The following is a 71,013-nucleotide window of genomic DNA, read 5'->3' as shown; positions in this document are numbered from 1 at the left end:
GATCCCTTAAACGGGTACGTAGGCAAGGAACAAAATTCCTTCAATTCAACTAAAATAAAAATTCAAAAACATTCTTCTCCCTCCAATTCTTCACTTAGAATCCTTTTAGGTTTAATAAACATTTTCAAATAGCATTTAAAAATAAAGCGCGCGCGTAGAAATTAAAGACGGTTCCTATAGGTTACTATAGTCGTTATGGGTGCCTAACACCTTCCCGTAGCGAAAACAACTCCCGGACCTCGATTCTCAAGGGTTTTGCTTACTTTTTCCCTTCCCAAGAAAAAATAAGATATCACCGGTTTAAAAGGTTCAAACGTAATCAATGTTTGACACCCGAAAACCAAGATAAAACAGCTGGCGACTTCACTGGGGAGTTACGCCTAGTCTTTATTTCCACGCTTGCGCTTGTATTTTTACTTGTTTCCTTTACTTGCTTTCCTATGTGAATAAATGTTTAAATTCTTGCAAACGTGTGGGGTGAGAATATCAAAAGTCCTGCACCCGGGCTGAGTGAACTTAGGATTTAGGAGGGATATAATCGACAATTCATTCCGGGGGTTGCCTCATGTTTTGGATTACGCGATCAATCCCACATAGCTGAGGCATTTTGGGGGTGATGTTGTCGGCGCGAGTTGTCGCGTTTAGGCACTTTGCTTCTAATTGTTCTATGACGCTATGAACCGTAGATAACCAAACCCATCCATGGCCATTTTCTAGGATGTAGTGCGGAGGCTAAACCGAGTGTCGTCTCGAGTTTTAGTCGTCACGCGATACTACACTCAAGCTAGACCTTCTTATGTATAATCATGGCGCGAGTGTTGTCTCGTGGCACCATGAGATACGTCGGAGAGGTTGCAACTTGGGAACCTTTTAGAACCCGGTTACTATTATCCTAAAGCCCTAGTTTCACCGGACACCGTGTCCACCCATGACTCCTCGACTTTGAACTTCAACCCACCATGTTTTCTCCGAACTTGAACATAATCATGCATTCATGCATACATGCATACATGCATAAACTTTTTTCATGCATTTATCGGAGGACTTAGACAAGTCATCTTTTGAACATCACGGATGTGAACACCAAGTGATATCATCTCAACTAAACTTTTAGTCTTGCTCAAGATCTTCAAATAAAACCGTGTTTCTCCGTGATGTTCACAACCACTTTGACAAAGTCCTCTGACAAAAAAAAAGAGTCTTTTCGCATTCGCATATCATGCATCATATGCATCATTCATCGGTCACAAATGGCTTCCCGTGCTCATAGTCTCCTGGTTTTTCCGCCGCAGTCTGAAAAGTGGTTCGTGCTCGCAAGATTCAACAACCAGATAGAAGTTCATCAGACAAGATTGTACAAGAGAAGAAACATGGCTAACCTTGAGGAAGAGAATGCCAGCCCCTCGGGCCAGCCCATTGAGGAGTCTAATCTGGACGAAATTCTGAGACTTATTAAGAAGAGTGACTACAAGATTGTTGACCAGCTGCTGCAAACCCCGTCAAAGATATCCATCCTGTCTCTGCTCATGAGCTCAGAAGCTCACAGGAAGGTGTTAATGAAGATACTTGAGCAAGCTTATGTTGACCACGAAGTCTCTGTGGATCAGTTTGATGGGATAATGAGTAATATTACTGCCTGCAACAATTTGGGATTTGGTGATGATGAGCTCCCCGAAGCAGGGAAACGCCACAACTTGGCTCTACATATCTCAGTACATTGTGGATCTAACCTGATGTCCAACGTATTGGTAGACACTGGATCGTCTCTGAATGTAATGCCTGAATCCACACTAAGGCAATTGAGCCATCATGGAATTTCTCTGAGGGGTAGCAGCTATCTGGTTAAAGCTTTTGATGGATCCCGCAAGGACGTTCTCGGGGAAGTGGACCTACCAATTACCATTGGTCCCGAAACATTTCAGATTACCTTCCAAGTCATGGATATCAATGCCTCTTACAGCTGTCTCCTCGGAAGACCATGGATCCATGACGCTGGAGCGGTAACTTCCACTTTGCATCAGAAGCTCAAGTTCATGAGGAACGGTAAGGTTGTCACTATATATGGTGAGGAGGCATTTCTGGTTAGCCAAATATCATCGTTTTCTTGTGTTGAAACAGGTCCGCTGAAGGGACGTCGTTTCAAGGCTTGACCGGTGAGGGTGCAGAGCCCCGGAGGACTGGTGTTAGCATGGCTTCGCTGAAAGATGCCCAGAAGGCTGTTCAAGCAGGGCAGGCTGCCGGCTGGGGCAAAGTGATTCAGATCTTGGAAAACAAGCGTAAAGAGGGCCTTGGATTCTCCCCGACATCTGCTGTTTCAAAGGGAACCTTCTACAGTGCTGGGTTCATCAATACTATTGCTGAAGATGCTGCTGAAAGTGGTCACGTGCCTACATTTGTTATACCAGGAGGCACTGTGAGAAATTGGGAGGCCATTGATATTCCTTTAGTCATGCATGCTTCCATGTAATGTGTTTTGTTGCTCATGTTTCCTGTTTTCAAAATAACAATCCTTTCGCTCTGCCCAAGGCGAAAGTGATATCTTTGTAAGGGCGTGTTTGTTTCGGCATTGCCGTTAATCAATAAAAAGTTGTCGTCTTTCTCGCGACTCTTTGTTTTTACTTTTTAGTGCCTTTTTTCTTGGAAATAATGGTAATGCCAGAAAAAACCAAAACATTTATTATTTTCTTATTAATTTCAAAAATCTGCATAGAAAACATTTTTCTAAAAATCATCCCAATCATATTATGCAGATTGAACCATAATAAACCCGTTGAACACAGTGACCCTATGGTTCCTCCAAATTTTGAATTCCCTGTATATGAAGCTGAAGATGAGGATGATGATGATGAAGAGATACCGTATGAGATCACTCGACTGCTTGAGCAAGAAAGAAGAGCCATTCAGCCTCACCAGGAAGAGATTGAACTCATCAACCTGGGCACTGAAGAAAACAAGCGAGAGATCAAGATCGGTGCTGCACTTGAGCCAGAAGTGAAAGGGAAGATTATTCAGCTTCTCCATGATTATCCAGATGTCTTTGCATGGTCCTATGAAGATATGCCGGGTCTAGATCCCAAGATTGTGGAACATCGGATACCGACAAGACCTGAATGTCCTCCTGTCAAACAAAAATTGAGAAGGTCTCGTCCAGACATGGCTCTTAAGATCAAGGCCGAAGTACAAAAGCAAATTGATGCGGGTTTCCTCATGACAGCTGAATATCCTGAGTGGATTGCCAACATTGTACCAGTACCAAAGAAAGATGGGAAAGTTCGAATGTGTGTTGATTACAGAGATCTGAACAAAGCCAGTCCAAAAGATAACTTCCCATTGCCTCATATTGATGTGCTTGTTGACAGCACTGCTCAATCCAAAGTGTTCTCCTTCATGGATGGTTTCTCTGGTTATAATCAAATACGAATGTCTCCTGAAGATAGAGAAAAGACGTCCTTCATCACTCCGTGGGGAACGTTCTGTTATAAAGTGATGCCGTTTGGCTTGATAAATGCTGGTGCTACCTATCAAAGGGGTATGACCACTCTGTTTCATGATATGATTCACAAAGAGATTGAAGTGTATGTTGATGATATGATTGTGAAATCAAGTGATGAAGAGCAGCATGTTGTGTATTTGAAAAAGATGTTTGAAAGATTGAGAAAGTACAAGCTGCGGTTGAATCCTAACAAGTGTACATTCGGTGTACGATCTGGAAAGTTGCTAGGCTTCATTGTCAGCCAAAGAGACATTGAAGTGGATCCTGACAAAGTCCGAGCCATCAGAGAGATGCCGGCCCCTCAAACTGAAAAGCAAGTCAGAGGTTTCCTCGGACGTCTGAATTATATTTCAAGATTCATATCTCACATGACTACTACCTGTGGTCCAATTTTCAAATTACTCAGAAAGAACCAGCCTGTTGTATGGAATGATGAATGTCAGGAAGCTTTTGATAGCATTAAAGAATACCTGTTGGAACCACCTATCCTTGTCCCACCAGTGGAAGGAAGGCCTTTGATCATGTATCTGTCAGTGTTAGATGATTCAGTTGGTTGTGTTCTCGGTCAACAAGACGAGACTGGTAAGAAAGAGCATGCTATCTACTATCTGAGCAAGAAATTCACCGACTGTGAGACTCGGTATACGATGCTTGAAAAGACATGTTGTGCTTTAGCCTGGGCTGCCAAACGCCTGCGTCATTATATGATGAATCATACAACTTGGTTGATATCCCGAATGGATCCAATCAAGTACATCTTTGAAAAGCCTGCTGTTACTGGAAAGATCGCACGTTGGCAGATGTTGTTGTCTGAATATGATATTGTGTACAAAGCTCAGAAAGCAATCAAAGGAAGCGTCCTTGCTGAGCATCTTGCCTGCCAGCCTCTTGATGATTACCAGCCAATTAAGTTTGATTTCCCTGATGAAGAAATTATGTATCTGAAAGCAAAAGACTGTGAAGAGCCACTGATCAATGAAGGGCCAGATCCCAATAGCAAGTGGGGATTGGTGTTTGATGGTGCTGTTAATGCTTATGGTAAAGGAATTGGAGCCATCATTGTAACTCCGCAGGGGCACCACATTCCTTTCACCGCTCGAATAACCTTTGACTGCACAAACAACATAGCTGAATATGAAGCATGCATCTTGGGCATCGAAGAAGCCCTTGACCTGAGAATCAAACACCTTGACATCTATGGAGATTCTGCACTTGTCATCAATCAGATAAAAGGTGAATGGGAAACTCATCATGAGAAGCTGATCCCTTACCGTGACTATGCAAGACGTCTATTGACATACTTTACCAAGGTTGAGCTGCACCACATCCCTCGGGATGAAAATCAAATGGCTGACGCTCTTGCTACTCTGTCTTCCATGTTTCGTGTCAATCACTGGAATGATGTGCCCGTAATCAAAGTGCAGCGTCTTGATAGACCCGCTCATGTGTTTACTATTGAAAATATGCCAGATCAAGCTAATGAAGATGTGAATGATAAAAAGCCTTGGTATTACAACATCAAGCGATTCTTGCAGAACCGTGAATATCCACCTGGTGCTTCCAACAGGGATAAAAAGACTCTGAGACGATGGGCTAGCAAATTCCTTCTGGACGGAGAAATCCTATACAAGAGGAACTATGATATGGTCCTGTTGAGATGTGTTGACAAACAAGAAGCTGAGAAGTTGATGCATGATGTACATGATGGTACCTTTGGGACCCATGCTTCGGGTCACACCATGTCAAGAAAGCTGTTAAGAGCCGGCTATTACTGGATCACTATGGAACGTGACTGCAACAGACATGCCAAAAGATGCCACAAATGTCAAGTTTATGCTGACAAGATTCATGTGCCTCCACATGCTCTCAATGTTATCTCTTCCCCATGGCCTTTCTCTATGTGGGGCATTGACATGATCGGAAGAATCGAACCAAAGGCTTCCAATGGACATCGTTTCATTCTAGTGGCAATTGACTACTTCACCAAGTGGGTTGAAGCTGCTTCCTATGCGAATGTGACCAAACAAGTGGTTGTCAAGTTTATCAAGAATAACATCATCTGTCGATATGGTGTTCCCAACAAGATCATCACTGACAATGGTTCCAATCTGAACAATAGCATGATGCAGGCTTTATGTGAAGAATTCAAAATTGAACATCACAACTCTTCTCCTTATAGACCTCAGATGAATGGTGCAGTTGAGGCCGCTAACAAGAACATCAAGAAGATTGTCCAGAAGATGGTCACTACTTACAAAGACTGGCATGAAATGCTACCTTTTGCCCTGCATGGTTACCGTACTACAGTACGCAGTTCAACCGGGGCAACTCCTTTCTCTCTTGTATATGGTATGGAAGCAGTTCTCCCTCTGGAAGTGGAGATTCCATCTCTTCGAGTAATCATGGAAGCAAAGTTAACTGAGGCTGAATGGTGTCAAAGTCGTTATGATCAACTGAATCTGATTGAAGAGAAACGTATGGATGCTATGACTCATGGACAGTTGTATCAAGTGCGAATGAAGAATGCTTTTGACAAGAAAGTCCGACCTCGAGAATTCAAGGAAGGCGAACTTGTATTGAAAAGAAGGATAAGTCAACAACCCGACCCAAGGGGCAAGTGGACACCTAACTACGAAGGTCCTTATGTTGTCAAGAAGGCTTTCTCTGGTGGTGCTTTGATTCTCACACACATGGATGGTGTTGAACTCCCAAATTCTGTTAATGCCGATATAGTCAAGAAATACTTTGTCTAAAAAGAAAAGAACAGCGTGGTAGGTCGAAAACCCGAAAGGGCGGCCTAGGCAAAAATGCGCTTCCCGGTGGATCGAAAACCCGAAAGGGCGATCCAGGCAAAAGTTAGGGACAAAAAAAAATATATGAAAAAGCTCGCTGAGATTGTACGCAACTCAGGCAAGAATGAGCGCCTCGATGAGCCGAAAACCCGAAAGGGCGGTTCATGCAAAAATGAGGTCAATAAAAGACAAGTAACTATATCCGGCAAATCACCATCACCCCTTGGGGCATCTGCAACTGTCAATGATCTTCTTCATCAGAGGCTTCTGTACTTGTGAATTCAAGATTTCTATGAAATGTAGCGGTCATCGTGTTCAATGTATCACCAACCAATAAAATTACCATTTTCCAAGCTTTGTAAATCCGTGAAGTCATGCCTTTGGCTGACTCTCACTCTTTTACATCAATTTGAGCCTTTCTACTGTTTGAAATTCTATTTTCTTTCTACTTTCAACGCAATATACAAAATACTTTCTTTCTATTTGATAATGTCAATGTCTGAAACAAACATTTTTGAAAATTAAAACATCTGTTCCTGTCTATTTTGAAAGCAAACCTGAGCAACAGGGTACATTTCAATGAAACATGCATGAATGAATGAATATCAATGTCTATTTCAATACATGTTACAAGCAGGTTACTCCCCAGGATGATCTGTGGTCAATGGCAAGAATGAAAAAACAGAATGAAAATGAAAAAATGAAAAAATACAAATGAAAAGCTCGCTAAGTCGAAAACCCGAAAGGGCGGCTTAGGCAAAAATGAGCACCCCGCTGATTGACAACCTATGAAGGCAATTCAGGCAAAAATGGGGCACTGAAAAGAATTTATTCCCCGGTGAATCGGAAACCCGAAAGGGCGGTTCAGGCAAAAATGGGGTTTGAAAATGAAAAATGAAAGAATGAAATATTGAAGAAGCATTGACCACAGATGCGAACATCCAATGTTTACCCAGCACTGACACGCCCAGCAACGGCGACCTGTATCCAAGAACCTTCCAAGGGTCCCCCTTTACAAGTTTTATTGCCCTCAGCCATGGTCTTAATACGTCTCGCAACGACGGTCTCCCCAAAGAGGTTTTTCCCCTGTGAATATGTTGCGGCACGAGCCACTACGTGCCCAATCTTCCAATGTTTCGTCTGCCTTTGTGAAACTTCCCTGTCAAACTGCCAATCAATCATGCATTTCAAGCATTCATACATGCATAATCATGCATTTTATGTGCTCATACATCCAATAATCTTGCTATACCATACATACATGTTGCATATCCAACTTTCAACTGCCAAATTCAATGCAAGTTTCCACTCTCCAACTTCAATTCCAATCATGTCAACTGTCAAATTCGAAGCAATTTCCAATCTCCAATGTCAATCCTAACCTCAATTTCAATGTCAAACTGTCAAATTCAACTCAATGTCAATTGTCAAATTCGATGCAATCTCAATCTTCCAATCTCAATTCCAAACCATGTCAAATGTCGAATTCGAAGCAATCTCGACTTCAATAACAATGTCAATGTTGACATCCAATGACAATGTCAATGTCAATCTCCAATTCCAATGTTGACATCCAATGACAATGTCAATGTCAATCTCCAATTCCAATGTTGACATCCAGTGACAATGTCAATGTCAATCTCCAATTCCAATTCCAATGCTAATCTCTAATTCCAATGCCAATTTCCAATTCCAATGTCAATTTCAATGTCAATTTCCAATTTCAATCCAATCCCAATGTCAAAATTCCAATTTCAATCCAATTCCAATGTCAATTTCCAATTTCAAATCCAATGTCAAATGTCAAATGTCAAATGTCAATGTCAAATGTCAATACATCCAATGTCAAATGTCAATGTCAAGTATCCAATGTCAAATGTCAATGTCAAGTATCCAATGTCAAATGTCAATGTCAAATGTCAAATGTCAAATGTCAAATGTCAATGTCAATGTCAATGTCAAATGTCAATGTCAATGTTAATGTCAATGTCAATGTCAATGTTAATGTCAAATGTCAATGTCAAATGTCAATATCCAATGTCAATGTCAAATGCAAATGTCAAATGTCAATGTCAAATGTCAATGTCAAATATCCAATGTCAAATGTCAATGTCAAATGCAAATGTCAAATATCCAATGTTAATGTCAAATGCTAATGTCAATGTCAATGTCAATGTTAATGTCAAATGCCAATGCCAATGTCAATGTCAATATCAATGTTAATATCCAATTCCAATGTCAATTTCCAATGTCAAATGTCAATTTCAATGTCAATGTCAATATCCAATGTCAATGTCAATTTTCAATCCAATTTCAATCCAATTTCAATGTCAATTGCAATTCTCCAATCCAATGTCAATGCCTATGTCTCAATCCAATTCCAATTTCCAATCTCAGCTTTCAATCTCAACTTTCAATGTCAATTTCAACTTTCAATTCAATCCAAATCAATGTCAATTTACTCTTGGGCCAACAAAAATGGTCATGTCTATTTCCAAATCAAGTCAATAGCAATGTACCCTCAATTGGTATCTTGTTAAACCAGACTCTCAATTTGTATCTTGTTACTGGTCAAGTGCCAAGTTCAATCCAAAAAGAACCACTTGTACCTGCTTATATACTTATGCCTCCGGACAAACGGCAAGTTCGATAGAACAGTTTGTACCCAGCTTATGTTCTATTATCGGTCAAACGGCAAGTTCGATAGAACAGTTTGTACCCAGCTTATGCTTTGTTATCAGTCAGACGGCAAGTTCAATCTGAAGAACAGTTTGTACCCAGCTTATGCTTTGTTATCGGTCAAACGACGAGTTCGATCTAAGAGAACAGTCTGCACTCTCCCACATGATGTGGTGATAATCCAACAAGCAAGTTCGATCCAAAGAAACGGCTTGTATCAACCCTTTTGTCTATGTCTCCAGCCAAACGGCCAGTTCAATCCAAAAAGAACAGTTTGTGTCTGCCTATCTGTTTGTATCTTCAACCAAGTGTCAAGTTCGATCCAAAGAACCGCTTGTATCTGCCTATATGTCTATGTTTCCGGTCAAGTGCCAAGTTCAATCCCAAGAACAGCTTGCACCTATCTCTTGTTTTGTATCCCCTGGTCAAGTGACTAGTTCGACCCAAAGAACAACTTGTACCCTATTTTCTACTCCCTGGTTTGTCTACCCCGTCAATGTCCACCTGAATCCCCAGTGACATGATAGGTTCCATAGACTCCAGTTGCTTGTCTTGCATTCATAATCAAATATTGCATAGCATTCATAATTTTGAAGGTCTGAAAGCGTATTTTTACGTCCAAAAACAGTGCAAATGTTAATATTTAAGTATCTTCGTCCCGTCAACTCTAAGACTTCGTCTCTTGACTCTCCGGACAAAGAAACTTAAATAGGGGCAGCTGTTATACCCTAATTTTGGACCTAAAAATACTAGTCAATTTTTCTTTTCTTGCATTACAAGCTATTTGAACTATCTCTGATCAGTTGCATCTTTCTCTGCATTTTATTTCAATGTTATTTGCAAAATTTACATGCAAGGGTATTTTAGTCATTTCCTGTGTCAAATTTCTCTCAGTCTTTCAAAATTTTGTTTGAGTCCTTTCAAGTGGTGTGAATAAGTCTCTGTTTCATTCTATGTCAAAATCCATTTTAAAAATTGCATTTGAAGCCATTTTGAGTCAGTTTTGCCCCTAGGGGCATTTTGGTCATTTCAAGTGTCAAGTCACTGTTTAAATCCTAAAGATTGTCTCTGAGTCTTTTAATTCGCTTATATAAACCCTTGCTTTAATCCCTTGTTAAAAAAATCATTTTAAATTTGCATTTGAGTCGTTTTTAGTCGTTTTAAGCCTCCAGGGGCATCTTGGTCATTTCACATAATATTTCTGATTCGTTTTAATCTGCTTTGTTGTTTTTAATCGTCTCATTTTACGTTAATTTTCAATTTACTTTTTCAATTCAATTTTCATTTTAGTCCTCGCACTTTTGTTATTTGCATTTTAATCCCTTTTAAGTTTGTTAGAGTCCAAGTGCCATGTGTCCAAATGCTATTGGTCCTTAAGAGTTTGTTACAAGTCCAGTGCCATGTGGCGTTGTTTCATTGGTCCATACATTCCCACATCACCTATATAAGTCAAACTTGTGGTCAATTTTCATCAATCAATCATTTTTTCCAAAATTCACAAAAAAAGTCAAAAAACCATTTATTCTTTTTTCCCACTTTCTCTCTCCTCTAACAAACTCTAACCTCCACCACTTTCAACCACCATAACCAATTCTAACCACCACCTTTTCTTTTTCCACCACCCTAACAACCTCCATCATCCACCCTAACCGCCTTAACCACCACCAAACCACCGCAATCCATCACCGTACAACAACAAATTCATCACCATTTTTTTCATCACCACCGAATTCAACAACAAATCACATCAATTCATCCTCAACTACTCATAATCAAATCACCACCGGATTCAACAACATTTTCGTAATCCGTAACTCAAGAACGTGAGTCTCAGCCATGGAAGAAGCAGCAGTCCGATCGGATTCGTAACAGAATCGAAGCAACGGTAACGGAAGCGAGGAAAAAGGTTCATCAACAACAACAACAGCAGAAAGAAAATCGCCAGTGCCTGCAACGATAACTGCAATCGGATTGGTCCTACCTTGAACTGAACACGACGGTACCGGTTTGGCTGAAGCGGAAGTCGGAGCAAACAGATTTCGCAGGAGAAGCTAGAAAACGAATCCAAACGGAGTTGAATCCAGCACGAAGGAGGTAATAGAATTCGTATTCATACATCTCTTTGTTCTTGTCAAATCCCTTCGAATTTAAAATTGTAGATCTGGAAGTAGTTGTGGCCTATTTTCAAAATTCGATCTAAAAAATGGAAAGAGGAGGAGAAGAGGAGCATTTTGATGTAAAACTCAAAAAAAAAATAGAAAAAAAGCTCCGACGCGGCGGCTCTCCGGCCTACCACCGCGTCGGAGCGGCTCCGGTTGTCTTCTCCATTTCCTTTCCCGTCGTGGTCTGCAACAAGAAGAGAGAGGGAAGTATGTGTGAGGTGAATAAAAGAACCGGCAAGCTTTTTATACCAAAGCCTTGACCCAGACCCATGCCCATGGGTCCAACCGGTCCAGTTTCTTTGACCCTACCCAGCCCATTTTCGTTTTTACCATAAGCCCAGCTGTGTTTCTGTCCTCCTTGCATTTTTCCCTGCAGTTTTTCTATGCGCACCCCCCTATCCTGCATGTTTCTTGTTATTTTTTGCTATCTGCACCCTTACCTTTCCAATTTTCTTCACAAAAATTCTTGAATCTTTTTCTATGTGTTCTTGATATTTTCCTTAACATTTTTGTGACCTTTTTTGTGCTAAAGCCTGTGGAAAATATTTGAAGCATTTTTTTCCTTATTTTTGTTAGAATTGGTAATTTTCTTACACTTTTTAGTCCAAAAATCCTTTAAAAAATTCCTATGTGTTCTTAATCATTTTCTTGATATTTTTGTGATATTGTCATATGTTGAATCTTGGTTAAAAAAATGTGTGGTATTTTCTTGTCAATTGTTTGCTATTTTTTGTTAAAAAATTGTGAAATTTTACGTGTTTTTGTGTTTAAAAATTCTCTAAAAATTCTAAAAATTTTCATGCATGTTTCTTGATAGTTTTGTGGTATTTTGGTGACAATTGTTGCATGTTGAAATTGATAAAAATATATGTGGAGTTTTCTTGTGATTTTATGTTACTTTTTGATAATTTCTTGTGAAAATTTTGCATGATCTTGCCCCTTAATCTTGAGTATTTGATATGGAACCTTGTTATTTGAATTTTATGAAAATTGTGATTGTGAATCCATGAAATTGGTGCTGTTTGTGAATATGTCATTAATGCCTTGTGTTCCAAGTTTTGTTTGTAAATAAATAATGTGAAATTTGCCTAATCTTTGTCTTTAAATGCTTGGTAGTGTATATTCCTTTAATCCTCTTTGTGAAAATTGAATTGAAATTCTTTGGAAACTCTTTGAAGTATGAGGATTATAGGTCATATTCAAGCCTTGCATTGGTGATGATTTTTTAGGCCTATTTCACGTTTGTTTTTGCTTGTTTTTCTTATGTTAATTTTCTTACTCTTGTTATGATAGCTTTGACTTGCTTTATATTTTGTGCTACTAACCATTTGTTCATTGTTTCATACATCATAAGCATTCCACATCCCATCTCTTTCTCCACTTTCATTTCTTGTACTTTAAGTTTCAATTTCATGCAAAAATTAGAGTGTAAAGATTTAGGAATTCTTGTAATATTTTCCTTTCATGTCATTTTAATTTCTTGGCAAAGAGGCCATAGAATGTATCTAGGGTATGATGTAAAGGACAATGGACTCTAATGATGTACACCGACACAAGCACCGGCACATGCACACACATCACTACATAGTTAGAATATGCATGTTTAGATGTATGCTTAGGATTGTATGTTTAGATGAATGCCTAGGACTTATACTTAGAAAAAACCAATTTTCCAAACAAATGTGAACAACTTCACTCAAACCTTTTCCAAATAAACCTTGGGATCCAATATCCCATTGTATTTTCTTTTCCATTTTCTTAATCAAATTTCAATGAAAATAATCAAACTTTGACTTCTTTTGCAATTCACTAATTCAACCTCACTATTTTCCAATCTCATGCCCTTGAGGCCTCTTTCTATTCTTCAAACTCCATTTTCAAACTTAAAATCAACCAACAAAAACAAAAAACATTTTTGAAAGAGAACTACGGTGGATTTGATCCCTTAAACGGGTACGTAGGCAAGGAACAAAATTCCTTCAATTCAACTAAAATAAAAATTCAAAAACATTCTTCTCCCTCCAATTCTTCACTTAGAATCCTTTTAGGTTTAATAAACATTTTCAAATAGCATTTAAAAATAAAGCGCGCGCGTAGAAATTAAAGACGGTTCCTATAGGTTACTATAGTCGTTATGGGTGCCTAACACCTTCCCGTAGCGAAAACAACTCCCGGACCTCGATTCTCAAGGGTTTTGCTTACTTTTTCCCTTCCCAAGAAAAAATAAGATATCACCGGTTTAAAAGGTTCAAACGTAATCAATGTTTGACACCCGAAAACCAAGATAAAACAACTTCCACAATTTAGCAAAAACACCTTTCTCCTCCTCTCCCCAACCCACCTCACACGAAACCACACTCTCCAACTTCTCATAAGCCGACCGCACCGAAAACTCCTCTTTCTCTTCTAACCTCCACCACCAAGCATCCCTTTGATCAACTAAACTCACCCCCTCTAGGTCCTCCAAGAGGCTTAAAAGAACATCCTCTTCCCACGTAAAAAGGTGCATTCTCCAAGTAAAATTCCACTCCATACGAAGATCCGACCTCTCCCCCACCTCTCCCACCAACGCCTCCTTTTGAGTTGAAATTGAGTAAAGCCTTGGATATTTAATCCGGAAACAAGTGTCTCCTCTCCAAGTATCACTCCAAAAGCTAAAAGAGAGACCATTACCTACCTTACGAACCACCTCCGCATTGAACCAATTAGGCACACCAAAATCTCCTACCTTAAGCATCTCCTTCCACCAATATGAAGCCAATCTTAGTATATATCATAAAAATATTTCTTAAATGATAGTTCAAAATTAGTATATATCATAAAAATATTTATTTATGTTAAAATAGATTAAAGTGTAGAGCATATTTAATTATTAAGGGAGGGGGTTGCAATTCAAGCATCTCAAAGGGGAGGGGAGTATAAATTTTACTCTTCAAGGGAGGGAAATGTATATTTTAACATAAGAAGGGAGGGGAGTGTAATTCAAGCATCTCATAGGGGAGGGGAGTGTAATTTACTCTTTTTATATTAAAAGTTCATTTTTATTTGTTCAGAATAACAATCATAATTAAACTAACAATCTTGGAAAAGATAAATTAATGATTTTTGTTTGGTCACATATATAGAGAAATATATTTTTGATGATGTTAAAAATATAAAAAATAAAATTAGTAGAGAAAAATAAAATGAAATTTCTCCCTAGTTTCATTGTCACTAAATTTAGTGAAGGTTTAGAGATAGATTTTACATTAATTTCCTTTTATTTTTCTCTTGTTAGTTTAATTTTTTTAGTGGTGATATTTTTCGTCCTTGTAATTTGGGTCAGTTTTGGTTTTCGTCCCTGCAAAAAAAAAATTGAAAAACATCCCTGCAAATTTTTTTTTGTTTGAAAAGGTCCCTGGCCCCAGCAAAACGCTGAAGTGGCATGGGTATGCACATGTGGCAGTTGCTGACTGTGCAAGTTTTGCCACGTGGCCGACCACACAATATTAAATTTTAAAAAACATTTTTAAAATTCTGGAAATTGTTTTTCAAAATTAAAAAATCTGAAAAATAATTTTAAAAAATTAAAAAAATTCCGATCAATTTTTTGAAATATGAAAAAAATGGAAAATTATGTAATTTTTACGAAAATTTTAAGTTTAAAAAAATTGTTTCATTTTTTCAAAAAGTTATTTCCAGATTTTATAATTTTAAAAAAATTATTATTTTTTGAAAATTATATAATAAAAGTAATTTCAGAAAATTATTTTAATATTTTTAATTTTATTTTCAGAATTTTTAAAATGTTTTTATATTTTTAAATTTATTTTCAGATTTTTTAAAATGTTTTTTATATTTTTTAAATTTATTTTCATTTTTTTTAATCTTAAAAACAATTTTCAAAATTTTAAAAATATTTTTTAAAATTTAATATTATGTGGCACGCCACATCAGTGCCACGTGACAAAAGTTGCACAGTCAGCAACTACCACGTGGCAAAAACCATGCCAAATCAGATCGAAGTGGGGCCAGAGACCTTTTTCAAACAAATTTTTTTTTGCAAGGATGTTTTTCAAATTTTTTTTTTTGCAGGGACGAACACCAAAACTGACCGAAATTACAGGAACGAAAATCATATTTAAGCCTTTTTTATATTAACATTTATATAGCATATAATCTTGCCCCCGTCGGATGAAATTCCTAGATCCATTACTGATAATATTTATATTTAATTCATGTGAATGAAAAAAGAATCAATTATGCGTGATTTATCTATCATTCACAATGGATACTTTTTTTAAATTTATAATTAATGATGTGTTGATAATTGTGTGTTTAGATTTTTTTAATTAGTATCTATAATGCTTAAATTTCTAAATTAAAAGTAAACTCTCAATTTCAGATGATGTTTAAAAGAAACTTGTCGATTGCAATTTTCCAAGTTTAATCTTTAGTTTGAACAATACTTTATATGATTGGTTTGATTTTAACAATAATTTTGCATGAAATTTGTGCCAAACCAACCCGATAAAGACCGAGGTTGTCTAGTTCGGTTCAATTTTGTTAATATTTTTGAAAATTTAAGATTTTTTTAATAATCTTATAAAAAAGTTTTAGTCACACTGCTTTTTTACTATCAACATAAATACTATATATATTTTAATATAAAACTACTTATTTAGTGTGAAATAAAATAAATAATAATGAAATACAATGGTTTGGTATACACGATCGTTTTTTAAATTTGAATGAATGACGTGAGATCATTGCATGAACAATAGAGGTTGAATTTGAATGATTTGGTTTGGTATAAACCCAAATAAGGAAGAAAAACAAACAATTTAATCTCTTTGGTTGTTACACCTTTAATTTCATTAGTCCTCTTTGCACCTTTTGTATTCTTGTTGGTAAAAAAATTCACTTAACGTACTTCACACAAGTCTCATGATTAGTGAAATTCAAAGTACCAATTACTCCATTATTCACTAATACTTTGGTTCTCTGCATAAAAATATATTTTAATCTCCACTAATATTTTGGTTTTCTATATGGAGATATATCATAATCTTTAGTGTCACAAGATAGAGTATTTATTGTTTTATATCACAATATTTTATTTTAGTGTGAATATTCATAATATTATGGGTAATGTTAGACACTGGTTAAAGAGTCAAATATAGTAAATATTACATTGGAATTTGTGCTGTCAACTCTTCAAAAGTATAAAAAGTGTCACTTTCATTTTAAAACTTTCTTTTTTTAGTTTCCTTAACCAGTGCCCCGGGGGCACCGGTTAACATGACCCTAATATTATTAGCGACGTCGTTTTGCAAATTAATTGAAAAAATGACGTACAACATTACAATACACACCATATCCAACAAATTTTGATTCGTAAAGCAAACTAAAAAATGCTTTGTAAAACCTATAGGAGTATCGTGAAGGTACACATATTGAAATAGAAAGATTATAAACTCATGGTTGGAAGACTAGCATCTTCATGTTGGAAGACATGCATAATCTGATGGTTTAGTTGATTATTTATCTTCAAATGTTCTTAAAATCAAAAGTGTGATAAAATGCACAAACTCAATTTATGCTCCTATTATTCATCGTTACTAATACTATATTTAACTACACCAAAACAATGAATTGTATAAGTTAAATTAGCCTCTTCTACTATAGTTCATTGTGAATAAATGTTATAATGTAATGAGTCAAAGAGCTGAAAAGGGCAATATGAGAATTAGGAATATGGACCCTTATAAATAAGAGAAAAAGCCAAGGAAATAGGTGTGAAATATGTGATGATCTCATTTCTCTTCTAATCTCTCTCTTTCTCTTTCTTGTACCTCATAGCTACTACCTTCATAATTTTCTGCAATTATTTCTTATGGAACAATCCATTAAACATTGTACTAAATTCTCCATTAATCAAGTTCAGTTCCTTTGAATATTTGTACTATCATTACATATAATAATAGAAAATCACTTTAAAAGAAAAATTGTACCAAAAAGAATTGTTTTTTTTTTTTGAAGCACCAAAAAGAAATGGTTTTGTAGCTATTATAATCAATTTTTATTGGACCCATAAGTGTGTTGGAAATGTCTTGCTAGCACTCAAATTTTTCATACCCAGGTTATCTCTTTCACCGATGTTAAATTTTCTTTCAAATTTCAAAGAAGACAATTTTCAATATCTGTTTCATTTGCCATGAAAATCAACAAGAGTCAAGGGCAATCACTTAAAAATGTTGAAATTTATTTGTCGAGTCCAATGTTCTCGCATGGTCAGTTGTACGTTGCAATTTCAAGAGTCACTTTAAAACATGGTCCAGTCTTTCGTAATGTATCTTGATGATTAAAGTTCAAACCTTTTTCTTATGTCTGCTATTAACTATATATGTTTACATTGTTGCGGCGACTTATTCGTTATATGTTTACATTGTTGCGACTTATGCGTTATATGTTTACGCTGTTGCGACTTATTCGTTATATGTTTACATTGTTGCGACTTATTCGTTTAACTTCTTCTCAGTAGGACCCGTGCGGTAGCACGGGTCAAGTGTCTAGTAAACATAAAATGTTTGTTCCAGATTTAAAACTAGATAGTAAGTTACAACAAACTCCACACGTGAACACATCTACTTCTTAGATAAATATCTTGCTAGGGGCAGATCTAGATACAAATATATGTAGGTATGTGCCCTCACTTTGTTATAATATTAGTTTTAGTATTACAAATATATGTATCTACTATTTATTAGAAGAAAAAAAAACCCAGACATTGTCTATAATTTAGACGAATACAATTAGAATAAGTATCACGAGTATTTTTTGTTTGTTTTTCATAGATTTCTTCCGCTATCATGTTTGAGGTACTTTCAGATACTAAATGAGCACACCTCTCACATGAGGATTTCGAACCCTGGTTCACTAAATTGTGAAAGTACAATCCCTTTTGTCAAACCCAATCCTCGGTAGTATCATGATAAATATTCATTGCCGCAAATATATATATTGCCCCCAATATTTAATATTTTTGACCCGTCCATAAGTCTTGCTCGCTTGGAAAATGTTTCTTGAGGCTTGCCATACCTTACAAGGTATTTGAAATGTTTCCATAGGCATACATGTTTTTGTTAGGATCTTTTCTCTGACACAATTAAGTGTTAACTACATGGACCTTACGTTGATGTCAACTGAAGGTGAGAAAAACACAATAAAAGGGGATTTTAATTGTGTTGGTCTCTTTTTGTGATGGAAGAGAGAAAACAACACAAACAATTATCTTGGTTGACCCCACAATCCGCAGTTACTTTCGGTCCCCTCGCACTTTAAGAGATTTGTTTTACTATAATAAAAATTACAACTAAGATAACCTATTTCTAACTTTCCTTGCCAACATATATGACTTCATAATCTCAAACTAGAAGATCACAAAAGTTTATAAAATAGATTGTGTTTACGCAAACTTTACGAGTAGTAACCAAATTTGAGTATAATACACTATAAGTGTATGTTTTTGTGTTTCTTTTGAATGTTTCTTAGATAACGTACACAATATCAAATATATGAAATCAGAGTGCAATATCGTGTATTATGGGCATGTAGCTTTTCTTCGGTTAGATCAAATCCTTTATATAAGATATACATGATAACGACCGCTGCTCAAGAAATCTCTGTCTTTAATTGTCTGATTAAATGTTGTAATCTTCTCATTAAGCATGGTCACCAAATCAATCATTCAATTCCAACAATGATGCACTTCAATCATGTTTTATTCAAATATGTAAGTCAAAATTTTGGTTCCTTTATTGAGAAATAGTCCTTGCATCAGTGACGTTTTAGAGTCGACGCTTGGTATAGAGGATCTCAAGATCTAGAGGCTTTGACCATAGAGCGGTGACTCTCGTACCAGAGCGTTGACTTTCGTACCATAGAGCTTGACCTTGATCCTGATACAAAGTCTTGTCATTATATATGATAGAGAGTTTCTCTTCAAGATCCAGATCATTGACTTTAGTCGAGAGTGTTAACCTATAAGTAATATATCAGAAATACGTTTTGATCAAACTAGGTAAGTGTGTGTTTGATTTAGATTGTGTTTGTTACCAAATTGAATTTGCCTCCCACCGTGCTTTTTTCTAACTCCACAATTTCAAGCTTCAAAAATATCACGGTAGCAAGGCATTGGGACGTGAGAAAAGTGACTCAAACGTGTAAACAAACAATGCATTAAAGTTTCAAACTATTAAAAAACAATACTACCTCCGTCCCAATTTAATTGACACAATTTTGTTTTTCACACATATTAAGAAAAATGTATTAATAAAGGGGAAAGTGGAATATATTGTATTGGGAATAATAAAAGTAGTATTATTTAGTGTTATATTGTATTGGGAATGATGAAAGTTGTATTGAAAATTGAAATAGGTCAGTTATTTTAGGACACTTTTTTTTAGAAAATGGGTCAGTTATTCCGAGACGGAGGGAGTATACAATACACTATTTAGCCGAATGAAAAACTTGGAATTCTAGCTTTACTTTAAATTCTGTCAAAAAAAAAAAGCTTTACTTTAAATTAATTTTGATATAAAATTAACTTATTTTAAAGTTAAATGATAACACCCTAACTTATTTTCATGATTTGATTCATTAATATAATTTCTTTGTTATATAAAAAAAAAAAAAAGAAACAAAAATATCTTTAACCAAAAAACAATTAGTGGTCGTATTATTCTTCAAAAAAAAAAAATTAGTGGTCGTATTAGAGGAACTAGTAAAAAAACCCGTGCTAGCGCACGGGTACAGTTATTGTTTTGGCAATTATAACTTAAAAAATATGAAACATTTAAATTATTGAATTAATGGAAGAATTCCAAGTGTTAAAATGTAATGGTTGTATAACTGTAGTTAAGTATAGTTAAGAGTAATATAGGTATTAATACAGGTAGATAAAAAAAGGACTTCCTTCGTAGTTAAGTATCATGCACAACTTTGATGTGGTATAGTACAGAAATTTAGGTAGTAATATAGGCAGATAAAATAAAGTCCATAAAAGATAAATAAAATATCTTCTCTTTCTTCCTCAACGGTTCAGATTTAGTTTCTTTAATTTTTTTAATATCAACCTCAAACACAGGTAATTAAACCCAGTCTTTCTTTCTTCTTGCATGCGGCTGGTCAATTAAATTTTCCAGGGTTCCTAAATCCAGTCAATTGATTTTGTTCTATAGCCATTTAATCCTTATTCCTTCATGTATTAAGCTCCTCTTGTGGCTGTTATTACCCCTCCGTTTAAGTGATTTCAATTCCATCCTTTCCCAAATGTCAAATCCAATGTTGAAGCTCACTTCATCCTCTTGCGTCAACCGCCTTAATCCTTGCTGCAATTCTAATCTTCGATTATTAGATTGCTCGATCTCTCAAACAGGTTGAATCGGAGTAACAATTATTTGACTGTTCAGAACCTTAATAATTTCAATAAAAAAATCACACTCCTCATTACACAAAAAAAATAACAAAATACAATTCTGATTCATCTTCTTCATAATTCGTGATTCAAAAATCAAAACGCAAAAACGCGATCGATCTGAGTGTGAGAAGCTTCAGCTATGGCGTTCATGAAGGGAAAGGCAGTTGTTAGCAAAGTGGCAGCGCTGGCGAGATTCGGTGTGCTTCCAGTCGCTATCGTGGCTGCGACCACCAATTAGGTAATTCTTTCCTTCAATATTCATTTTGTGTATAATTCATTTTGTTTTTGGACGTAGAAATATTGAATTGGATCAGGTAAGTTGGGCTGTATGACCCGATTTGAGTTCGCAGGCTGATGTAAATGGGCCTCTTGCATAGGCATGTCAAATTATTTGTTAGTATACCCCAAACATTTCTATGTTTTTAATATAACTTACATAAATCCAAAATTATATACGCTAATATTATAGCTGTTTTATAAGCTATAAGATATTAATCTAATAAAAAATCAAAATTATATGGTAAACTTAATTAGTAATAAATTTCCGTCAATATTGTTAAAAATAGATATAATTTTAATACAATTTAAATGCAACTTTGTATTGAAAAAACAAACTGGAGTTGTTTAACAATATTGGTCAGATATAAAAAAATAAACATAATTTAAAATTATATGTGTGCTTTTGGCCGAAAAAAATAGTCAAAAAATAAGTTGTCAGTATAGTTAAGAGTAACAAAAAAAAAATTTGAAGGAAGAGTAACAAATTTTTATTAGTAATATCTTCATAAAAAACATAATTATACTTATAATCAGTTATAGATAACATTTATATGTATACTTAAAAAAAACACGTAAAAAAATATATGTATGTTGTACTTGGACATTGTTGTAGGTTCGTGATTTGGTTCTTAGTAATACACTTAACAACAATATAATTATTATGTTAACTGTTTATGTCAAATGCACTATATTATAATGTATGTAAACTTAATAAAGTGTGCATAATAGTACATCAGGAATCTTTACTATCATGTGTACAAAAGAATCACTTTTTACATTCCACTGACTTCTACAGGACCCAACGAATCTCCACTATTCATTGTTTGTATTATGTTGGTTTTTTCAATGAGAGAACATGACTTTAGATCCCACATGCATAGCTTTGTCTTGTTGTGTGTCTTTTTTCCACTAACTTGCAAATGTATGTATTCTTTTTATGCCATATTTTTTTTTTTTGAATCAACTTTTTATGCCATAGTTATTAAGTGTATTATTGGTTTTGCATGTATATATAACTATATAGTTAATAAGTTTGGTGTAAAATTGAAGTTGTGGTATTTGTTTATCCTGCTAAACTTGAAGAATTGAATCAAAACATATATTATCCTCAATTATGTCTTCTTCGTGCAGGTACGTAGTAAGTTAATGTTAATTTAATTATTGTAGTGCATGCATCTGTATTGTCTGAAAGTATGGTCAATGTGCTTTACTAATAAAAAAAAAGTTGTGACTTTGAGTACTTAATTTGAGATCAATTCCAGCATGTGATAGAGTTTGATACTGTGTAGTGACACGCTAGATCCGGATTATGCCAATTATCTTGCAAGCATTGATCCAGTTGGATTTGAAGAACATTTTGGTGTTATGAATTCTGATCGCACAACATCAAGGGAGAGTTTGATTGAGCATAGTTCTAAATATAATTGGCAGTTAAAGGTTGTAGAAGCAACAATGCTTTCAAAAAGTATTTTGGTAAGTACAAAAGGTAATAAATTTTAGTAATTAGTGGAATTTTTTAAATAAATTGCATGTAAAGTTGACAACAATATGAAATGATTATTGTAGAAATTGGCTAGGGAGATTTCAAAAAATTTCATGTATCCGACTCAGAAACTTGTGATGTTAATCGATGAAGAAATTGATTGGGCATATAATTGTAAGATCCTGAATGCTGCTGGTAACATGACTGAAAAGTTCTTAGGGCCAGGCTGGTATGAGTATGTCCAAGCAAAAAAGTTAAAGGTTGGAGAGCAATTGGATTTTATATATGATAAAGATGCAAATATAATAATTGTGAAAAAGGTAATTTAAGCAGAAGCAATGTTTGTTTATCAAATGATGTATGTATTAGATGAGAAGTGTGTCAAGTGATCATAGTTTGTTGTGTAAGAAATAATGGTGATGTATCGTAGTGAATGGATGATGAATAATGTTAAGAGGTTAAATTATGATGTGATCATTGTGAAAGTTAATGTATATGTATAATGTATTATGTATTGTCCTCTTGATTAATGGTTTAATATTATGTGTAATGTAGGTTTGTTGTATAATATGTATAATGTAAAATATATTTTGGTTGACAAAGTTTCTTGGATGTTGTTTTTTGTCAATTTGAATGTTTGTAGGTAGGCTATCTATTCATAGTTTCATGTTTAACTTTGAATAATATAATGTTTTTTATGTGCCTTTAAGATTTTTGAATGTATACATTTAGTAGGTGTGTGACTTTAATGTATGACAGTGAACAGATATTGACTATAATGTGCTCCTTTAATTGTTCACTGGTATTTTGTTAGTCTATTTATTAGAGTTGCTGGAAATTATAGCAGTGTGAAAAGGATATGGAAGGTAAGTTGTATAATTTAGAACATTACTCCACTCAGCTTTCATTTTGTCTGAAAAACAATCTTCCAACTATAAAGCTCAAATTCGTCATTATGAGGTAATTATAAAACTCTGTTATTATAATAATCTGGTCAGGAAAACTTGTTAAAATTCGATGTGAAATGTGCAGTGTTATTCATATACTATTGTCGATGCATTTGATGCATTTGTTAGTCTACAGATCTGGAACATTGGAGATATGGTTCAACAATACAACTGTTGAACAGGCAGAAGGATAACAGGTGCAAAACAGGAATATAAATTTGACATATATTATCAGTCAATCTAGTGCAAAGAGTTGATGCATTTGAAAAGTTGAGTGAACAAATATTAAGACGGAATAAGTAAAAAAAAGCTCTGATGATGTTCATGATTTGCAGGCGTTGCTGTTGATACCAGCTCCACAGCTACTTCAAAAAGGGTACATTATGTTGATTCCTACAGAAATAGTAGCATGATATGTAAGTAACTCCAATACTTTGCAGGAAAATATGAAGAATAATATATAATACTAACATCTGATACATTAGTGATGAACATTTCAAGGCATAGCAGTTGATACCAGTTGGATTACTGCATAAAAATTATTAATAAACAATATGAGATGTACATAAAGAGTAGTATGAACTGTAAGTTATTATTATACTTTGCATGGAAATATGAGGAATAATATACTATACTAACCATTAATAAACATTTTGGAAAACTTCTTTGTAGACAACATTTGTAGTGCTGTCTTTGGCTTGTTTTTTCTCATCATGAATCAGTATCTTAATTCCCTTTTTGCTGGTCACTCTTGAGATCGCGACATATATTTGTCCATGACTGAAAACATCTTTTGGTAAATATAGTCCAACCCAATCAAGGGACTGACCTTGTGATTTATTAATGGTCATTGAATAGGAAACAACGATTGGAAATTGTCTCCTACATAGTTTGAATGGCCATGGAGATTGAGAAGGTGACATATCCATACGTGGTATGTATATGATATTTCCATGATGTTTTCCACCCATAATCTTAGCTTCCAAAACATGATTAGCCATTTTTGTGACAATTAACCTTGTTCCATTACACAGGCCTTCAGATTGGTCAATATTCCTTAAGAGCATAATTGGACATCCAACTTTCAATTTGATTTGATGATTTGGAAGCCCTGAAGTACGTAAGGTACTAAGGAATTCTGGTGTCAAGACATCAGTTATGTTGTTATCATGTATTTCTGATCTATCTATTGAGTTAGCACTATTGTAGATCCTTTCATCTCCTACATTATTGAAATAGAACTTATCAGAATATAACACATATATAAAGTGATAAATCAGTGTTAATTTGCAGGGATAAAACATACAACCTGGCATGAGATCAAGTACATAGTCATTTATTTGATCAACAACCTCAATGGTGGATGCTAAAATTGCTCTGGACTTCAGGTATTCATAAGACTTGTAATTATCCAAAAAATTAGGATAAGTGCTTTGTATTATGGCAAGAATGGGATCATCAAAATCAGTGATTAGCATCTCCGTTGGTATTTGTATTTCAGCATACCCATCATTTGGCTCACTAATTTTCCCCTCCCCAACATTTAAAAGCCAATTTGAAAACTGAGCAATTTCTTCATTTTCTATAGAATTAGTACCATGCTTCAATCTCATATTTTTGGTTAAGGTTAGAACTTGACAATGATCCCAAATATATGATGCATTGATTGACGCATGTACAATATCCGAGCGATTACCTCTTGGTATCACAGGTAGGATTTGTCTAAAATCACCCCCAAAAACTATTACCTTTCCTCCAAAAATGGTCTCACACCTTTTTGTTGGAGTACTCATAATATCTTTGAGTGTCCTGTCCAGACACTCAAATGTGTATCTATGTGCCATTGGTGCTTCATCCCATATGATTAACTTAGTTTCCCTTAATAGTTGTGCCATATCACTGTCATGATCAATTTTGCAAGTGGAATTGTCTAAAGTTGGGACAGGCATTTTGAACTTTGAATGTGCAGTTCGGCCGCCAGGTAAGAGTAGAGATGCAATTCCACTTGTAGCCACAGTCAATACAATTTCATGCTTTGACCTTAATGCACTTGCCAAAGTACGCCACATATATGTTTTTCCTGTTCCACCATACCCATGCAAAAAGAAAACTCCACCTTTCTGATTTGTAACTGCAAGCATGATTTTTTCATAAATTTCCCTCTGTTCATCTGTTTCATGTAATTATAAAAATAAAAAAAATTAAGTATTTGACAGGACAATAACCTGTTTCAATATGAGGTGTAAAAGGTTGGCAATATTATGTATACATACTAAATTGCATACCTGTAAGGGATGTAAATAGTTCTTGGAACTCAGCTTTGAGGGCATCAATATTGTAGTTACGCTCATCATAAATGAGTCTATTCCCCAATTGCTCGAGAACATATCCATTTGGATAAGGTAAGGATGGAAAGTCTTTCAAAGTTCGTCTACTTGATTGCAACAACTTCTCAATCTCTATCAATGTTAAGTTTTGAATTTGTTCATCACTGAGAAGTAGTTCTGCAAACAGTTTATACAATATAAAGATAATGGTAGTGATGATAAATTTGTAAGAATTTTAGGCACAAAAAAATATAAATAATGTAAACCTTGGTTGTTAGCCAGTATACGTTGTTCCCTTAAGATTCCATCAGACAACCATTGTATAGTTTTCTGCCATACATGTTGTGGCCGATTCATTGTTCCTGCTAATAGCATAACAACAAATAATCTTCTTAAGAAATAACCTGAGCCCCATTGATATGCTTCTCTAACGGCACCAATGAATTCCTTATCATCATTTAGGAATCCCATTGCAAAACAGGCCTCCCTAAAAGTTAGATACTGTACATCACCAACTTTCCGTATTTCTTCATATGTTCTAGGCCCTTTAACAACTGTCAACATCAACCTCAAATGGAATAGTTCTCCAGTTGTTGGTGGGACCCAAATCAGTCTACCAATAGTAAAACCCCTCTTCCTTGGCGTCCAAATTCTGTTCTTTTTGTTATAAACAAACTTGGTGACAAATTGAGCATATGTAAGTTCTCTTGCTGCCTGATAATCTTGATTTGCTTGTAACCAAGCAGTGAACATTGATTCAGTTACACTTGCTTTTTCAAGAACATTCTCCATTGAAGAATGATCAGTAAAGTAAATTGCTTTCTCGCCAACACAATGAAAAAACATCCGCTCAACTGCTGGTTTCCTACCATGTATTGAAAAAGAAAATATTCTCCAACATGCTTCACATGGAGAAATATATCTACAATCAAGATATTGCTTGATTTCATCAACAGGTTGTTGAGGTAATGTGTTTTGTTGTTGAGAAGGTACAATTCTAGCTGCAATACGATCATATCCTTTGTGGATGTACTTGAAAAGGTATTTAATTGATGAACTTTGATTACACCACTCCATGTTTATGTGACCTTGGTATTTCAACAACAAAGTTGTGTTGTATGGAACAACATGTCTATTGTCTAAAACTATACCATTTTTCACTATGGTATGAGTGTTGGAACTTCTTTTGTAAACAGGGTAGCCATCTTGATCAACAATGGTTTGTTCAATGAACTTTTTGGGAAAGTACTTGGAACATTTGTTGTTTTTCATGCATGGTGATCCCAATCTAGCTAAACCACAAGGACCATGTATCATGTGACTTTTGACCAAGTTGTATAGCTCAATATGTTTCTTTGGATCAGGGATTTCAGCCGAAATGATCTTATCAATATCTTCAGGTTTAGGATATTTACTTGATGGATGTAAGAAGATGAGAATGTGTGCATGTGGTAAGCCTCTTTTCTGAAATTCAATGGTGTACATATCTGTGTTTAAAAAAGAACAGTTTTATTAAAAATTGATAATGCCAAAATCTTAACAGTAGCTATTATATTAATGAATTGAGATAAATATGTTGCTTACATGCCAACACCTGTCCTAGTACGTGTCTTTTGGTGAGATCTTTGATCAACTCATCAAACTTTATTTTGAAAACCCTTGAAACAATATCGGGACGGTCTTGTGGCTTCAAGTTGTATTTTCCAAGTTCTCTAGTGATTTCAGGCCAGTTTGGATTACATGTGAATGTAATGAAAATGTCTGGAAAACCAAGAACACTGGATATTGCCATACCATCAAAGTAAAGTTGGTCCATATATCTTTTACTTCCTACAAAGGTTGATGGCAACACAACTCTTTTTCCTTGCATTCTAGGTTGACCTTGGTTATTTGCAGCTCCTGATTCACTTAGTTGTCTATATTTTCCAACTCGTAACTTCGACTGATTTCTTCTTAGCCAGTTCAGCCGTTCAGACTCCATCATTGCATATCCATCAACCACAAACTGTTGGAGTAGTCTTCTGGACAATAGCAATGTCATTGCCTCGTACTTTCTTGATTGAATTCTAAAGGAGAACCAATTTTTGATTGTCAGCCTGTTTCTTCCTGTAACCACAATATCATCCTTGTATTTTAGCATTATGCCTGGACGATATCCATCTTCTCCATAAGGAAACAGGAGTGGATATTGAAAACCAAGGTAACTTGCATGGAATTCATCAATTCGCTGCAAACTACCAGTTTGTCCTTGCAATATGATGTCTCTATGAGAAGCTGAGTCAATATCTCCAACTATAAGTGCAGCTACCTCAGAAACGGTTGGTTTGTTGTATATCCGTCCATCAGTTTTCCGATCAGCAATCAGCTTCAACTTGACATCTTGAACAGGTCCTTGCTTCAAGGTATCTCTTGCCATTCTGAAAGCTTTAGCATGAACATTGTTTTTATCCAACATTGATTTTAAATCTTTCACAATGTTGACATCAATTTCTTTATTGTTGCTGATCAGGAAAACAGAATATTATTAGATTTCAGGTTAGGTGATAGATATATAAGTAAAAGATAATTATTACTATTGTGAACTGGATGTAATAAAGAATAGTGTTGTAGTTGACATAACCTGAAAGTACCAATTCTATTTTTGATTTCATTATCAGTGTCATAGATATACAACTGAGCAAATTTTGGACGTTGTCCTTTTAAGGGTAGCATGCTGCCAATCCTATGACATGTCTGGCCTTGCATTCTTAAAATAGGTGGACCTCTCCCTTTCATTGTTTGGTCATCCATATTCATACCTGGTGAAGTAAATGAGAACATGGCATTGTAAGTTCTTGCATTAGCTTGATAATTCTTGCTCTGTGTGCCTTGGTTCTGAGATAGTAAGTTTTGAAGTAGTTGTGGAGGTTGTTCTAACTGAGGTAGTTGTACTTTGCCAGCAGCACAACATAATTGAAATTTTGGATTAGAAGTGTTCTTAGATTTCTGTTTCCTTTCTTGATACCACATTAAAGCTCCACATTGCTGACACTCCCATACAGGATCTCCTATGTCACCATATACTATGGCAAAAAAAGAAATACCTGAAGATTAATATTAGAATTGTTGAAATGAAAAATGAAATAATAAAAAAATGTCTGTAACCTAAGACTAAAAGTTACCTCCCAAGATATTTTCATCGATGTCTTCAATCTCTTCATCAGTAGAATTAGATGACTGAGTATCGTCACTGTCATCAGAATCTGAAGATGCATCATCATTTCTGTTTTCATTTTGTTGATTGGTGTTTGACTGATTTGTGAACATTTTATTGAAATAATCAACATCAGTTGATATATTGGTAGGTTTGTTTGTTCGTTCACATGTTGGATTTTCAATTGTTTCAGGAAGGGCAGATGTTTGGTCATCAGAAATTATGGTTGGTGATGTATGTTTATTTCTATTGGTAGGCTGAAGAGGAATATTGTCAGTTGATGCATTAGCATTATGTTTACTTTGAACTGGTTTTGATGATGTAGCAAACTCTGAGGCTGTTTTGGTTTTCTTATTGACTCTGACATTGGTTGCATCATCAACATATGTCGCATTTCGCTTTGTTATTATTATAGGAGCATGAACAGACTCTGAAGGTGTTTTGGTTTTATTATTGACTGTGACATTGTTGACCTTGGTTCCAGCATCAATAACTTTGGCAGCTGAGGGTGTTTTGGTTTTGTTATTGACTCTGACAGTGGTTGAATTATCAAGAAATGTCGCATTCCGCTTGGTACATGTTTCAGGTGCATGAATAGATTCTGAGGGTGTTTTGGTTTTCTTATGGACTTTGACATTGTTGACCTTCTCCTTGGTTGCATAATCAATATCTTTGGCATTGAGCTTGGATGTGGTAGGAGCGTAATTGGAATCAATATGGTCTGTTTCAGAAAACTTATTTAGCAAATTTATACCAGGTATGTTTCTCTTACTCCTGCAAGCAGCATTAAACTTATTATAAGGGATATTTGAAGAATGGGTTTGATTGGTTTCTTTTGATTTAGAACTTGATTCTAAGATTGCTCTGATTGTAGGTTGACTTTTGACTGTGTTTGAGTGGTCATGTAAGAAACGTGTTGATGTAGTCTGAACATGGTTCTGTGTGGCAATTTTCTTGTTATTGCTAATGTTGGTAACACTGAGCAGGTGGTCAGCATTGCGCTTTGTGTTTAGTTTCTGAGTGGTTTTAGATGTTGTAGGTTGAATGTTCTCACATAAGTTTCTGCTCTCAAACCCTGAATGAGAAGTACTGGTTGAAACATTTTGTTTAATAGGAAGGTTAGGCACATTAGTATGGGAAGTGATATTCCTATTAAGGGAGGAGTAAGTAATATCAGAAAGAGGGGTATTAGTTGAATCCTTTAATGATACAGATTTCTTATTTTTCTTCACACACAACCTCCTTTTCTGTCTAGCCTGAGATGTTTTAGCATCAACATTGTGGTTATTGTGATCCATAACCTGATAGAGTAACATACATGGTCAAGTAAAATACAGACTGAGAACATAATGGTGTTGGCACTGATAGCTGGCTACAGAATAGTATATAACCAATGATAAGAGTAATTAACTTTAATTGTCACTGATCTTTCTTATGTTTATGTCAGATTATATAGAAGTTAATCACTTAACTTATTTTAGCAGGTTCATAAAAAATGATGTACTAAGTTAAAAATTATGATTGGGTATAGATGAACCAACATTATAGAATGAGGTAATAAGAGTAAACAGAAGATTGCAGTTCATATTTAATGTTGAACATGACTGCAGGTTGTAGAGGTATATAGTTAAGGATAGCAATGTTAGGGGAATCATGTTTTCAGTTTACAATAAATATGAAGAAATATGTAGATAAAAGAAAATGAATCAAACCTGACAGTGAATGTTGATGATAAATGAAGTGTGGCAGGAATTATAAATGGATATTAAAAAAAAACATGGTAATGTATTAAGTTTATATGAGGTATTTCAGAAGTTGGGGAAGGAAGTAGCAATGTAACTTTTCAAATAGCTGGATAATTGCAACTGTTGAGATCTGTCAACATAAGTGTGACTTCTAATATAATTGAATTCAAAGTTTTTGCAAACTAATTGTTACACAAACAGTGCAATAAACATAATAATAAAGTAATAAGTTTTGTAGCCCTTGAACAACACAATTGTATAGAATGGCAGGGCATGTAGGTCTCTCACATTATAACTTGTAGTACCATTACTGGCTACGCATTAAATGCAAAGGTTAGCATAGAAACATTGGTTTGTATGAGATGTCTTGTCAAAAACAGGCTGCTTTACAATAAAGCAGGCTATAAATTGTGCTGCAATTCATGTTAGGTAGGCTGGAAGATGGTATTATATAACTTGTGTGCTAAAGTACTTTCTAAATATTGAGTATCATAAAACAACCTTATTAGTAAATTTGCTTCCTAAAGGTAAGATAAAATATCATATATCCTTGAGCCTATTTTTTAAAACAATAAAGCATGATCAATGTTGATATGGTTGATGTTTATAGTTAACATTAATAATATGCATGAGTATATAGATATCTTGATGTAATAAAGTGATTTGAGTAACCATAGGACATATTGTATTATGGATTTTACTGAAAATGAAGATTACTACTGATTCATTGGAAATAAACATGATTAATAATGTAAAGTGGTTTTATGGATGATCTACTTAACCAATATTTTGTTATTTATGTGCCTTTAAGATTTAGCAAGACATAGTAGTTATATGAGTTATGCTAAGTTATATGAGTTGTACATTAATAATCTGAGATATTAATGTGCTGGATAGAGTAGTTTTGACATAGAACAGTCCCTAGATATAATATGAACCCTTTATCACTAAACATATAACGGTTTCTGATAGCATAATACATAATACATATGTATGAGTTTACTTGGAATTCATAGTCTATCCAAGTTGATTGACATTTAGGTTACATAACATAGGTAGAAATCAACTTGGATAATCGGATAGGAATAGTGGATGTAAGACAATCCGAATCATGCACATTATAAATAAATACACAAGGGTTTCAGATAGCATATTAGTGATAAATATGTCTGGAATAACTTGGAATATATAGTCTATCCAAATTGATTCATATTTAGATTACACAACATAGCATTCAAGTTAGGAATAGTGGATCCCACACAATCTGAATTAGAAACATTATAAATAAAGACATAAGGGTGTCTGATAGCATAATAGTGATAAATATGTCTGGAAGAACTTGGAATTCATAGTCTATCCAAGTTGATTAAAATTTAGATTACATAACATAGGTAGAAAGCAAGGAAATTAATTATATAGGAATAGTGGATGTAAGACACCACACAACAGGTAGACTTATTTTTTCTCTTGTTTAATGAGCCTGACTCTTTTTGATGATGATTGCTTTGCAGGAGTGATCTCATCAGTGGTGTCTGGTTGGGCACTGTTATTAGGTGGTGCAAGTTGTGCAGGGGTAGCTTCAGCAACAGACTTGAGGTAATTAGGAGTGAGTTGGCTGAGTGATTCATAATTCTGGCTAGCATCAACTGTCTTCATTTTGCTTAGAGGTGTGATCTGGTTTAGTGAATCAGGATCATACTCAGATGATGCAGACATATCATGCTGAATTAAATTTAAATCAACAGGTTAGATGGTATTCTTAATTCTTTTAGTAACATAACATCTGATAATGTTCATTGATGCACTTAAACGAAATAACTTACAGTTGAAACTGTGTGATCATTATCTTGAACTTGTATATCACCAATTGTGTCATCAGTTGGATCATCCTGAACATGTACTGATGCAGGCTGCATATTGTATACAACATGGTTTATACATAATGACATAAAATTAAAGGTGGATATTATTTATTAGTTTCAGACAAATAGTTAGTTTACCTGATAATTGGGAAACTTAGTTATGACCTTAGCAAATAACTCAGGCTCTACTTTCAAACAAACAACTGAAAATGTTTTCCACCTAGGTTGCCACTTGACTTTAGCAACAAAGTTTTTTCCAGCAAGGCCATCCATCATCAGAGGATACTCTAAACGATTAGTTATACCAGCCTGTAATGATCAAATAGATAGATATAAATGAAAATTGTAATGAAGACACATCTAATTTACATACAATATTATGAATGTACCTGAATCATGTTTGAGCGAAGATGAGAAGCAGAAACTCCCAACAATTGAGTGACTTCACGATCCCAGAACACAAAAGTGGCCACTTCTCCTTCATAGGAAATTTCCATCTCTAGCTTGTATCTGTGATCATTCTCAGATTAGATGGGGTTAATTATGATTAGGCAATAAAAAATGTACCTAAAGAAATATATTGAAATTAAAGTATAAGTTATTTACTTGACTATTTCAGTCTCAGTGTTGTGGCCATCTTCACATGTATAAGGAGCATTGTCACCCTTAGCAATTTTGGGGCACTTGTGACAAGCAAAGTAGTACCAACCATGTCTAGTGGATTTGACTTTCTCAATGGTAGCAGCAGTAACACAATAAGTAATCTGGACATAATGTGTACAACCAAGATGAATATAAGCAATATTATATAATTGCAAAGATTAAGAAGTTAAGTGATATAAGTTAAAATAGTTTAGAGCGGATACCTGGTCCAGCTGGATAATGTTAGCTATTGGCAGAATCATATTATTAGAAAGGAAATCTTCTTCAGAAGTTAGCTGTGAACTTGAGTAAGATTGGGTACACATAAGTTGGCTTTGGGACTGACTCACATCATCTTTAGGCAAGCTGTAGCAGAAGCAATAAGTTACATCTAACATAATAGTAACTAAAGTGCATTTGAAAAAGATTGATAGTACTGAAAATAACAAACCTGCCCTTGAAGTTGTTAATCTCAGGGAGGTTGTCATTGATAAATAACCTGGTGTAGCCGTAAGTGTTTGAAACAGTTAAGGGGTAACGTCCTGAGTAATTGAAAAGTTTAGTCTAAGTACTAAAATAGTAGTTCTGTAAAATGTATGCCATATGCGGTTTAAAGAATGAGTTACCTTCTTCTTTGATCTTGGCATACTTAAGCATTACAACAACTGGTCCACCCTGCTTCTTGTCACCCATGTATTTAATGAACTTCGCAGCATAATCCTCCCATAAAGTGCAGTTGAGAGTCATGTCACTACAATTTTCCAATATAAGCACATAAGTTAATAAGGTATCCAAGTTCTAAATACATAGTTGATTAACATATTGGTAATGATATACCTAAGATCTCTCATAGTGAAATTGACTTGCAGTTTTTTGCCACTTCCTTCATTAAGTTGACAGTAACCCATGTCCTGAACAACTCCAATAACATCTTGAAAACAATAATAATGTGCATTAGATTAATATAAGAAAATAATTATATCAACTATTTTATTTTTTGTATAAACTTGTACTCACTAACTAATAAATCAGGTTTCCATTTTCCAGCTATGATTTCAGCAAAGGACTTGAATTTGATGGCAGGAGCAGGAATGTTATGCACATTTACATCAACAGCAGTAGTTCCACCAGTCCACTTCAAGTGAAACTTATGGTCAGAGGCTTTGAAAGTTAAGTTATTAATCATTACTTGAAAGTTACTTAATACGTAGGTAGTATTTGGCTCTAGAATTTTGTCAGAATTCGCTTTGTAATCAGTTGGAACAACCACTTGAACATCATGACCCTAACATGTATTAACATAAGTATTAAAAACATAATAAACTTTGTATGCAGTTCGAACTCAAACAGATGTACGTTTTCAACCATTGTAAATAGTTGTTCGAAAATACATCACCTTAGAATCAACAATAACCAGTTCCAAGTGTTCCTTTCCATTCTTAACCACTGTCCATTTGTCTTGGACTCGAACTGCTAACTTCCAGAAATCCTTTTTGTCTGTGATATCACCAATGAATTCCAGTGGTCTTTCCTTAATCAAATCCATCTGAACAACAACATAAGGTTCATTATAGGAACATGTTGATAACAAACAAAGGTTAAAATAATGAGTGTTGAACATCAGATGCCTTGAAACTTAAACTTATGATCAGATGCCTTGAACATCAGATCATTGTTCAAGACTTGAAAGTTACTCAAGAGTGTAAGTATTGTTTACTTCTAAAGACATGGATAACACAAAATATAACTTTAATGTCTGTTAATAGAGATTTACAAACACAAACATAAAGAACCATAAACAAAGTAAGGACCTGTCCTGATAAAAGTATAAACTTGAAAGAAGAAAAAAAAAAGACATTTTTATCATAAATTTGTAACACACCTAAAGATTGTGTAAGATAAAAGACATTTTTATCATAAGTTCGTAACACACAAGAAGGGAAACCCATTTCAAAGAAAATCCTAATGTAAATCATGATTTTGGTTCACAAATTCATGTTTTTGCAAGAGTTAACCATAAAAAAATATGATCTTTTAGAAAGATTTGACCTTTTCACATTTAGCATAGAACTTTAGGTCAAAAAGATGTGTTTGATATAAAACACAAATATGAAAACGGAAACATACATTTAAAAGAATAAAGGAGAAGGACGAATCTTACCACATAAATGCAGTTTTTGCTATGTTCTTGAGATGAGTTAGAGAGAAGTTCAAGTTTGAAATAACCTAATGTATCAAGAGAGATAGTAGAGATGTGTTATAGTAAGAGTATTGAGAAGTGTGAAGTATAGATTGGAAAGGTCTTCTGACATTAGATTTTTTTTACAAAAGGGTACTTTTCACTTTTTTGTCAACCGAACAGTGTAGTAGTGTAGTTAGATTGGGATGACAATGAAATTGGGTAAGAGAAAACAAAGAAACTAATTGGAAACCAGTACTTACATGACATCATTATTGTTAGATGATGTAATTTAGTTACAAAAAACATTATTTAGACTCCTTTTACCCTTAAGTAGGAGACGTGGCTGATTTGTAAGCAAGGGTAAAACTTGGTTTTCCACAGCATAGTCTTTTCTTATATTAAGGGAGATTGGAGTGTGTGAGTAGGTCTTAAACAGTCAGAAAAGAGTGAAGAAAGAACAGTGTGTAGCTGCTAGAAAGCAAAGGGTTTAAGAAATGGTCACTGAGAGCGACAAAACCGCGACATTGACGACGATGTCGAACAAAGTTCGACTCCGATTACTGTTCGATGATCGTAACATGCTGAGTAAGTCAAAGAAGAAAGAAGGGTTGAAACGTTGTTGGTTTCTTCTCAAACCCCATCTCACCACCATCTCCGATCTCGCCTCTCATCTCCTCGCCGTTTTCCGTCTCCACCGCCATTGTCCCGATGGAATCACCCTCTCGGTACATCTCTCTCTTCATACTTGCATGCCCTTTTCGTTTAATTTCTGATAGCTTATGAAAACAACTTATAACATAAGCTGTTAATGACAGCTCACAGAAATAACATAAGCTCTTTATGATAACTTACGAAAACAACTTATAGCTTATATGAACATTTTTTTTTATTTTTTGAGTGGTCAATGTTAGTGATTAGTTGTTAGGTTAATATTTTTCTCGTTTACCGAGTTTGAACCTGGTTCCCCGGATTAGCTGGTCCTTGGGCTGGATACCGAGTTTTAAAAAAGAAACTTAATTAAGTTGTTTGTCCAAACACAGCCTTAACTTTATCAGATAATAAAACACTTACACGGTTAAAAATGTCATTTTAACTGCTATTCTCTTGTTTCCCCCAAAAAATTTAATGCAGATGGATGGCTTTGTTTTACCATCATTTGAGTCCACTTGTATTTTGAAGGATAAAGACATTGTGTGGTAAGTTTTGTCTTATGGTTGACTTTCTGATGCTGTTATTATAGTTTTCATATTACTAATTGTGTTATTCTGCATGTATGTGTATGCATATGGTAGTGTGAAAAGAAAAGGAAGTATGTTAACTGGTGGTAAACCTGCAATGCTGCCATCTCAAACTCATGAGAATCAGTCGATTCAGCTTCCGAAACTTCTTGCAATTGAGGGGTTTCAGGAGGAGAGGGAAGAATATGAAGCGGTTTCTGAAGATGATGATGATGACAGCGATCAGTCTGAAGGTGTGGTTTATGTGGAATCTAAACCGGATGGGAATGCAACCTCAAAGAAGAGAAAAGCATCGAAGAAGCTCAAGAGCCCTAGGTTTGTTTCCTCACACTTGCTAACTGTTGGTGCCTGTAAGTTTACAAACTTGTTAAGTTGTATGAGTTTCATCTTTTATAGAACTAGTTTTATTGAAATAATAACTTTTGTAACGATGATGCTTTTATAATGTGTCTATTATGTAACATGTTTTGGCCAATCTCTTTGTCTGGGGTTTGCGGGATATGTTGAGATGTAGGCATTATTCTTTCTGCTCTTATTCTGTTTTTGTTTTAATTTTCTAGTGTATAATTGCTTGGGGATCTCCCTTTTGTTGTTATTTCTAGTTTGGAATTTCTAAAGCAGTTACTTTTTGTATGTAAACATTATTATCTAAGCTGTTAATTTGATTCCATTATTTTTATATTCAGTAAGAAGAAGATTAAGATATCTACCACCGAAAACTTAGCAGACATTCCTGAGGTCCATGACGGGGAAAATGGAAGTGTTAAAGACTCTACTCACCGCAAAGCAAGTCTTGCCAAGAAGGACATCGGCAAGTCACCCACTCTATCTAGTCAGAAAAATGACAAAAGTGGGTCAACAAGCGAGGAAACAAGGTGCTTTTTTCTCAGACACACACACATTCCATTACTAATTGTGAATTACAGTATATATTTGGTCCATTTATTTTGGGCAAGAAAGTTGGCTGATAAAATTTTATGGGCAATTTGTTGCATGCTTGGTGATCTTGTGTTCTTGACATTTTGGTTTTTCTATCTATCTTTGTTGATTTAGACTAGTGCTTTCATGAAGTAAGAAACGGGATTTCATGTATAAGCTTTTATTCCTGGGATTACTCCTATTGAATCCTTTCTTTTCATCCAAAATTGACTCTTGTTCCCCTACTATGATGACACTGATTATTTTACCTTTTTTTCTTCTTCTATACTTCATTCAGGTCTCTTCAACCTCAAGATGAAGGCGAAACTAAAAAGGTACTGTTTTATTTTATGGTTTCGAAATTTGAATAGACATTTAACCGAGGTTCTATTACTGGCTTGATTCAGAGATTTAAATAAAACAGAGTACATACTCAAATTAGAGAGCCTCCAAAGTACACAGGGCATCAAATTGGTCCTTTGTAGTGTAAAATCAGCATCAATTTGAGACTTAAATAAGTTAGATTGATGTCATAAGAGACAATTAGGGACTGATTGATGTCCATTTGAAAATTCCATGACCAAATTGATATATAAAATTATGTAGAAGACTGGATGTCCCCTGTGTATTTGGAGGATCAATTTCACTTTAGTAAAAATATGCATCTCTTGAGATAATAAAACAACATATCTTTTATACTTAGTTCATGCTAGTATGTACTATGGCACTTGGAGACTTGTTGATGCTCACTGAATTAGTTGTTTATGTTTTTATGGGCCATCTTCCTGGATACTTCATATCACATTCGCTAGCCCATCCCTTGACAGAAGATTGGGCGTTCAAATTTATTTGCTTTAATTTATTGTTTTTATTTTGTTTTGTTAGTTGCCCAGCAGAAGTGCTCGACGGAAAAAGGCCAAGAGAAAATGGTTGAGGGAACTAAAATTAAAGGAGAAGGAAAAGGAAAAGGAGAATGAAAACGAGAAGGAGAAGGTAATATAATCTAGTGATATTGCTGCAGAGGTCATTTACCTTTTATATGGAGATTGGAAATGAGTTACTCTTGATACTACTTATTACTGACAATTTATGTATATGGTGCTGTCTACTTGTTGGATTATATACTTATAGTTTGGTTAGTAAGATGCCCAGTTCATAATATTGCAAGGGTGGAAATCATACTTCAGTCTTCTTGGGGTCACTTGTCTTAGGTTACCATTTTCAAAATGTATTTGATCATTCTTTTTGAAGTAAAATATTTTTCTCTTCCATATTTTCAGCTTCATCCGAGTCAGGTGCTTGAAAAAGATGATCAACAAATACCCATCAAAGATAATAATTGCAAAGTTTCTGACGTGCGTCAACAATCCAATGAAGAAAGTGAAGCAGACGAAGACATGGTTCCTGTGGAGATTAGGCCAGGGCACATTCGGTTTCAGCCCCGTGGAAAAGGTTTTTAAAGCACCCTCTTTGCATTTATAATTAGTGTCCGTTTTTCGACTTTAGAGTTGGTTTCATGATCTGATTATGTGATACATATTTATGGTCTATTTGATGCAGATATTGCAGCGCCGGAGAATCAGCTCCCAGTGGTTTGTTTGACTTTCCTCCATAACATTTACAATTTTTGCCGTGTTTAACTTACTGTTTTGAAGAGTCAACATCAAATATGTCTATGTGATATAATCAATCTGCACAAAGTTGTACCAAACATTAGTATGTTTGCATCCGATCTTTTGTTTTTTGTTTTTTTTTATTTAATTGGGTTTTAGACTGTAGCTTGATGGAGGATATAGAATGTTCCTGTCTTGAGTGACTTGAAATATCATAGTACAAAATTTCCAAACTCACAGTTCCTTTTCTAGGTTTGTTATGGGTAAATGGGGAGAGTCCGGGGTAGCTAAAGTTCTTTAGGACAATTCTTGGCGGATGCCTTGCAATGTGCTGGGAGTTCGCCTTCATTGTGGTCTCCCTCTAGCCGCCTAATTTCGGCAATTGGGTTGCCTTCATTGCAGCCTCCAACACACACCTTCATTGTGTTGGGTGTGAAGGCGTGGGTTTAGACCCGCATTGCCTAGAGATATGGCCTTTGTAGTGTGTATAAAGACTGGGCAGCTCTCACCTTACAAACCAGTTTTGTAAGGTTGAGTTAGACCCAACCCACATTCTAAGAGAAAGAATCAAACTGTTGCTTAATATCATTATTTTAGCACTTATTTGATTTGGTTCCTTTAAAACAGCTCATGTAATCCATATCTTAATTCTAACCGAAGGGCCCAGAATAGTTCAAATAGTTTAACTGACCTTGTTCATTATTTACTCAAGAAATTTACAGCACAAAGTAATTCCATGTCTGTTTGGCCATAAGGTCCAAACTTCACAGAAGGCAAGGATTTGTCTGTGGTTTTTGAGTTTCAGAAGGTATGCTAATGCTACTTGTTGATGTGCACATGTTATATGGATGTTTCAGGACACGTTTCAGTGGAATGGTACTACCAGCAAGAAGAAGGGTCAGAAATGGGGTAAAGAGAGAACCTCATCTCATAGACAGGACGACTATGAGCCATCCAGCCAAGACGGTCATGCTGCTCAGTGGAGTGGTACTGTCAGCAAGAAGAAGGACCCAAAATGGGGTAAAGAGAGGACCTCATCCCATAAACAGAATGACTATGAGCAATCCAGTCAAGACGGTCGTGCTGTTCAGTGGAGTGGTACTGCCAGCAAGGACCAGAAATGGGGTAAAAAGTGGACCTCATCCCATAAACAGGATGACCATGAGCAATCCAGTCAAGACCGTCCTACTGTTCAGTGGAATGGTACTATCAGCAAGGACCAGAAATGGGGTAAAGAGAAGACCTCAGCCCATAAACAGGATGACCATGAGCAATCCAGTCAAGACCGTCCTACTGTTCAGTCGAATGGTACTACCAGCAAGGACCAGAAATGGGGTAAAGAGAAGACCTCAGCCCATAAACAGGATGAATGTGAGCAATCCAGTCAAGACCGTCCTACTGATCAGAATGCTGGGAAAAAACGGACATTTGATGCAGTAGATTTTGAAAAGCTTACACCTTATACAGACTTGCCTAAGGTCTTTACTTTATTTTCTTCTCCCAAGTGTGACCTTGTGACATGTTTCATCCTGCTAAGCTCCCAAGATGTTATTAACCAGCAGCCGTGTGTTTGAAGTTTTTTCAGCTGCTCTTGGTTATATCATTCAAATTCTCAATTTTATTCTGTGCCATGAATCTGAAAATGCGTTTCCCTTTATTCTTTTAGTTTGATACTGATAAGTAGCTTATTCATATACTGCAGGAAGGCAATGTTATTGCTTATCGACTGATTGAATTATCAGAATCTTGGACTCCTGAGCTCTCCTCCTTCAGAGTAATTATCAAGTCTGCTTTTGGACTATCTTATATAAAACTATTTGGATCAGATGTTTTATGTACTGCATTCATGTCCCTGCAGGTTGGGAAAACAACACAGTATGATAGTAAATCAAATAGGATATGGCTGCAGCCAGTTTCGGAATTTCCATTTGATTTTAGGAAGAAAATAGATGACATGGATGAAGACGGATCACCTTCACAGTCTGACCCATCCCCTTACCAGGAAGATGGTTCTTTAGAGGTAACATTTTTTTTTTCTTTTCTTTAAACCATTTTGCATAGTAGCTTATTTACTTTTTTTAGTTAAATGCAAATTTAAAATGGTTTAACTACTTATATAGTATAAACAGATCATGTGTTAAATTGTGATTAAAGAATAGGAAAGTTGCACACAAGTAATTACACCTAAGTTCTCAATCCAAAAAAAAAAAAAAAAACTACACTTAAGTTTTGTTCTTACTCCCTCCATTCCTTTTCTTTTGATGTTTTAGGTGATTGCACAAATATTAAGGAATCATTAAATTATAGGAATAATCGTATGGTTTATACTAAAATACCCTTACTTACTCCTTGATTTTTTTTTTCTCAAAATTCTAATCTCCTTAATTATTGAAACTCACCACACAAATTGCATTTATTATTTAAACTTCCAATTTTCAAAGTGTGTTTTTCAACAAGGGTAAAATTGGATAAAAAGTATTAAAAATTCTAAAACATCAAAAGTTTTGGAATAAAGTTTAAGTTCTAAAACATCAAGGAATGGAGGGAGTATGTTTAAACCAAAAGTTGAGAAAGAGTTACAAAAAAAATCTCCAGAAATTTTCCATTCTTTAGATATCCATCATTTTGTAACAAGTCATTTATGTATTTAATTTTATCTTACATTTTATCCTGGCATAACATAAAAGCCTTATCGACAGTGAATGTCCAATACAATTGTCTATCTGACAAAAGAAACATGCTGCATATTTGCATGAAATTGACCAAGTATTTTCCTCAACAGATAGATTATGCATCTCTTGCTGATGTTCGAATTATTAAGCATGGCCACTCTGATTTGGCAATGGTAGTTGCTCATAGCGATGCTTTTGTAACTCCAACAAAAGCAACTAACAATAGCACTGATGGAAAACCTGCGGATAATCAAACTGCTGCAGGAAGCTCGAAGCCACAAGTAGAGGGTCATGTCACTGCTAAAGGTAATGTACATTTTACAATTCTTAGAAGTCCACAATTTATTGTATATAAACATGAAAACATTTTGATGCATCTGCACTATACTTAAGTATTTGGATTCTCATATACAGAAAATGGTGAAGTCAATGTTTGGGATGAAATCAACGAGGCATTAAAAGCAAAGAAGGCCAGGCTGTCGCAGGAGGATCGCTGGAAGAAAGAAGGCGATAGTTCAGAGAACAGGTCATGGTCTCAGAGAGCCTTGAGATGCAGTGCACTTGGTCCCACAATGGCACTTTTAAGGTCGCAGAATGGCTTTAAGAAATAATCATACACCTGGGTCTTATTTACTGCATGTCCCTTTTCCGCAGATTAGTATTACATCTTTTTTTGGGGGTATATATATGAACAAATTTCCCATATTTCCATCTGTAATGCAAGCTACATGTCCTGATTTCAGTATGCTAGTGGGAAAAATATTTGGGGGCTTATTTATAGTTCTACTTTTGGTGTTAGTAGGTGCATTCCTCCTGAAAATGAAGCAGAAAATCGAATCAACTGCTTGACAAAATCTAGACATGATTGCTTCCCATCTAAAGTGACAGACATAATTTATTGCTGTTAATATTTTTGTGTAGTTAGTTGATCAACCGTATTGTGTACATATAATGCATTGCAGTTGGATAAATTAATGTTGGCTGTTAAAAATAATTCATTGTTCCATCATTCAAATTGAAACTTCATTTTGGTCATCAGGGTACGCTGAGACCAATAACAGATGATAATAACATTCTACAACACAATAATAGATCTTTTAATACAACCTTTCCTGCAAAGGTAGTTTGTACACATGAAATGAATATCAGTGCTTGATAAATTGATGGCTAGCCTTCACTTCATCATTAGTAGCGTTACCCTCATGCTAAATTGATGAATAAACAAGAATAAAAAACAACCGAAGCAGTAGAAAAACAAGAGAAAGATAGGCTTCATATGCACTTAAATTTAATGTTTGTTTATATATATTGTTTTGTGCTTAAGCAGAATCAGTGCACAGTACGCATACAATCTTTATTGGGCATATGCACTGAAAATAGTCTGAGCATGAGTACAAATTTACATATAACATTAGCTAATTGGGGCTCAACTGATTTCATTCACTTTTTCCCCTACTTCAAGCTCAGCTATCATATTACATAACATGAGACCATGATCCTCTTTATCATTAATCTCACTGTGCTGTTCAACACCTGAACTAATGTTATCATCATCTGCTATTAGCCATTTCCCACTGTTTTTATTATCAGATTGATTGCAACTACCTTCTTTCATTACATTAACATCTAAATTAGGCAAAGGGAATGACTGTGATCTTACCAGGTTCTTATGGACCTTAGAGGATTCATTGACTGAGGGTAGCGTCATCCGAGGCGGTATACTACTCCCTCTACGCTCAGCAATAGAGAAAAAAGATCCTTTCGATGACAAATTGGAGTTTTCCCCTCCTGAAGTATCATCAGTCGAAAATGACTCCAAAGGTGAAGAGAGAACTTCTTTGTTAAGTAAAGTAGAACTTGTTGAGAAAGACACGTCTTTAACATAAAAGGGTTCAATTGATTCCTGGCCGGATGGTGATGGCTGCCGAGAAGACATGAATGACAAGTCAGACCAATTGGTAGAGGAAGGCGAAAATGTAAACGAACTTGCATAATCAGAACTTGAAGGTGAAAGTGTTGGCGACTTGGAATTGAATCTTGGGCTGCTGCTTGGAAAACAACAAGGAAAAGAAGTGCCACAAGGAGATAGTGGCATCAAAGAAGCAACACCAGAATCAGATTCAGACAAGTCCATGGCTTCATCAGTATCTTTTGCCTTGCTTAAGCTGTTCGGATAACATTCAAAAGAATCTGGAGAACCACAATCACTTGGATGACTTGATGATGGCGACCCCGACAAGGGATCATCATCAGCTGCAAAATCTTGTTTTTCTTCCTCCATAATCACATCACACTTCCATTTGGGGGATATTAAGATTTCTTTCATGATACCACTAGCAAATTTCCTCCTCAATCTTGCCCAACCATGTTCTGCAGCAGGAAGACAAGTTTCCGATTCAGAATTAGCTACAGAAAAAGGCGGAACAACCCCACCAGAAATTGCCTTGTGGAAAATCTCAAAATCCAAGTCATAAGCATCAACTTTTCTTAGACCAATCTCCATCTTTTCAGTAGGCAAAACCAGTTGTTTATCAGAATCACCTGACAAACGTTGCTGATCAGAAAGAGCAATCCAAAACTCAGCTGATTCTTGATCTTCGCGGATGCTCAAAATCGGACCCTTTGCTCCCTCATAGCGCACAACCTGAAAAGCCGCGCTCTTTGCGTTGCATGACATAACCAAGTCACAATTTTTCCCAATCCACACATAAATAGCAGAAGGAACATGAACTATAAAAGCGCCGCGTGAATCAAGTGCCAGTGAACCTGGTTGGTTAACCATCTTAGGTACAAGATGAAGAGGGTCATAAGGAGAGTGAGGAGCCATTCGATACATCCTTAAAACAGAATTAGGACTTGCAGGCATAGCATGTACACGTTTCTGACACTGCAAGAGTTGACAAGCAAAACCCATGTTCGGATTTGTGACTCCCCTTGCAGTTTTCACAAACTGAAAAGCATCTTCAAAGCTCTGTCCCTTCCTCCACATGAGATAAGCTATCACCAAAGCCGTTGATCGTGAAACCCCTTGACAACAATGAACAAGAACACGACCACCTTGTTCTCTAACATCCTCAAAGTAATCAAACACATCATAGAGAATACATGTTATATCCTCAGTTGGACTGTCCTGCAACCAAAGTGTTTTGTACTCAAAATCACTTTTGAAATACTCAGGACAAACAAAACCAACACAGTTAAGCACATGTGTTATTCCTTTTTCTCTGAGAAGTTCATGGTTTTTGGCCACTGTGTCACTTCCCAAGTAAATATGTTCAGCAATTCTGGAACACTCTTTGTCAAAGAAAGCTAGTTTATCTCTTTTGAACTGAAAATCTTTGGTAGGTTCATTGATTGTAATAGACCCTCTTGGAGTCTGTGGAAGAGGCCAAACACCAAGATCATCAGATCCAGCACTTGGCCATTCTTCAACGCTACGTTTGTTGATTGAAAGAGGTTGAAGAGGTGGTAAAAGTGGTCTTGGTTTACTATTTCCTAGTGGTGGTTTATGGCTATTTGGAGAACGATCTGTCCATGAAACTGAACGTGAATAGGTTCTCCTGATGGAGAGTTTTTTCTCCTTATCCTCTTCTCCTAACATGTTGCTTAAAGGGTGATGAAAAAGATAGAAATTTGATCCAAACCCATCAAAACATTGTTGCTATAGTTTTGACTATTGAGTAGGTAATGAATTGTGGTGGTTCAAAACAAGTATTTGCGGTTATGAGTCTACAATTTTGTGTTCCATATTCCCACCTAAACCACTTGACATTGTCTTTGTCTTTGACTCTGACTCATTCTTCGGCTGAGAGAATAAGAAAATTCAAACAAAGAAACAAACAAAGCAGCACATAGCAAAAGCCAGCTACAAAAATAGAATGATTATGTTGATGCTTTGGAAGAACAACTTTACAAACATGTTTTTTTCTATGATCTTGTCCAATCAATTAGAACAGAAGAGAACACAAAAGAAACAAAGAAAGTGCAATCAAAGATTATGCTGCACTTGTATTTGTTCTTGTAGTTATAGTTTATAGTTTTGGTTGAGTGGAGCCCACGAAACCGTAGCTCTGCCACCTAAGAATTTCTCACTGTCGAGAGTCGTGGTCTTACACATGCAAAGGAACGCGTCAAAGTGCCATGTCATCATGCTCACTTTTTTTTTTCCATTGTCATATCTTGATTGTTTATATTAGTAGTAGCGGCATGGCAAAAGACACATGAAAAATGATAATCAAGCTATTTTTTTAGACTTGGAAAAGTCCATGAGCAAAATATTATAAGAAGAAAAGAGATGAAGGTTCATCTCATGATGTAGATGTAGAATAAGTAAGCTTGGTAGCAAGAAAAATTCTTTAGAATTTCATATTCATAGTGATTAATAAAAGATAGTAAATGAGTATATGAAATGTTATGTGAAATTAGTAGAGAATCAACAAACTAACTATCTATTAACTAACTCTAACCTCTTAAAATATGGTAACTAATTTAGTAACCGATCGATATTTTTATGACCAGACCTTAAGTTGATAGTAATATGATCACGTTTAACTTGAATTACAAGCATCTATAACATTATAATGAAAAAATCTAAAAGAAAAAAAAACAATTCGATAAAAACTTACAAAATCATAGAAAACAAGAAGGTGCGAGGAGGTACACAACTGAGTCGTAGAAGCTCCGTTTGGATCGAGGACAGTATTTAAATTATTTTGTGAGTACATAATCAATGCGCTCCGGCAAGGACACATTAGTTGCCGAAACAAACTCAAAGTAAAAAAGACGGATCAAAGGATGTTTATGTTGCAAAAGTTTTGTTGTTGATGAGAAACTTTTTTTTTAACTCATTTTCTTACATTCATGAGTTTTCGAACCTGAGACATTGTGGAACAGCACACTCGCAGTCTCAAGTCAATACCATTAGGCCAACCCAAGTGAGCATATACTAAAAACAAACTTCTAGATCAGCACATTATGACATGTTTGGATGGAAGGCTCTAAAGGGGGAAAAAAATTGTTTTTTTTTTTTTTAAATTAAGGAAACTATAAAATACTTTTAAATATGATAAATGATCATATAACATCTCAATCACACTTTATATATTTTCAGAAACATCATATCATTTCCTTTATTTTTTTTAAAGTTCAATCCAAACATGTTCTAATGCGTGGCATTAAATTTTTGTTTTTTTTAGTGTATGCTCTTTTCGATGATTCCAATGTTTCTTATCATACAAGTTATAACTTATAAGTACAGTAAAAAAAACATACAGGAATGATAAAAAGATAACATACACGTTTTTTTTCTTTACGATTAAAAAAAATCATACAATATAGAAAAGGAAAAGATGAATAATATTTTATGAAAATTCAATATAAACGGTAAGGATGCACCTTTGAATTTTTTTTTTAAGTTCATATTAGATTTTTTTTTTTTTTTGAAATATGAAGTTCATATTAGATATACCTATTTATTTAGCTTCATTTCTTTCTGTAACTAAACATATCAGTAATATTTACCATGTACTGTCTACTACCTCCATCCTTTTATTTTTACAAAATAAAAGATATTCATTCATTCAAATTGAAAAAGTACACCGATATAATGCAAATTCGCTAAAAACAAAAAGGATGAATCTGTGACTAGGCTCACAACATCGATGTTAATAGCATAAAACGGCAAAGTACAAATGCCTACACATGACTATATTTAAATCTCCGAAATAACTATGTTTTCGGATCTGCAACGTGGATGACGCCAAAATCATTGATTGGATCTGCACTGGATCGAAGCTGATCTGACAATCTGAAGCGATCAAATACCTGAGAGAAACAAGAAAAACAAACAACGTCGCACAAAGACGACGAACAACCAACGTCGCACGAAGACAACGAAATCACAAAATAAAACGAAATAGATGTGAAAATCACTTATTTCAATAAAAGGAAAATAGAAAAACAAGTTAGAGGGGTGATTTTGGGTCAAAAATTGACCATAAATCACCCCTCTTTGGTGGATGAAGGAGAAAAAACTAGGGTTTTTACCTCCGTCCTTTTTTGTAAGTTTGTTTTGTTGGTAATTTTCATATATATTAAAAAAATTGTAGGGTATTTAATTTGTCTATTTTGTATATCAATGTTACTAAAATATTTTTGTCTATAGATGTAGATAACTATTCGTAATATTAATAAAAAAGATATACTTTTGAAAAATATTAATAAATACAGATAATTATTTTTAATTGAATTTATAGTTAAGGATTTAAGGATGTTTTTTCTTCTCATGTTTATAATTAAGGAAATAAAGGAGATATAAGCTAACCTATTTGATTGTGTCTTAATTCTTAAAGCATATCATGCACATCGTAGTTTTCAGGTAAATGCCAAAACTATATTGTATAAAGATGGAGTCACTTTCAGATATGGTCAAGGAAGGAGGGTTGTTTTTGTGAGAGTGGATCATTCAGTTCAAAGAAGCATCATAATATTACAATAAAATAGGAAATTGCTTACTCTATTGCAAAGAAATGTATGAAAACTAATTAAAATATCAAAGGGTCAAAAAAGGGTGGCGATGCAACTAGAAGCCGCCTTAGAATAATCCTCTTAAACACGTCTTCACATGATCCTATAATTCCCATTACATTACAAATAACAATCCTTATTAGTACAACAATTCAACAACTCTTGGTTTGTCTTGTCCTGAGTCTCCTTCTAGGTACCCACTCTCTTGTGTCAACAACATTGTACACGGTGCAGCTTAAATAGAACCCTTAAATTTAAGACCATTGTTTTTTTTTTTTTTTGGCTTTCGCACCGGTTTTCGACCCACCAAAGTGGACGACTAATCCAGCTCGTGCGTAGAGGCATGCGCACTGGCCAAACGTTGTTCTCCCTGGGAATCGAACCCGGTATTCCCTGGGTACGTCATTGGAAGGAGCTCCTTGCTACTGGAGCCCAAACAACTTGGTTAATTAGGACATATTCAGAGACGGATCTAGAAATTTTAATTAGTAGGAGTAAAATTGTAATGATACTAAATTATTTTTTACATATGTATCCTGTGAAATTACAACAAGTAGAAAATTGTTGATTTATTTTAAGAATTAATCTAACATAGTGGCATCATGGTTCAATTTGATTTTATGCATGCGTAAAAAAGTTTTACAATGTATATAAACTAAATTTAAAAAAAAAAAACTATTACTCGAAGACTTGATATCCTTTTATATAAATAGACAATATATCAAGGAAAAAAAAATCAGAGATTACAAAAATATATCACTACTAACTTAGTGAGGGCAATACTTAACTTTTAGTGATACTTAAAACTATTCAATCTTTACGAATTTTTTTTTAGATAAGTGGAGGCATGCCCCCAATTTAATACATTTGTATATGTCCTTAGACATATCCGCGTAAAATACACTTAGTTTTTTTTTATTTTTAAAAGAAGTATAAACTTATAACATTTCATTAGGTAACAACTCAATATAATATATATGGAAACATCAAAGAAAATGTGAGCACTAATGTCACATCTCGTGCTAAGTAACAATTTAGTGTCTAAAGTTTTTATAATCCATGCACGCATCACAAACACGCGCGCCCTCATACACATATATTGGACATATTTGCATAAAATACACTTAGTTTTTTTGTTTGTTAAGATGTATAAACTTATGAGAAATGATATTTTGACAACCATTTTGTGACAACCTATGTGACAACTTTATCTCTCATACTCACATTATTTTTTTACTTTCTCTCTCTATTGCTTTGTTTTCCGTGTCACTATCTACTTTTCTTTATAAATTAGTGGTTGTCACAAAAGTTGTCACTCAAATGGTTGTTCATATAACACACCTCTAAACTTATAGCATTTTATTAGGTAACAACTCAATAACACATATGGAAACATCAATGAAAAAGTGAGCTCTAATGTCACATCTCATGCTATATAACAATAAGGTGTCTAAAGTTTTTATAATCCATGCGCACACATCCCAAACACGCGTGCACTCACACACACATATCATTTTTCTTACCCCTAAAAAAACTTTTTTTTTACACCACATCGAAAGTGCATGTTGCATTCTAATATTGTCCAACTCATTTACTAATTAAAAAGTATTATATTAAAACGCATAAATTGAATTTAGACAAAATGTTATTTTGGTATTTTAATTTGTACGTGAGACAAAAAATTGTGATGTGGTTCGGTGAGGGGTATAAATTTTAGTTTTGTCTTGTCCCTTGCCTCTGGTTTGTCCTGTTCCTGAAACAGTTTTACAAATCAAACATTGAACAGCTGAAAAATCGTATTTCGGTTACTACGAATTTTGTCTAATTACTTTGAATTTGTATTTCTCTTGGAAATTAAGTCTCATTGAGATTTTGATCTCAAAACAGGTTTGAAGTCGCAAGGATAATTACAAGAATCATATCTTTATTCCACAGTCAAACAATTTGATATTCTATTTAGGCTAAATACTTGGGGTCCTTTGAATTTAACATTTTTACCGGGTTAGTCTTTAAGTTTTTTAAGTTTCAAATTAGTTTTAAGTTACACAACGCCTGCAACGTTACTCTTTTCCGTCCAACCTTGTTAAATGAGGCTTATGCGATTGTCAAACACTAATGTGGCCCGACCAATTAATTTTTTTTCCTGAGTTTTCTGTGATCTTCATCGTCTTCCGCTTCATATACATCAACATTCATCATTTTCTCCCCCTTTTCAAACTCAAACCCAAAAAATCCAAGAGAAGAATATTGGGAATTGGAAAAAAAATAGAAGATATGAATCAACCATAGATAATGTAGAAATTTTCAGCAACCCATTTTCTATTCAATTTAATTTTCTTAATTTGTTCCAACAATTGAAGTTTCAGTCACCTCATTTTCAACTCAATTTTGACTTCAATTTAATGTGTTTTTCTACTTTCAATTTTCCATCTTTATAGTTTAATTGACATGGTTTTTGTTCGTTTGTTTTAAAACTTTGAATTTTTTCTCATCTTAATAGTTTAAGCCCCAAAATTACTTTGATTCAATGTCCCTTATAAGTGTATAAATTTTGTTTTTAAGCTATAATAGACTGTATTAACATTTTCATATGGCCTTATTCCCCTATAAGCTTTTGATAGTTTTTAAAATATGGATGATTCTATGAGATTTTAACCGTAATAGTTCCTTTGTCTAATAGAGAAAACAAAGGAGAAGATGTCTTTCAAACAGTATATTGTCATTCACGAAATTGATACTACGCAATGGCTATAACATGCCTTTATATAAGTTTGGTTTCGTAATACATAACCTAAGTAATTCTTATATGTTAATTAAATAAGAGGTGGTGCTGCAACTATACTATAGAGGCGGTGTTGTAGATTTTGATGGATTTTATACAGTTATACTACTGCTATTATGCATTAATGAATTTACCTTTTAATTTTTCTATATTTTGTAAACTTACAACTTCGCTTTGGCATCTCACACTTTGATTTCGTCGTAGTTTTGACCTTCTCCTTTTCCTTCCTTTCAAAAAAAAGTTTCTCTTTTCCTATACTTGTTTCAATCATTTTCTTGTCAAATTGCAACATCTCACACTTTGATTTTCTCATAGTTTTGACCTTTCCTTTTTTCCTTCCTTTTGCAAAAAAATTCTACTTCTGGTGCGCGGATCTAGAGCTTGTTTTTTTTGTTGAGTTGGTCAAATTTTAAAGTACTTCACCGTTTATGCATATCATATTAAAGAGAAAATATATATACATTTAATCTTAAGTACATGCAATATTTTTTATATCAGATTTTCTCAAGATTTGCTATACACACACTTTGCCTCTGTATGGTGTACGGTTGGAAGGACTAGAGTGAAGCTCGAATTCCTAGCTTCTCATTCGTGCATTGGGTGTAAGTTCAGATTGTAACCTGGGGGGGGGGGGGGTGAATTAGGTTTCTAGGATTGTTGGTTAATTTTTCTTTGTTTGGCATTGTTGATAATTTTTCCGGTAAATATTGGTGAAGTTATGAATGCGGAGAAATAAAAGAGTAAGGGAAGAAAAAAGAACACAAGGCAATTTATCGTGGTTCTCCTCTAAACCTAAGGGTACATCCACTCCCCTCACACCCTATGAAGGATTTTTTTCCACTATATATGTAAAGAATCTTTGTTACAAAGCAACCTTAATCCCAAAGGCCCCCTAACAATATTTCTCTACACAACAAGATGGCACCCCACTATCTTTTACAACAAGAATCTTCACCAAACCTATGATGAAATTCTCACAAACAAACAAAGGATTTAAAACTCTAAACCAAACACACACTTAGTCCTCCAAATTAGCATATCATGCACAACTGCCAATTTAGCAACACAGTAGTCAACATGAATACCAAAGAAAAATTCAACAATTCCTTCCTTTTTTTCCCGTTCTGAATTTCCAACTCTCTCATGGGGGATTACCCCAAAGACGAGAGAAGAACGTTGTTAATATGACTCTGGAGATAGTGAAAGTAACAATTGCGCACATGCTACACTCTCAAATAATTGTCTTCCTAGCTCACGGACAAGATCAACTAGAAATGGGCGATAACTGTTCTTCCAGAGAAAATCATATAAGCTGGGTCCAAGCATCTCAAATACCTGTAACATCATTAAAATTTCACAGACAAGTCTTAACCCCCACAAATGTTTGTGAAGTTTGGAAATAGTGTAGCTATATGCCAATTAGATAAAATAATTTAACACAGCTGCGTATTTGAACACAGCTGCATAAGATAAAATAATTTAAAATTGACACAAGCTTCAAATAACAGCTGGTAGTACATTATACACAGGAAAAAGAAAACAGTTACTGACTGCCATTCCTGTCATACTTCCCAAGCAATTGGAGCACATCAACTTCTAACATTGCTGCTTCGCGGTATTTCTTAACACTCCTCACAAATTTTATGGCAACCATTTCCCTCGTTTCTCTATCCCAGCATTCCAATACCTGACCAAAAGTCCCTGCAAACATAGATCAGATAATGATGTTAATAACCTTCACCAATTTTATTTAGAATCTCATCTGCAAGTATATAAACAGAGACATTAGGATCACAAGAAATTGAAAATGAATACAAATTAAGACATCAAAACATATCCCCTACTTGTCAAAATTCCCAAGGACCCTTTGAGAAATTTTTTTATAGGCAAGTATGAGAAGAAAAATTATAAAGAAAAAAATATCTTTTAAATTTGGCATTTACATAATATAAGATCACATGAAGGTTTAAGTAAAGTTACATATTGAAGACGATAAATGTTTTTTGGGGGCAAAAAAGCAAAAGTAATCATGATAATGCATTTTATGGATTGATCTTAATAATTAAAATAACAAATCATTATATATCAACTATTAAATTTAAAGTTATGATAATGCATCCTTACAAAAAAAAGTTATGATAATGCATTAAATTATTAATAAAGGAATATTATTTATTTAGACTCAAATATATGGATGATATGTGATGGGTTGGACGTTCAATCGATTAGTTTGTTAAGAGTTTCTGACCCATTCTTAAAAAAAAAAAAAGAGTTTCTCATCCATCATGATATAATTTTGAGTATTACTTTTCCCACCTTATGGTATTCTAGCGCGCCCTGCGTTTTTTTCAAAAATGCCCTTGAAGTTTCCGAATTTAATAATCCGGAACGGTGTTTTCCTTTGTTAAAGGGTGAAAAATGAGTTACGGATTTTTTCGGATTTTGTAATCCGGAAACTTCAAAAAATAGGGCGCGCTACATGATTTTTCCGGATTACATAATCCGAACACCCCCTAAACACCTTTTTTCAAGGGAAAAACAGTTCGGATTATATAATCCGAACTGTATCAACACAATTTTTTTTCATGTTTGTAACATGGATAGTCATTCTAGGGAACAAAATTAATTTTCCTAACTCTCATCCTTCTGTTTTGAGTCATTGTTACTTGTTCTTAATCAAAAATCGGGTTTTCGAGCTACTTGATCTGATTGCTCCGAAACTTCCCCAGAAAATCAGAAAAAATTCAAGGATCATGACTCCCGTAGAAGAGAGTTCTTACGGGATCTCGCCCCTCAAAATCCAAAATTCCATCGTTTAAACCCATTTTTTCTTTTTTTTTAAAATTTTTCATATTCTCAGAAAAATCTGAAAAAATTTGCATTAGTTTTATTTAATTTTTAGAATTTTTTGGTGGTATTTTTATATTTTTGTGATTTTTTTTAGCATTTTTTACTTAGTTTTTGTATTGTTCTTAAAAGCAAAACTCAAAACTGCTGAAATGTGAGAGGATCTGACTGATTATACATAAGAATTATCCGAATTATAAAATCCGAAATAGTAAACATGAATCCGGATTTTAAAATCCAAATTGCACAAGGGCATTTTTAGAAATTTTACAGGTGCAGGAGAAGGCCATAGCGGGGAAAAGTAATACTTTGTAATTTTTCACTATACAAAGATTCTTACTACAAAGATGGCCGAACCCTATTTTCCTTTTTACCATAGTCACCACTTCACCACATAAGTAACGATTCTTTCACATTCGTTCCTCTCCAAGACGATTATCAACACTAGCAACCATAACAGGTACCCCTCACTAAACATCTCTATTGTCATATATTGTATCTATGATTTTGAGTATTATGGTTATTTTCAAACAAAAAACATCAATCTTTATCCAACCGAACTCAAAACCTAACTTGGAAGAAGACGACAAGAGGAAAATCTGAAAATGAAATTAAACAAAAAAAAACAAAAAACAATTATGAATCTGAGTCATTATCCATTGAGCCCAACATTAAAGTTTGTTATTTTTTTTTTTTCTATCTCTTCAATGATTTCTTCTAAAAAATAAAACTTTATACAACATGCTCTCATTCTATGTAGTTTCGGATTGTGGGCGTAACGTGGCATTGTCAACTGTGACCTAGGTTACAAAATTGCACCGTGTTTAGTATTTACTAGGAAGCATCGGTAGGAAAAATATACTACTTACATAATGCATACTTCATTTTTATTATATTATATTGATTAAATCATAAAATAAAATTTCGTGTCAACTTTTGTGATATGATTGAAAAGTACTAATAAACACAATCATTAGTTTCTTATTAACTTGATATAAACATTTCCATATGAAATATGCCTATATATATATATATATATATATATATATATATATGAAGAGAAATGATATTTTGACAACCACTTTTGGACAACTTTCTCTCTCATAATGTTGTTATTCTCTCTCTTCCTTTTTCTCTCTCCATTGTTTTTGACAAATAAGAAGTGAGTAAAACAAGGTTGTCAACAAAGTTGTCATCAAATGGATGTCAAAATATCATTACTCATATATGAGTGATATAACCCAAAGTTGCTAATCAACTTTGTGCCTTGTGTTTAAGTTAAAGTTCCACTTTTGATAAATGTCACGGTAAATCTTCAATGAAGTTGATGGTTCTATTTGACCTTGCACGAGAAGTGCCCTAATCAAAATTTAATTTCATTATAGAAAATGATATCATAAACTTTTTTTTTTTACTTATAAAAAATGCTTAGTACATTATTAAGACATAGATTATGTTTCATTAATCAAAGACAGATTAAGGATTATGACATAGACAAAATCTTAAAAAAATGAAACTTGTTTGAACTGTAAGAAAGAAGTGAAAAAGCTAAACCAGTTGACTTGACTTTGCTAGGTTCCTTCTACAAGCACTCTTCTTTCACTTGCAATTTCCATTGAAACAATGCATCTTGAGGTATATGAAAAAGTCTCACTCTCTTTCTTAGTCTAATGACCAAGAAATTTCCTTCTCGAATTAATGGTTGAATATTTGCTACCTTTTTTGTCCTTTTCAATTATTTTACTTTGATTCCTCAGCCAAGTTATATAAACATCAATTCATTCATGTCTTTGTTATGGAATTGCAGCTAGAAACTTGGACAGCTTTGGTAGCAATTTTGTGTTTACTTTGTTTTATTCTGAAGGAGATTGTTATGGGAGGGAATAGTTCAAAAGGGTCTCCTAGGAGAAGGCATGTTCCTTCATATGAGGCTTCAGGTTCTTCATCTTCATGGAATAATAACTATGATGGATATGGTTATCCACCACAATCACCACATCCTCAGCAGAATCCATATCAAACACCTCAGCACCAGTTTTCATCTGCATCAGCTCCATTTTATGAGAATTCACAGCCAAAAAAGAAGTTAGATAAGAGGTATTCCAGGATTGCTGATAATTACCAATCATTGGATGAGGTAAGAATTGAATTATATCATTGCATGTAATAGTGTTTTTTTTACTTGTTTGTATAAGAAATTGTTTGATCTATCCCTTTGATTTTGTTTGTCATTATCATTAGTCTATTTTTTTTTTTTTTTTGTGGGGTTAGAATGGGACCAAAGGATACTGTTTTTATAATTGACTTGAACAAGAATTAAACTCTGGGGTGATAATGTGAATGCAACATGTATGAAGTTTAGATTTTAGAGTCAAAAGGGGGAGAAAAATAGAAACTGAGATAACAGCAAAGGGGGTCAATTTATTCAATCTAATTGGGTATAAGGGTGACTTTCTGAGTTTTATGTCTGGAATCAGAGTTCACTTTTCTGCCACTTAAGCAATGAGGAATGGAACATTTAAGTTCTTAATTATTAGTAATAAAATTTATAATATAAGATTCTAAAGTAGGAGTTCGGATAAACCACTTAATTAAGTACTTATTTAATAAGCTTTTATCATATAAGAACTTATGTATAAGCTGTTTTTATAATCGTCAAAATGAAAATGAGGATAAACTTAAATAACCTTTGTATAAGCTGTTTATTTCTATAAGTTTTCATGAAGATAAAATAAATCATTGAGAATTTCAACCAAAATTAATTGTTTTGGAACTCCAGAGAGAAAATACACATTATTATTGTCAAATAATGAAGTGAATCGAACACAGGTTACTGCTGCTCTTGCAAATGCTGGGCTGGAATCTTCTAATCTCATTGTTGGAATTGATTTCACAAAGAGTAATGAGTGGACAGGTGTCATCTCTTACTCTCACTTTCATGCTTGAATTTGATTTTTGTGAATTTTAAAGCTAAGTATATACTTCACTTTCTCAGGGAAGAGTTCATTCAATCGAAAAAGTTTACATCACATTGGAAGTGGTCAAAACCCTTATGAACAAGCAATCTCTATTATTGGGAAAACTCTATCCACTTTTGATGAAGATAACTTGATTCCATGTTTTGGATTTGGAGATGGTAACATTGGATGTGAAACTAAATACTTTTTCCAATGTAGTTTTGTTTTTTTCAAGCTTGCAAAATTGATTGTTTATTTTCTGTCTATTATTTGTCAGCATCTACACATGATCAAGATGTATTTAGCTTCTATTCAGAAGAGAGGTTATGCAATGGTTTTGAGGAAGTATTGGCACGATACAGAGAAATTGTTCCTCAACTCAAACTTGCAGGTGTGGCCTTTATTCATTCACTTGTTATCTTAGATATTTTGGTCTTAACCCTTCGGTTCCCTGGGAAGGCCGCCTAGAATTCTGGAGTTCGGCTGGGAGGTAAGAAAAGTTTGGTAAGGATGTTCCAGTCAAGATTCGAACTCGGGTTCTCCTGAATGATTCGATCTTAATTGGAGTTCATAAATCACTTGAACACTTGGTTATCTTAAAACATGACCTGTTATCTTAGATTGATTTTTGTTTTTAATTAGGCACATTATAACTTGTTGCATTCATAAAACAGGACCGACTTCGTTCGCCCCTATTATTGAGATGGCCATGACTATTGTTGAACAAAGTGCTGGTCAATATCATGTCTTGCTAATAATTGCAGATGGACAGGTAATTCTTTAATCCATATTTCACACTATAGGTACACTTTTAAGTACATTGTTTCTTTATGAATTATCTTAACTTTCATATATAAATGAATTAACTGCAATGCTGGAGTTGTGCCATGCAAGCACAGTCATGTTCATAATATTACACATATCTTATCTTATTAGTTACGGTGCAAAACTAAATGCCTGCAATTCTGCAATGCTTTGATGAATGAAATTAGTCGGTTGTAGATACTCATTGTTTCTGCTCAGTGATAGGGCTTCAAAAACTGATGCTCAGCCTGTTGCCGCAGGTGACCAGAAGCATTGATACAGAATACGGCAACCTAAGTCCACAGGAACAGAAGACAATAAATGCGATCGTAAAAGCCAGGTAAGTTTTTTTTAGTTTTCTTTCATGTGTAGACCATTCTGCATTCTTATACTCTTTCTAAATTGCAGTGAGTATCCATTGTCAATAGTTTTGGTAGGAGTTGGAGATGGGCCGTGGGAGATGATGAAGGAATTTGATGATAACATCCCTTCTCGTGCGTTTGACAATTTTCAGGTTTGGGTGTAATTCATTTGCCATATATAAACGATAAATCTTCGTATTATGCTCAAATGTGATAATGTTGTCTGTGGCTGGCTGGATGTAGTTTGTTAATTTTACGAAGATAATGTCGAAGAATGTAAATCCAAGTCGAAGAGAGACGGAGTTTGCCCTTGATGCTTTGATGGAGATACCTTCTCAATATAAGGCAACCATAGAACTTGGCTTATTGGGGTAATAAAAATACTAAAATACTGTACTTAAAATTTGTTAGACAGGGTTTTATCTGGTGTAATAACTTATAACTGAATTTGGAAATCTCATGTCTTCATTGATATGAGTAGTGCACGGAGGGGACATTCGCCGGATAGGGTTCCTCTACCTGCCCCTCTTTATAATAGGACTTCTTCAAGCATCAGTGGAAATTCTTTTCGGTCAAACAGTTTTCAGCAGAGTGTCCCTAGAGATACCGGCTATGAATATGAACGCAGTGTTCACACAGAGCCATCTACAAGCTCTTTACATGATAATAAGGTATTGAAATCATGCTTTGCAATGTGAGGTGTCTTTTATATTAAACTAAGACAGTTTTTCCCCCCTTCCTTAATGTCATCACAACCATTCATCATCATTTCTATCTCACTTTGAATAGTAATAGTGGTTTACCTATGACATGGTTGACTGCAGGTTTGCCCTATTTGTCTTACCGATGCGAAGGATATGGCCTTCGGCTGTGGACATCAGGTAATTAATTTAACTACATGCTGCTATATTAAGTTATAAATATTAAGGGATGAATATATATTAAGTTATTTCCCTTCTCCTTTGCATTTCCTCACATGACATGGCAGACTTGTTGTGGATGTGGAGAAGACCTTCAGTTCTGTCCCATTTGCCGGAGCACAATCACTACTAAGATAAAGCTTTACTAGCAATCTGTTGCAGACCTGCTTTCAATGAAATTTTAATTCATTGGCAGAATAAAGTTAGCCATCAAAGTATGATAAGTTAGAACATCAGAGTGAGGAAGAGTTTATAGTTTAAAAAAGAATAAAAGAATGAGCCTTACATTGTTGTATATATGTGTCCAGTCCTCCTGTACATTGTCCGGATTGAAGGCATCATCATCATGTTATTCAGTAAACTGTCTCTGTACAAATTGTCAGGATTGTTTCAATGAACACTTTTTTTGTTGGTTCTTTCTATTAGTCGTTCTTTCTATTAAGTATGGAATCTGTGTAGTTTATTTACCTTCGTCTGAAAAAAATAATTGTAAACTGACATTGTAGTTTTAACATGCTAGAATAACAAAAGGTAAATGGTCTTTTACTTGTTCATTGAATAAATAAGCTTACCTTAATATAACAATAATATTGGGGTTGCTTATCATGCAATGGATGCGTATCACATTTAATGGGATGATACGTAAAATTTTACAGAGCTTGTTCACATCCACATCCCTTTAACAGATACTTCTGTTACCTAATTTCTCTTTAGTACACATTCCACACATTTGGTGTATTTTAAATATAGTTTGACCGACTTTGTGAATATATTTGACATAATGAAAACAAACTCGGCTCTCAAACTTTATTCTGCCGAAATAACATGCAACAAACAACGAGAGAAATTTGACAAAATTACAAACCAATGATTGGGTGATAACACTGCAACTGAAATAAGGAGCTCCTATATAGAATCCTAAGAGATGAAATCATTCCATCCTGAGCCTGTTTCCTTCAGCAAAATCAGGACTTAACTGTTTACTGCAGGTCCGTAGATAACATATTTGACTGCAGGTTCCTTCCTTCTGGTACTTGGAGGAACCTTTTATCTTCTAAATAAGCCTGTATATTCGCAACATCTTCAGATTAACTAAAAGGTTGTCTGAGATGACGTTCAACATCTTCTACAACCGAGATTTATATCTTTTAAACAGAGCAAATCCAGCCATCTGCATACAAAGTGTAATTAGTTAATCTTAGAAGATCCATATATCAAAACACCAAACATTTTGCATTTCTTACTTGCAAGAATGCATTGAATGAAACAGCTGTATATTGATTGGCTGGCATAGAACTCAAGAACCTTGCAAGCCACACCCAATCTTCTTGCAAGCCAAGCAAACTTCGAATGTGCGGAATTTCAGTTTGTAAAAGCAAGCATAGTAAGCTGCTCAATCAGTGAGATGAGAAAACATAAACAACAAATTGCAAATATCGTCTGAATGAATTTGAGACTATCACAACAGACATGAACCAGTGAATCATACACCTTCATATATGATTCTAGTCGCTTTAAAAAATCTTCTATACAAACATGAACCAGTGAATCATACACCTTCATATATGATTCTAGTAGCTTTAAAAAATCTTCTATACTCTCCAATGTTTCATCGACTTCGACTTCTTGATAACCTGTACTTCTGAAGTATCCTTCTGGTTGGAAGATAGACTGAAGCGGTAAATTAAAAACTTCAAATTCAACAGCATCAGTATTTGCAGAACAACAGAATCTGGTTCCTTAACATGAGGCTAGGAAGCTACGCAGCAAAATATCAGTCAGTAATATTTTCATGTTCTACGTTACCTTTTCGTAAACGACGTGCTTTGGGATGGTGTATAGGAATTAGGAAGACCCTATGAAGCTCAGCCAACAAAATATCCATTGCATGTGGGACCTTCTTGCAAATGATAAACAATTGAAACGCCAAAAACAAACAAATAATCATAGAAAAAATATCAAAACAAACATTCTTATTCATTCTATGTATCCTTGAAGACTTGGAGTTTAAACATGGTGTACCTGAGATGTAATGACAAGCAGAGCATGTACAGTATGAAAAACCTGTAAAGTATGTACAGGATATTGAGGATCATTCAAAAGTTTAACAAGTTCGTTTGGCTGATTTTTTCTCCTTTCAAGTATATATTTGACCACAAGAATGATATTTTGTTGTTGTCATTCAAAAAGGTAAGAATTTATATCATATTTATTATTATTTTTTAAAATATTATATTTATTATATTGTTGGTATCATTAAAAAAAAAAGATAAATATAGTTTGTTACGATTTAAAAGTGCAAAATGTCAATAATCTATACCTATGATTTTAATTAAGAGTAATGCTATATGGCACGACATATTTGTCGCACCATACTCACGAAGCATTAACTACTTGCCTTTTCCTTCCTAATTAATGGCCTTCTCACATATCTCATTCACTCATATTTTGTTGGAACCAAAGAAAAAATAAATATTCCATAATATTAATGTCAACATGTTTTTTTTTAGGGAATTAATGTTAACATGTTATATGTTATATTTTGTATCCTCGTGAGTTTGACTTGGTTGGTAGGGACGATGCATAATATATGCACGATCCAGGGTTCGAACCCCGGTCACCACCAAAAAAATATATTATATCTTGTATCAGACCTATTATTTTACATTTAAAAACATGGCTTAAGTGCAATTTTGCCCCCCCTATTTTGACTGAATCGGAATTTTACCCCCCCTATTTTAAAACTCGGAATTTTACCCCCCCAATTTAATGTTTTTCAGAATTTTACCCCCTCCACCACATTATCTTATTATCCGCCTAATTGATTATTTAAATTAAATAATTTTTAATTACAAAAAATAAGTAACTTTTAAAAAAAATGGAAAAAAACTTTAAAAAATACCTTAAAATGCAGGAAAAAAAACTAGAAAATAAAGATAAAATGTAGGAATTACAAAAAATAAATAATTTTTTATAAAAATCGAATTTTTATTTAAAAAACACCTTAAAATGCAGAAAAATTACTAGAAAATAAAGATAAAATGTAGGAAATAAACCAGAATAAACAAAAAAATTTCCATTAAAAATACATGGAAAAACAGTATAAACGGAAAAAAATCCCATTAAAAATACATGAAAAAAAAACATAATGCACCTGTAAATATTTGGATGATCATTAGCCAAATATACGAGTGCAATAATACACCTAATAATTGATCATCCAAATATTAGCCATGTATTTTTAATGGAATTTTCCATGTATTTTTATTGGATTTTTTCGTTTATTCTGGTTTATTTCCTACATTTTATCTTTATTTTCTAGTATTTTTTCTGCATTTTAAGGTATTTTTTAAAGTTTTTTCGATTTTTTTAAAAAGTTATTTATTTTTTGTAATTCCTACATTTTATCTTTATTTTCTAGTATTTTTTAGAATTTTTTCTGCATTTTAAGGTATTTTTTAAAGTGTTTTTCGATTTTTTTTAAAATTTATTTATTTTTTGTAATTAAAAATTATTTAATTTAAATAATTAATTAGTGGGTAATAAGATAATGTGGTAGAGGGGGTAAAATTCCGAAAAACATTAAATTGGGGGGTAAAATTCTGAGTTTTAAAATAGGGGGGGTAAAATTTTGAAAAACATTAAATTGGGGGGGTAAAATTCCGAGTTTTAAAATAGGAGGGGTAAAATTCCGATTCAGTCAAAATAGAGGGGGGCAAAACTGCACTTAAGCCTAAAAACATTTAGATTAGACGGTAAGAGATTTTTTTTAGCTTAACCTGAAGTCTAAATTCAGTTTGGAAAAGCGTTGTTCTTAACAAAGTATATGATACCCGATTCACACAAAAATTGCACGTATATGATACCCGATTCACAAAAAAAAAGTATTTTATCGTTTATTTATAATATTAATAAAGTAAAAATGGTTAAATATGTTTTTAGTCCCTATAAAATTATGAGCTTTCAAGTTTTAGTCCTTATAAAATTTTAATGGTACTTTTAATCATCCAAAATAGATACCTTGTAAGAATAGTACCTGTTTTGAAAACTTTTTACAAAAATAGATACTTTTAGTCCTCCAAAATAGTCCTTATAAAATGCAAATAGGGACTAAAAGTGAATAAAGAATTTGTAAAAGACTAAACTTGAAAGCTTGTAATTTTATAGAGACTAAAAACATATTTAACCCAAGTAAAAATTACAATTTGTATGTCTAAAAATCGATTTAAACCACACCAAAAATATTCATAATGGCAACAACAATTATAACAATTGAGGTTGCTAAAGATTCTATTTCGAAGTGATTATTTTGGCTTTGCTTTCATAAGTCTGTGCATGATTTTATTTTGAAGCAATTTGTTTATCTTCTCTTTTTTTAAACAAAAGCAAAAGAATAAAAGCATATATGGCTTTAAAGAGAGGGAGCGAGAAACTAATTGAAACACTCAATCGTGCAAGTTGCACGAATATCCCTGTCGTACACTTTAGCAATTTCCTTTAATTAAAATCAAATTAATTTTAATCAAAATTTCGTAAAAACTACGGATCGTAGTTTATACTCATTAGTAAAATAAGAACAACGGACAGACGGGCACGGACACGGAGTGCTAGTCTAAACGCTAGCCATGAAATAAATTTTTTCCCTTAAAAAATCCAAATGTAAAAGTAAGAATAAGAATGATATATTGATAATAGTTTTTTTTATCTGACTTCTCATAAAAAAATCATGAATTTATTGCAATTAGAATCATTGATTTTCTCACTTTACATTTTACTCACTTTACATGATTTTGCTTGTTGACGGTCAATATCAATATGCAATTGTGAAATTTAAATATTTACCTCACCTTAGTAAATTTTTTTTTTTACTCCACCTAACATTGTCTCTTATGCCCCTCTTATGACCAAATAGCAAAGCGAATTGACTTTTTCTGATCAACCCACACACATTTCACTGAGATAACCCTTTATTAGGGCAATTTGGTTAAAATAAGGGCATTGATTTTTTTTATTTTATTTTATCAATAAATGGTTAAAGATGCAAAACTCATAAAAATTAATGAGTGAAAGAGAGAGAATCTGAACTTTGAGAGAGAGGCCACGAGGATTAAGTAACAAATTAATTAAATATAAATTAGAAAGAGAGAAAATCGGAACAAATTAAGGAATGAAATCAGGTGACCAATTGTAACCAAAAAGAAATAGGTGACCAATTAAGTAAATAATAATTGATTTGATAATAAAATAGAAGTATTGTTTTTTTTTGACAAGAAAATAGAAGTATTGTTAAATAAATAATTTTATGAACAAAAAAAATAATTATAAAAGAAGAAATAGGGTTAATTCCCTAAAAAAACAAAGAAATAGGGTTAAGTGAGGAAATCAGCCTCCCGTCTGAATTTAGGATTAGGTCGCTTTCTTCTTCTTCTTAACTTCAGCAAGAGCAAATCAGCCTCCATGGCAAAGGAACATGAAATCACACTTTTAGATGTAAAATCTGGAACTGGATCTCTCCACGAATTAAAAGTTTTATTTCATGGTAAGAGGGAAGAGTATGATGAGTTTATAAAAGAGTTACATGATTTCAAGACACGGATGAATGATCGTCGTGTCACCAGACTTTCAGTTCAAGAATGATGATTAAAGTATTTTTAGGGCATACTCATTTAATCTTAGGATTCAACGCCTACCTCAAGCATCATGCAATCAGACTTCCAATTCCAGGATATCATGATGATCAACAACGAGGTCATAAGACTGGTTAGTACTTTTTTATGATTGTTGCACTTCACATTTGTTTATAAATATATATTTTATACATTCATGAATTGATACAAAAAAATTACATGGAACCAACCTTCATAGTGAAACCATTCTTAGTTAAAGGGTGATGTATGTCTGTCCTAAACTCTTCCATTCTGGGCTATTGAGTATTGACAGCAGACATGCAATTCTGTCCTTAGTGAAACCAAGCATACAAATAGTTGCATGATCACATAAATGGGAAAGTAAAACTAACGTTAAACAAAAATTAAGACAGTACATTATTGTATTATATGTTTAGGTCTCGATGTCCCGTGAGCTTAAATCAGTTGGTAAGGACAATACATAATATATGCAGGTCCCGTTTCGACCCATGGACACCAAAAAAATATGTTAGGTCTTGATTTTTGTTTGGAAAAAATGGAGAAATTAATCTTTCTTTACCTCCCCATTTTCTATAATATTATTGGACAAAAATAATAATAAAAGTTACATGTCTCATAAATATACAAATAAAAATAGGTATATGTTTGTAAATCACCTAATGTCGTTATTTTTTGTGATACAAAGCAAAGGGAAAAAAATGAAGAAGGTAGCGGGAAAGGGCAAAAAATGAAGAAGGTAGCAGGGAATTGTCAACTTCCTTGGGATTTGCTTGAAATCATTTCCAGAATGTTAGATTTTGATGACATGTTTCAATTTGGTAGTGTATGCAAGAATTGGCGGGAATTTCATAAAATTTATTGGAGGAATTTCATAACATCCCAAGAACCATTACTTGTCCAAAGGTCATCCTCTTCTAAAAAATCATTTTTCTTCTTCAGCTTACATCACCATAAAGCTTATCAATCAAAGATGATCAATAACCACTTCATGTTTGCCTGTCAAGGGTCTTCTAGCGGATATTTGATAATGTCAGGAAAATACAAGTCATTCATACTAATTAATCCATTTACAAGAAGAATGATGGTAATCAATAACTCACCCTTTGAAGTTGATATTTCTAGTTTGGCTTGCCAAGTCTTGCTTGCTTTTTCTAGAGGCTCAACTGGATTTGTCTTAGTGGTTTTGCGTAAAAGTTCTCACAATTTGCATGTCTATCAATCTCGAAATCTTAGTTGGGTTACTTATTCGACATCACAGAAGGTTGTTGACTTTGTTGTTTTGCACAATACCATATATGTTGTCACTGACAAAGCCAACATAGGGATACTCAACTTGAATTCTGCAAATATAAATTTTTTAGAATTCAAGAGTACTCCTAGTGTAACTCCTGCTATGTCACACGTAAGGCTGGTTAGTTGTGATGAACATCTTTTAGTGCTGAATATTAGGTCCAATGGAACATTTAATGTGTACAAGATAGATTTCTCAACCATGAATTATGTCAAGTTGGAAACTTTAGGTGACATTGCATTATTTTATGCTCCGGGAAAAAGGTATTATGCATTGAACAACCCGTGCATGTGGGGTTATGAAAACAATTATGTGTATGTCATCGATCTTCCATCTGACAAATACAGAGTGTATAAAGGGTATGACAATAAAATTCCAAAATTAGTTCTTCCAATTGGATATGGTACATCCCCCTCAAAAGAGCCCTACTTGGATTGGTACTTTAGACATCTACACTATGAGGTGGATTTTTCTCTTGTTGATTAGTATGCTTATTAATCTACACATTGTGTTTGGGCATTGTTTCTTCTGTTTTAAAGGGAGTGTATGTTTCAAGTTTATTAAATTTATTTTATAAATATAAAGAAACTTTTTAGTCTCTCCAAAGGTATTTCCATTACTTGAAGGATTTTTTTATCTTCTATATAAGCTTGTATATTCACAACAATCATCTTCGGTTTTGGTATATTATGTGATTTCAGATTAACTAAAAAGTTGTTTGAGATGACGTTCAACATCTTTTTTTTGGATATCAGACGTTCAACATCTTTTTTTTGGGTATCAGACGTTCAACATCTTTATGAATTGAGATTTATTAGAGTGTGACCCTCGCGACGCATGTGTGCTGATATATTTTTATATATTGTTATGGAAAATGTTAACGAGTGCTCCCGGGACACTTTTAAGACCCTTAAATGGTAATTTTTTTGTGAAAATATGTGTAATCAATTCATTGAAAATCAAAATATTAGACTTTTTTTTTATTAAAAAAAAAATTATTTTGGAATCTTTAAAGAGTGTCCGGGGTACTCGTTAACAAGACTCGTTTATTATTTATAATTTTTGTATAACCATGTTAAAAAAGTTAATTTACGGTTTTGTGTAGCAAAAACATTTTAAATTTCGATTACATTCATGTAAAAATCAATCACCGTGTTTTGTATTAAAATTTTGTATAAAATGATGTTACACATGGTTGTTTTGAATTTAACATATTTTATTTGTATTCATAGGTAATGAAAATAAACATAATTTTTTATGTCACACCAATAATGCTAAATATTATGTTATTCTTAATTGTAAAGTAAGAATCATATTTCAGTCCCCGTGAGTATAACTCTTTTTTTTTTCTTTGACAGGACATGCATTATTATATGTAGGAGTCGGGGTTCGAACCCCGACATCCCACTTATTCACCTTGAAAAAATGTAAATTCTAACCACTAACCTACTTTAAAAAAAAGTAAACAAAAAAAAAAAGACACGATGCTCAAATACATAAAATTTGCAAAATTTTGAATCCCATAACTTGAATTTACTTTGTAACATTTTACACTAATTACTATTTTATGGTTACAATTTGAATTCTTTATCCATTTCATAATTTGATCGCTTTAATTCTAATTTTTTAACCGTTTGCAAATTTAAGGTGGAAATTAAGAGAAGATATATCATATATTACATTAACTGCTATCAATTGTTGTATCACGGTTACATATGAAATATATCTTTAACGTTTAAAAACAGTGGAAATTAGGAGAGGATATCATTATCATATGATACCATTTGATCACATTACGAAATATTAATTGTTGTATCATCGATTGCTTTGACATTCCACACTAAAGTGTTGTAAATTTTTTGTAACTATTTCATGATTTTATTAATGCATATGCTACTGTAGCAAACCACAATACGCGTATAAAAGATCGCTATAATTTGGGTGATTTGGCAAGAAAGAAATGATAGAATCTTTAATAATAAGGCAAAATCTATACCTAACTTGTTGGATAAGGTCAAGTATTTATCGATGTTGTGACTAAAAAAAAATGTTGTAAATGTTTTTATTGAGTTATTTGTGTGATGACAGCGTCCTTTAGATTTTTATTTTTTTTAGGCAAAAGGAAAAATATATAAAATAAAATAGAAGTGATACAAAGATTGGGGGACATAAGACCTGACCCAGGTACAACACAAAAGGGAATACATCGTGATAAAATAGACCTAGTGGACCAACCGTAATCCATCCTAGCAAAAATTCACTAATCACGAACGCAACCTAGCGAACCCGCGTACGGGCGCGAAACCAAGTTACAAAAAAAAAATGAAAAGTGAATAACTACATAGGATAATTAAGGTTTAATTATGGCGAATAAATCGACCACCAACACAGAATCAAATCCAAGTGCCAACAGCTCCCTGAACACAACAAGCATAAAACTCTTTCGAGCATGAAGAACCATAGTGTAGGTTGACATGACGCCTTGACAGCGTCCTTTAGATTGCTTGGATGCTGGTTATATGTTTTTATTTTGCTTCTTCTTTTTGGTGAAGTGTTGTATTTGAACTTTGTTGATCTTGCTCAACACACCTTATGTTGAGAGGAGCATCTTTTATCGTTTGATATAAGTTTTATTTTGACTTGTTAAAAAAAAAATTAATGCATATACTACGGCTCTGTTTGGTAAAAATAGCGAATAGCTGATAAGCTAGCTGATAGCTTTTAGCTGATAAGCTAGCTGATAGCTGATAAGCTAATTAGAGTGTTTGGTAAAATTAGCGGTTGAACTAGCTCATAAATGTAAAATTACATAAAAGGACATTATTAATTCATCTAAAATTTATACCACTATAAGTTAATATTTAAGATATTTGATAATTTAAATATTTTAAATTTAATAAATGTTTAAATATTATTAAATTATTGTTTTTCGGTAAAAATTTATTTTCAATTTATTTCGTTTCAGTTTCCAGTTATTATACATTAATAAAAAAAACTAAAGTTTACAAATTTATTTTAAGAATAAAATAAAAAATAATCAATTCATAAGATTAAAAAAATTTGTTAAAAAGAACGAAGGATGAAACAAAAAAAAACATACGTATACATACATACCCAGCAGTAGCACAATTGAAAATAAAAATTATATTGCACAATTAAAAGGACAACAACAATAGGAAAAAAATTGTATGTGTCTTATACTGAACAATGGTTTCGCGGTAGAGATTCAGCAATCGTGTGTACATGCAGATGTAGCATCGTTTTTGTTTTGTTTTAAATTATAATAAATTAATTATTAAGGGTAAACATGAGTTTTAGTTAAAGTGGTAAGGGTAAAAATGGAATAAAACATGAGAAGCTAAAAGCTATAAGCTCAAACGCTACTTGAAGTAGCTTCTGAAAAATAGTTTATAAGCTCGTGAAATAAGCTATAAGCTCATGGTGAAAAGTGTTACCAAACAAGACTTTTTTTTATCAAACGAGCTTATAAGCTAAAAGCTAAAAGCTCTTTTATGGGTTTACCAACCCATAACAATTGATATTTCGTCTAACCAAGTCACACACACAGTTTTCATTAGAGACTTATGTATTGAACTGATTGAGTGTCAATTGTGTAATGATTCAACGAACAACATTCAATATTGAGGTTAGCGTTCAAAGAATCACATAATGAGATCAAATAATATCAATTTTATTTCATAAAAAATAAAAAAAATATTGCATTATTTCCGGTACACTCAAATTGATCAAAAATTACATACATACGAAGATGAAAAAAAATAAATAAAATGGATACATATCTCAAATATTTAATATCTAAAAATTATGAATCACATTTGATTGAGATGTAGATGACATGATTATCTCCGACGGCAGGTACACCCAAATTCATTGACTCTACGTGCAATGCAGATTTTTTTTTCTTCCGTTCACCAACAAACTTGAAATGCAAATTATGATCAACAATGAATTGAAGAACACGGTCTCATAGTAATTTTAGAGAGTCTTCGACAATGCAATATGCCCAAATCCATGATAAGACAACTCCCAAAAAAAGAATTATATTTAATAGGTTGCTAAAAAATTATGTCATAAATGGGTAGCACTTTGGTGCCATTAATGACACCGTGCCATTAATGACACCAAGATAGATGTGTTGTGTGGCCCAGATGCAATGACAATGTGTTTGTGTGGCCTAGATTTAATGGCACGGTATCATTAATGGCACCAAAGTGCTACCTGTCATAAATAAACACAATACATAAGGACTTGATAATAGAATGATATAAATTTGGGTCATGTTAACTTGTGCCCTTAAGGAGCTTAAAAAGGAAATTAAAAATAAATTTTGTGTTGAAAGTATGACTTTTGCAACTTTTAATGCATTGAATGCACAAGTTTCAAAAAAAACCTTCTACATTTGATTTCTTAACTTATGCCTTAAGGGCACAAGTTAACATTTCTCTATAAATTTTACCAAATAGCTAGAACTAATATCCCCCGAAAACAAAGACTTGGTGATACTGGTAGAATTTTTTCTTCTCACGTTGATATGGAACATTTGATGACAAATTGCAGATATTGTCCATGTGAATTTGAAACCATCTTGGCAGACATGAACCAGTGCACCATATGCACCTTCATATAGGATTCTAGCCGCTTTAAATAATCTTTTATACTCTCCAACGTTTCATTGAATTCTTAAAAACCATAGTACTTCTGAAGGAGACTTCTTTTGATTAAAAGATAGACTCATGAGGGGGTAGAATAAAAAATTCAAATTCAACATCATTAATATTTGTAGAACAACAAAAACCTAGTATCTTAACATGAGGAAAGGAAGACACACAAGAAAATATATCATTCACTAATATTTTCAAGGTCTATCAAGTTACCTTGGTGTATAGGCAGACTCTATGAAGCTCAGCCAGCCAGCAAAATATCCATTGCATGTGTGACTTGTCTTGCAAATGATAAACAGTTGAAATGCCAAAAACAAATAAATAATCAGCAAAAAAAATTAAACAAACATTCATTCATATTCATTCCATATAGTCATAGATATGGAAATTCTCCACTTATTCACCTTAGATGTGATATTCTAACCACTAAACAACTATGAAGTCCCGATACTTCAAAATGGATGACGTATCGTATCCTCTGTGTATCCTGCACCGATACCTGTCTGAT

At 34.0% G+C, this 71,013-nt stretch overlaps 7 protein-coding genes and 1 long non-coding RNA gene across 13 annotated transcripts; 4 read left to right on the top strand and 4 right to left on the bottom strand.

The window, feature by feature from the left end:
- The first annotated feature begins 21,802 nt into the window (after positions 1-21,802).
- LOC146940985 (uncharacterized) lies at positions 21,803-24,638 on the top strand. 4 transcript variants are annotated; one of them, XR_015032217.1, is made up of 9 exons: positions 21,803-21,996; positions 22,155-22,338; positions 22,432-22,668; positions 23,425-23,492; positions 23,631-23,711; positions 23,797-23,879; positions 24,154-24,229; positions 24,330-24,420; positions 24,589-24,638. XR_015032217.1 is itself a non-coding variant. In XM_085754770.1 (5 exons), the coding sequence occupies exons 1-5, from the start codon at positions 21,980-21,982 to the stop codon at positions 23,641-23,643; spliced, it is 519 nt and encodes a 172-aa protein (XP_085610896.1). In that variant the 5' UTR covers positions 21,803-21,979; the 3' UTR covers positions 23,644-23,778. The 4 variants fall into 4 exon arrangements, 2 of the variants coding, with proteins under 2 accessions (XP_085610896.1, XP_085610897.1); XR_015032216.1 differs by lacking the exon at positions 23,797-23,879; XM_085754770.1 differs by lacking the exons at positions 23,797-23,879; positions 24,154-24,229; positions 24,330-24,420; positions 24,589-24,638 and having other exon boundaries at positions 23,631-23,778.
- LOC146940984 (uncharacterized) lies at positions 23,888-30,113 on the bottom strand. Its single transcript, XM_085749919.1, has 7 exons — positions 28,784-30,113; positions 28,243-28,684; positions 27,207-28,144; positions 25,889-27,109; positions 25,569-25,799; positions 24,605-25,465; positions 23,888-24,517 (listed from the first exon to the last, which is right to left on the bottom strand). Exons 1-7 carry the CDS (start codon positions 30,111-30,113, stop codon positions 23,937-23,939), a joined length of 5,604 nt encoding a protein of 1,867 aa, XP_085606045.1. The 3' UTR covers positions 23,888-23,936.
- A 1,600-nt stretch (positions 30,114-31,713) lies between these two features.
- Positions 31,714-35,457, bottom strand: LOC146940983 (uncharacterized). 2 transcript variants are annotated; one of them, XM_085754769.1, is made up of 12 exons: positions 35,226-35,457; positions 34,461-34,610; positions 34,082-34,349; positions 33,902-33,995; positions 33,691-33,815; positions 33,516-33,606; positions 33,289-33,430; positions 33,029-33,186; positions 32,812-32,932; positions 32,561-32,731; positions 32,384-32,470; positions 31,714-32,282 (listed from the first exon to the last, which is right to left on the bottom strand). In XM_085754769.1, exons 2-12 carry the CDS (start codon positions 34,608-34,610, stop codon positions 32,016-32,018), a joined length of 1,674 nt encoding a protein of 557 aa, XP_085610895.1. In that variant the 5' UTR covers positions 35,226-35,457; the 3' UTR covers positions 31,714-32,015. The 2 variants fall into 2 exon arrangements, with proteins under 2 accessions (XP_085610895.1, XP_085610894.1); XM_085754768.1 differs by lacking the exon at positions 35,226-35,457 and having other exon boundaries at positions 34,461-34,798.
- A 219-nt stretch (positions 35,458-35,676) lies between these two features.
- On the top strand, positions 35,677-42,595 carry LOC146940982 (sphere organelles protein-like protein). The gene is made up of 13 exons (XM_085754766.1): positions 35,677-35,971; positions 36,378-36,442; positions 36,539-36,799; positions 37,171-37,359; positions 37,701-37,737; positions 38,288-38,395; positions 38,683-38,854; positions 38,963-38,994; positions 39,873-40,493; positions 40,718-40,789; positions 40,874-41,035; positions 41,798-41,993; positions 42,102-42,595. The coding sequence occupies exons 1-13, from the start codon at positions 35,741-35,743 to the stop codon at positions 42,296-42,298; spliced, it is 2,343 nt and encodes a 780-aa protein (XP_085610892.1). The 5' UTR covers positions 35,677-35,740; the 3' UTR covers positions 42,299-42,595.
- On the bottom strand, positions 41,639-45,686 carry LOC146940981 (protein-tyrosine-phosphatase MKP1-like). The gene is made up of 2 exons (XM_085754767.1): positions 43,348-45,686; positions 41,639-42,500 (listed from the first exon to the last, which is right to left on the bottom strand). The coding sequence occupies exons 1-2, from the start codon at positions 45,286-45,288 to the stop codon at positions 42,483-42,485; spliced, it is 1,959 nt and encodes a 652-aa protein (XP_085610893.1). The 5' UTR covers positions 45,289-45,686; the 3' UTR covers positions 41,639-42,482.
- Positions 45,687-55,401: 9,715 nt separating this feature from the next.
- On the top strand, positions 55,402-59,306 carry LOC146940980 (E3 ubiquitin-protein ligase RGLG5-like). Of its 2 annotated transcripts, none has more exons than XM_085754760.1 (12): positions 55,402-55,476; positions 55,649-55,978; positions 56,671-56,755; positions 56,837-56,977; positions 57,076-57,189; positions 57,473-57,570; positions 57,863-57,942; positions 58,011-58,116; positions 58,208-58,335; positions 58,446-58,635; positions 58,789-58,845; positions 58,953-59,306. In XM_085754760.1, exons 1-12 carry the CDS (start codon positions 55,465-55,467, stop codon positions 59,031-59,033), a joined length of 1,422 nt encoding a protein of 473 aa, XP_085610886.1. In that variant the 5' UTR covers positions 55,402-55,464; the 3' UTR covers positions 59,034-59,306. The 2 variants fall into 2 exon arrangements, with proteins under 2 accessions (XP_085610886.1, XP_085610887.1); XM_085754761.1 differs by having other exon boundaries at positions 55,456-55,542.
- A 102-nt stretch (positions 59,307-59,408) lies between these two features.
- Positions 59,409-60,998, bottom strand: LOC146940979 (uncharacterized). The gene is made up of 3 exons (XR_015032214.1): positions 60,442-60,998; positions 60,129-60,375; positions 59,409-60,055 (listed from the first exon to the last, which is right to left on the bottom strand). It is a non-coding gene; the product is annotated as an uncharacterized LOC146940979 (long non-coding RNA).
- A 4,253-nt stretch (positions 60,999-65,251) lies between these two features.
- Positions 65,252-66,309, top strand: LOC146940978 (uncharacterized). Its single transcript, XM_085757996.1, has one exon. It carries the CDS (start codon positions 65,260-65,262, stop codon positions 66,307-66,309), a length of 1,050 nt encoding a protein of 349 aa, XP_085614122.1. The 5' UTR covers positions 65,252-65,259.
- Positions 66,310-71,013: the final 4,704 nt, after the last annotated feature.

The sequence above is a fragment of the Medicago sativa genome, chromosome 3, assembly GCF_051527215.1.
Source record: "Medicago sativa cultivar Bolivia chromosome 3, Bolivia_mono, whole genome shotgun sequence".
NCBI lineage: Eukaryota > Viridiplantae > Streptophyta > Magnoliopsida > Fabales > Fabaceae > Medicago > Medicago sativa.
This window is presented reverse-complemented; position numbering and strand designations above follow the sequence as displayed.

Excerpts from the sequence above, each read along its gene's own strand:
- LOC146940978 (XM_085757996.1), top strand. The coding sequence starts at position 65,260 with ATGAAGAAGGTAGCAGGGAATTGTCAACTTCCTTGGGATTTGCTTGAA.
- LOC146940981 (XM_085754767.1), bottom strand. The coding sequence starts at position 45,288 with ATGTTAGGAGAAGAGGATAAGGAGAAAAAACTCTCCATCAGGAGAACC.
- LOC146940982 (XM_085754766.1), top strand. The coding sequence starts at position 35,741 with ATGGTCACTGAGAGCGACAAAACCGCGACATTGACGACGATGTCGAAC. Across the intron at positions 41,036-41,797 it reads AGGAAGATGGTTCTTTAGAG|ATAGATTATGCATCTCTTGC; the intron begins GTAACATTTTTT and ends TTTCCTCAACAG. Across the intron at positions 41,994-42,101 it reads GGGTCATGTCACTGCTAAAG|AAAATGGTGAAGTCAATGTT; the intron begins GTAATGTACATT and ends TCTCATATACAG.
- LOC146940985 (XM_085754770.1), top strand. Across the intron at positions 22,339-22,431 it reads TGCTTTCAAAAAGTATTTTG|AAATTGGCTAGGGAGATTTC; the intron begins GTAAGTACAAAA and ends TGATTATTGTAG. Across the intron at positions 22,669-23,424 it reads ATATAATAATTGTGAAAAAG|TCTACAGATCTGGAACATTG; the intron begins GTAATTTAAGCA and ends TGCATTTGTTAG.
- LOC146940984 (XM_085749919.1), bottom strand. The coding sequence starts at position 30,113 with ATGGATCACAATAACCACAATGTTGATGCTAAAACATCTCAGGCTAGA. Across the intron at positions 27,110-27,206 it reads ACTAGGACAGGTGTTGGCAT|ATATGTACACCATTGAATTT; the intron begins GTAAGCAACATA and ends TTTTAAACACAG. Across the intron at positions 25,466-25,568 it reads CCTTACAGGTATGCAATTTA|ATGAACAGAGGGAAATTTAT; the intron begins GTATGTATACAT and ends TACATGAAACAG.
- LOC146940980 (XM_085754760.1), top strand. Across the intron at positions 55,979-56,670 it reads ATTACCAATCATTGGATGAG|GTTACTGCTGCTCTTGCAAA; the intron begins GTAAGAATTGAA and ends AATCGAACACAG. Across the intron at positions 58,117-58,207 it reads GTGCGTTTGACAATTTTCAG|TTTGTTAATTTTACGAAGAT; the intron begins GTTTGGGTGTAA and ends GGCTGGATGTAG.
- LOC146940983 (XM_085754768.1), bottom strand. The coding sequence starts at position 34,685 with ATGTTCAACACTCATTATTTTAACCTTTGTTTGTTATCAACATGTTCC. Across the intron at positions 33,187-33,288 it reads ACATTATCCAGCTGGACCAG|ATTACTTATTGTGTTACTGC; the intron begins GTATCCGCTCTA and ends CATTATGTCCAG. Across the intron at positions 32,732-32,811 it reads TTCGCTCAAACATGATTCAG|GCTGGTATAACTAATCGTTT; the intron begins GTACATTCATAA and ends TGATCATTACAG.